This window comes from Carica papaya, chromosome 8, assembly GCF_054855325.1.
Source record: "Carica papaya isolate Zhongbai chromosome 8, ASM5485532v1, whole genome shotgun sequence".
NCBI lineage: Eukaryota > Viridiplantae > Streptophyta > Magnoliopsida > Brassicales > Caricaceae > Carica > Carica papaya.
This window is the reverse complement of record NC_142316.1, coordinates 25,323,047-25,395,135: the sequence shown is the minus strand read 5'-3', so window position 1 is coordinate 25,395,135 and position 72,089 is coordinate 25,323,047. Positions and strand designations below refer to the sequence as shown.

Below are 72,089 nucleotides of genomic sequence, written 5' to 3'. Positions count from 1 at the left end.
GCTAAGTTGTGGAACATGCCCCAAGTAAACATGGTTTCCACCTTAAAGGAGCACAAAGAACGGGCAACTGATGTTGCTTTTTCTCCTGTAAACAATTGTTTAGCCACTGCTTCAGCTGACTGTACTGCAAGGTTGTGGAATACTGATGGAACTCTCTTGAATACATTTGAGGGACATCTGGATCGACTTGCACGCATTGCCTTCCATCCATCAGGCAAATATCTTGGCACAACAAGCTTTGATAAGACATGGAGATTATGGGATGTAAATACTGGTGCAGAATTGCTTCTTCAGGAAGGGCATAGTCGGAGCATTTATGGGATTGCCTTCCACCATGATGGATCCTTGGCAGCATCTTGTGGACTCGATGCACTTGCACGTGTTTGGGATCTCCGTAGTGGGAGGAGTATTCTTGCATTTGAAGGCCATGTTAAGCCAGTATGATTCTTAAGTTATTTGGTTATTTTCTTTTGGTAGTTTTGCATATTTGTTATGAATATAACTTGAGTTATATATTATATTTGTGATGTCTCTTTCAGGTTCTAGGAGTAAGTTTTTCACCTAATGGCTATCATTTGGCCACTGGTGGTGAAGATAATACTTGTCGCATATGGGATCTAAGGAAGCGAAGTTCTTTATACATTATACCAGCACATTCTAACCTCATTTCACAGGTGAAGTATGAGCCTCAGGAAGGATACTTCTTAGTGACTGCGGCTTATGACATGACTGTAAAGGTACAATTCTGCACTTCTGTTTGGATCCTTGACCTTGTTCTTGTTTGTCTATCATTTCATACTTTACATGTTTTACCAGGTTTGGTCAGGGCGAGATTTCAAGCTTATCAAGGCTTTATCAGGACATGAAGCAAAAGTCACCTCATTGGATATTACTGGGGGTAACTTTCTAGCTTCAGATATCTAAATAATAAGTGCATATATATTTCCGATTTAATCTTTATCTCTGGTTGAACCATTTGGTTCATTACTGTTGGTGATCCCTTTCCCCAACTTGCATGATCTCGTACTAAAGGTGTTTGTTTTGGCATGGTCCAAGCATCTTAGTTTCTTGCAATATTTTCTGTACTTCTGGAGAAGGTGCATTTGGAATTGAATTAATTTATGATGTTGACTGTTTATTTTAGGAAGTAATCTTCAGTTATAATCCACTCTTAGCCCAGTAATTCGAATGGCCATGGCTTGAGCAAGGAATATATTTCTTTTTGTTAAAGAAAAGGGCTAGCTGCCTAGTTATTTTCTCTGGTTGTGATGTTTTGAATATCGTTCTGTAGAATTTTTACTTTGAATCATTAATAGTACTCAATTAGCAAATCTTTCATTGTATCCATCCATCAAGATGCAAGGAGGTTCTAGCTAAACAAAAGCCAAAGTCTCATAGGTTAGATTTTTGGGGTTGGACTCAAATCTATGACCTTATAAATGGTATTGCCATCTACCATCCTGACCACCAGTTCGGTGGCATAATCCAAGATTTTATAGCCCCTATTATTCTCCATTAATTTTCTCTTCTGTTTGTGCTTTATATATTTTAATTTTCGATTAGGGGATATATTCCTCTGGATTTTCAAGTGTGAAGGGCACTAATTTCCCTTGTCTTTCCTCTAAAAACTTTATTTTTGCTTCAAATTGAAGTTTCATATGATAATCTTTATCCCATCATTTTTAATGTATAGAATATGTTTGCTTTTAAATTGTTCAGATTTCAAGCCTGTCGAACTCATAGACTACACTGTTTAATCCATTTCAACTGACAAGTTTTGCTCTTTTGATGGCAGATAGCAGCTACATTGCAACTGTCTCTCATGATCGAACAATCAAGCTCTGGACAAGCAATGGTGGCACATTTTCAATGTAACTCTAATTATCAAGATTAGCCGTGAAATTCAGTGGTCTAGCAAAAAGGTGACAGAATGTTTCGATCAAGTTAACATATTGTCTGTTAGAGGTAACTTCTTGAGTTATTCATTCAATGTAATCCATGATTCCATGGCCGAATTACCAGAAACATGAGAAGAACATTAAGTCTTACTGTTCTGGAAGTTACCCTAACGATTTTCTGGAAGTATTTCAGATTATCCGAGAATACTGTAACCTGAAGCTTCTTCATGTTTAAATTGTGAGTCACTTGCAGGATTACTCAAGTAAATGTAATTCTCAACTTAGATATAGACCTTGATATGAGGGCTGTCTGAGCAGATCATTTCTTGAAAATTAAAATTGCTTGATGGAAACAGATTATTTGAATGAAGTCTGAGCAGACATTTGATCTGCTTAACTTGCATGAAGTTTTGTAGCTAGGGAGTCGATCCATTTTTTAAATTGTCCAGTTTGTTGTTTGTGGATACCTTTATCATGAAAACATCTTGGAAGTGGCACTTCAATATTTTTTCTTTAGCATCATTTGAGTAAATATTTGGTTACTGTCTGTAACTCTGATATTATAGTTAAATCAGATGCTGTTATAAATGAAAGTTAAAAACCATGAAAATTTACATAGTTAAACCAGAATTGGCATTGAAGAAAAACTTACGATAACCAGCCAAAATTCAAACGGTAACCACTCTCGCAGAAGGACATCTAGGAGTTAATTCATCCAATATTAACCTAAAAAGGGTCAAAATGTAAGTCCCAACTCACAGTTGCATAGTGCATTATGCCATGTAGGGGTTTCAGGATCATCTCCCAATAATGTAAAAATGCATGTTATTTGTGATTAGATTACTATCAGGTTTATAATACAATGTTAGAAGCCAGTATACAAAAATGATCCCGTATCTATATTGTTAATAAAGCCGAAGGATAGTTCGAAAGATATGCTCAGTTGTTGGTGCGCCTCATTTGTACCAGCCAGCCAGGAAATACCTCAGCATGAAGCAAAAACAGCATCCAAGAGCCTGTTAGAACAGAAAACAAACAAGTTCATGAATGTTAGGTTACTTAGGTATTACAGCTCAGGTGCTAATATATTGCATTTATCATTCAATTTTGCCATTAATCAAGCATTCAATGTTACGCAATGTAAGATGATTACTACAGAGTTACTGTATATAATGCCAGGTGATTATTATACAACTTTACTAATTTCGACAAAATGTTAAAGAGAAATATCATTGCAGATTCATGATACTGGGTACACAAAAGAAATGCCAAAAGGATTATCTCGTCATCTGTGTCTTAAAGTCAGATGCGCCCCATGCAAAACACATGCAAAAGCACATATGCACGCTCTTCTTGCATGTTTTTCAAAGTTAAGAACTATTTGGATTTGAAAGTGCTGGCAGGCATTGCCCCAGATACTTCACTGAATTAATGCAAACCAAAGACATTAAAAGATTCCATTCACCTGAACAACGAGAAGATGGATGCAGAGTGACATCTCGGACTTCCTGCCAAATATTCTCAAGTAGAAATTAACAAGTGTTCCATCATTTGTTCCCGTCAGCAGTCCAGTCTCAGGATCGAACCTGAGAAGTAAAAGATATTGAAGATACCAATAAGCATTCGGCATGGTCCCCAGAGCATTGATCTGACGCAATGGTAATAAAAAAGTTACCTTGGCAGACGATGCCTTGGACATTTGACATAGCCTGAGAGCTGACAAATTAAACTTGCATATTAGATGCCTTAACATATCCAACAGATTTCTGAAAATTTACAAACAAGGCAAGGATGGTGGGAATAAGAGAGGAGTCTATCGGATCAAACCTGTGGAAGTGATAAGAGAAAGTTTATCACTTGGGGCAGAAAAAATATCAGGAGAGTTTCACTGCAAAAAAAAACAATAGCATATAACACATTTTAACATTAATCAGAACTTCCTTGAAAATTCATAAGTTATACATAAAATGAGAGAACTATTTATTGCTAAAACATTTTAGCAGGGAAGTAACAAAGTTAAAATTATGTTGACAATTTTACGTAAAGATTTTTATACTCGTCAGAATAGGTACTTTTTAATTCTTTCTGAAAAAGGAACTGAAGTATTATCTCTATCAAGCTCAGAAGGCTTTTCCCGCTGATCTCCAAAAATATTCTAATGAAAGTATTAAAACACACCTGAAATGCGCTAAGATCCCGACTACAGCCATGGTCATTCCCGCAAAGTATGTGTATGTATCTCCAACAAATACAGATGATGGATACCTGGCAAATAGAGCGGAAAAGAAATATTTACTTTTTGAACTTAATAAACAAGGAAAAGAACTAAAAAACCAGCTTAATATATCTTACCAATTGTAAGAAAGTAATGCCAGAGAAGTGGCAAGTAAGGGCTGAGTAAGATAAACAGAGAATGCATGAGCCTGTTTCTGTTCCATATCTCCAGATGCTCCAATTTGCATGATATTATGTATCAAAATCTGTAAGTTGACGAGATAAGTCAGCTTACATGAGAATTCATATTCCAATTGTCTAAGAGTTTTGTGCTTACAGCAGAAGCAATCACAACGGTTTGTCCAACTTCCAGACCATTCAAACCAGCATGAATGTTGATGGAATTTGTGCAAAACACTGCCAGCAGTCCCATATAGAGTTTGTATATCCATCCTGCATGTTAAAATATGATCGTAAGTAGAAAGTACTTAAGATCTTATATTCAACCTAAGTGAGGTGGTATACAATGACAATATTTTTTCAGTTATCCATACCAAGATCAAGCACTTCTAACCCAACATAAGGAATAAGAGGCTTTGGTATAACGATAGTTGTGTGCCCAGCATATGCCATTAACAAGGGAAGAGTAGCAAATGATGGCAGTAACAATTTCCTGCTCTTCACAATCCAAGCATACGAGAGTCTTGTCAGGAGTCATTTTTAGAACATCAGGCAGGGAAAAACAACCAGAATATAACACACTTTTAGGAACCAGAAGGAGCTTTTAAAATTAACTCACACTCTCCAGGGGACATCAAGGACATCATCTACAAATCCAAGCAAAATCATGAAGCATATTGAGGCCAATGCTGCATTGTACTCCACAAGCCACTGTATAAATGAATCAGTCAAAAGTTTAGCTCTCAAAAAGTTTAGCTCATTCGAATTACGTACAAATATGATTTTGACATTAAGGCTCCAATGAGCTAAGACTTTTACAAAGCAGAGTTAGAGAAACTAAAGAATATTTAACTAAAAGTAGATTATTATTGCATTCATATGCCCCTCAAAGATTTCCAGCATCTTTCATGTTTTGCAAGAAAACCTACTAAAGTGACAAGATAAAACAAATTCAAGCCGCAAATAAAGATCTCCCATTCATGAAACCAGATTTCACTTCAACAGATTACTTACCTTCTCAGTCTCAAGCCAAAAGCAGAACACCAAACACTAACTAGTCTTGAAAAATATGATAAAACGAGAATCAATGCGTAAAACGTAACGATCGGTTTAGTTCAGAACGTCTAAGTATGCACATCCTATTGCTGAATAACAGAACTAGAAGTTCTGTTTTAGATTTTTTCACCCCATAAACTTAAGAAAGATAGCAACTTTTTTCACGTGTTGCAGCTTCCTGCTTCTTAGGAGTGCATTAGCTTAGTCCTCCGCTGTTCTTCTCCCTCAACACTTAAAAAAGTGTTATAAACATGTTCTTGAATAACTTAATAAACTTCAGTAGTGACATAAGTTGTTCCCAAAAGTGGCGAATAACAATTACTAAAAGAATAAAGATCAGTTTATCATGTGATATTTGGAAGAATCTATTACTCACTCTCATAGTTACCATTTATAACAAAGTATATGAATTTGGAATGAAATGATTTGAAACAGAGCAACTCACATTTGAATCTGCCGTGAAATTGAAGTACTGAAACGATATTGCCAGGACCAAGAATACAATGCCGACAACAATACCCAGTGACTCAGGCCTGCAGACCAGAAACAACACCATTTAGGGTTTAATTCACCATTAAGGGACTAAACAACCATTAGCGAACAGTTCAACAACTCAGTTCACGAGCTGCGAATGAAATCAGTTAAAAAAAAAAGTTGATCGAAACTGGTTATCTAATGTACATCTAATTCATATATTGAAGTCTATCAATCCATCGATAAAGCCATGTCTAAGACATTTTTAAGCGTGGTGCAAAATTCACTAAATTAATCATTGAGGAACCAATTTTCACCAAAAAGATCGAAATTTCACACAGCAAACAAATCGATCAAAAACCAAACTGAGAAAGAACTCACACTTTGACAGTGCCTTGAGGTGTACCCCTCTTATTGATATCATAACCAAACAAATTGCGCTTCAATACATATCTGGAGGCCACAGGTATCATCTTGACGGTGACGAGGAAGCCGGCGATGCTAAGCCCCGCATTGATGAGGATAGATCTCTTGATATCGTCTTCGATCTTGTAGCGATAACATAGAAGGTAGAAGTAGGGGATGGATAAGATAAGCACGAGCTTAAGGATCAGACCTGATTTTGGCGGCGATATGGGCGGGTCGCCGGCAAGGGTTTCTTGGGATTTTGGCTCTGTTTTAGTTGGTTCCGTGGAAAAAGAATTCGTGGTGGTATCTACTGCTGAAGCTCTCCTGCGAGCTCTCATTGCGCCCTCTCTCTCTCTCTCTCTCTCTCTCTCTGTCTCTCTCTCTCTGTGGAACTAGGTTTGTTACAGTTCTGAATCCAGTGAACCGGGACCTGGCGGGCTTTGCTTTCGTTGACGGACTCCTTCTGTTTACGCGTCACTGAGCCAATGGAAATTTGCCAAGTAGGCAAAGAGGGACACTCTTGCCAAGGGGTCCGCTGTTAACTTAAACGTTGTTATATTGTATTTTTAAGAATATATTCAAAATTATTAAAATTGGGTAGGTTAAGTTAGTCCTCTTATGGCTTGAATTCATTAAATATAATTAATAATTTTATTAAATATCCAAAATTTATCATCATAAGATAAATAAAACAAAAAAAAAAAAAGATTAAATCTAATCATCTTAATTAATTGATTTTCTTATATCAATTTTAATAATTAACAAATAAAAGTCATTTTTCATAAATATAACCAATGTGAACAAAAAATATCATTTCACAAAATCTCTACTTCCAAAAACCAAGCGTAAATAACTTATATACATATATATATATATGGGGGAAGTGAATAAACTGAAGAAATCAAACTAATTAATAGTTTCAGAAGAAATATTTTCTTAATTGGTTTGATTTTGGTTCCCAACTTTGAGACTCCATTCTTAACACTTTTATTATAAATTATGTAGGTTGCAAATACTCATTCTTTATCCTTAGATAAGCATATAGCAAATTTTTTTTTTTACCACATATACAAACATAATATATAAATCACATTTTCTTATGAATAAGATACTATAAATCCTATAAAAAAAAAAAAAAACTTTTCTCTTTCTTAATTATATTAAAAAGATTGTTTTTCTGCAAGAGAATCAACATTGAATATCAAATTATTGTGATTTGAATTTAGTAATTTACGACAAAACTAGTACGGTTGATTTTTCATAAATGTATATATACATATATATATAGAAAAGTTTATGTGTATATAATATATACACACTGTATATATATGTTTGTGGGTAGATAACAATCAGTTGAAATTGAAGTAGAGACTATAATTTTTCAAATTTTGGATTCTTCTGATTTTCATCAAATATGGTGAAAAAAGTAAGTCTTTGCCCCTTACTTCTCACGTTAAATCAAATAGTTGTTATAAGTTCTCACATTGTTAATGTTTGTTGCCATTAATTAATCTCCAACACCACAATTTCCAGCAGCTCTACGCCAATCCCCTCAAGCTCTACCACCACAAAATGAATGGCAGCGAACAAGCCTTGGTAGTTTAACAGCGGGTTTCCGGCCATGAAGAGCGGAAAATCAAGACTGACTGACTCTTTATGTCGTTAATAAAATTGAAATAAGGATAGATTACTGTAGCACACTCAATCGAAGCTCACAAAAGATGAGCATAAAGGCCATATAGGTTGTTGTAACTCGTAAGTGTGTCTGCATTCAAAATTTATGTGTGTGTGTATATATATATATATATGTATATATTTATTGGGGTTTAAAGAAAAAATGATTATAAGTAAATAATGTGTAGGTACATAAATATACTTTAATTTAGGTATAAATAGTCGTTACAAAAATATTAAAACTATCGAAAAAAAAAAAAGGATAAAAGAAAAAAAAAGAAATCTTAGTGGGTTATCTCCCTCTCTCCCTCATTTGTCCCTATTTTTTTTTCATGTTTTTTTTTTTATGTGCAAGCTATCAAAAATCACCACTCTACCAATCTACAAGTTACAGCTTCTATATAGTAGATGGAGAACGAGAACTAAAATTAGATGGCAAGCTCTCTCATTTGTCATGAAGCTTCATCGTCAAACTGAAATGCTAGCAACGATAGTTTGAGTAAGTTATTTGTATCGCAACTATTAAATGCAACCCACTATCACACTTGCGTCAGATCTATGAAACAAGCACTATGAATCAAGAATAAACTTTTTTTTTTTTATATTCATAGATGAAAGTTTGAAAGTGATAACAAATCCAAACGATTCACTTATGGATCACTGGTTGTAATGTAATGTATTATTATTAAATAGATACAGAATATGTTCTATGTAGACATCAAGTGTAGAACCTTCTATGTCAATATTGCTCTCTAGCTCTGGACTGAGTTGGAATATAGGGATGTACAGTAAAATGCCTTAGGGATTATGAGGTAAAGTAAGTCATAACAAATCTCATGCAAAATCAAGACACTGTAAGTATTTATCTTTTAAAGTTAAAGGCATTATTTGATAAATTGATGAATTATGAGTCGATTCCGACTTGTTCATACGAGAGTTTGAAAAATATAATAGAGTATTAGCAAAGGAACTAGGTGATGAAGTTTCTCATGGGACTGCATGAGTCTTATAAAGTTATTAAAGCTCAAATATTACTCATAAAACTTTTCCCTAGTTTAAATTAGGCATTTTTCAGTCAATAAGAAGAAAAGTGTAGAGAGATATCATTAGATGTTATGACTGAAAGAACCTTAACTTTTGCTGTTAAAGATTAAAAAAAAAAACTGTGAAAAGATCTACTTCAAATCATGAAAAATATTACTATTCTCATTACAAAGTTGTAAGTCGCTCTGTAAAATAGTGTTTCAATGCCAATCCAAATAAACTGACATGTATATACTGTAGTATGTTTAAGCATACTGCAAAAATCTATTTTAGAATTTGAAGGTAACCACATGGTCATAAAACCCATAGGTATTTTTCAAATTTATTTTTATTTTATTTAAAAAATATATAGAAGTTACATGATCGGAATCTGGGATCAACAAAGGAATCTAAAACTCCGCATATACATCAACAATCAGAAACTAAAAACCCTAAACAAACCCTCGTCCTTGACCGCACTCAACAGAGGAGTGAAAACTAAGGTAACTGGGAAAAAAAATAAACAACTAGAATTAAAAAGACACCGCGAGACTTACCTCGATAAGTGATCCCAATTCCTTGTACAACAAGTCTGTCGAAGACCCACTCGTTCATTCTTACAAGCTTGAAAGCTTAAAACAAGAATACTTGAATTTTATTAATAAACTGAAAATTTTGAATTGAATTACAATTCTGAATTAAAAGACTATTTATAGTGTAGGCCATGTAAATAATAAGGAAAAAATAATCTACTAATTAATGGTAGAAATTATGTAGGAAATTAAATCTAAACTAGAATAGAAAACTAGTAAAAATTAAGAAAATTCTAACTAAAATAGGATAAATATAATTTTCCTATAAGAAAATTTTTTTTAAATAGAGAATATCTTAACTAATTATGATTGATTTAGGGGAAGAGATTCTGCAAAGATATTTTCCTCTTTCTCAAGTATTTTCCTTGTTCGCGAGATTTGGTATTTAAGGGGTTTTTCTCTTTCTCAAGATAGTTTGCAATTTAGGAGTAATTTCTCCTCTTGAATGATCTTCAATTGTGAAGATTTTCCACATGATTAGGAAATAAAATTCCATAGAAATTTTTCTTTTTCATGTCTTGTAGAATTTTCTCCTTTTCTTACTTATTTCTCTATTGCACTTTGGTGAATATTTTATATTATTATACCTTTGGGTTAATGGCCTTGTTGTCTTCTTTTCTTGGACTTCTTTAATGGATCCAAACTTATCTTCCTCATTGATCCACGACTGGATAAAAAATTAGAAAGTTTGTTGTAATCTTTTAGCTCTTCCCTTTGTAATGGGTCCACTTGGTATTGAGATATTCTTTCCACTAACTTGATCCATGTCCATGCTCACATCATCCCCTCATTCTTTAAAAAAATTCGTCATCGAATTTGGATCTGCATCAAAAATGAAAAGTTCAGAAACATTAAAGGTAGTAGACACTCCGTACTCACTTGAGAGATCAATTTTAGAGGCATTATCATTGATACACTCTATAACTTGAAAAGGTCAGTCTCCTTGGAGGTTCAACTTAGATTTTTGCTGATTGGGAAATCTTTCCTTTCGTATTTGAACACATACCCAATCGCCTAGTTGGAACACTACTCGTTTCCTTCCTTTATTGACGTGTTGTGTATAAGATTCATTTTTCTTTTGGATATGTTGCATGGTCTTCTCATATATGGCTTTAACAAGTTCATCTCTTTGCTGACAATCGGTATCCTGAATTTTTGGAAAGGTAAAGACTTGAGGTCCATTGGAGTTAAATGATTAAAATCATAAATAATCTCAAAATGTGAAAACCTTGTAGAGTTCTGAATGCTCCTATTATATGCAAATTCTACCATAGGTAAACAATCCTCCCATGTTTTCAAATTTCGGTCAATTATAGCTCTCAACAAGGATCCTGAAGTCTTATTAACGACCTCAGTCTGACTATCAGTCTAGGGGTGACATGCAGTAAAAAATAACAACTTAGTTCCTAATTTATCTCACAGAACTCTCCAAAAGTGACTAAGAAATTTTACATCCATATCACTCACAATTGTCTTAGAAATGCCACGAAGTCTCACAATATCCCTGAAAAATAGATTTGCGATATTTGTCGCATCATCAGTCTTATGATATACAATAAAATGTGTCATTTTATTAAATCTATCTACGACGAGAAATATGTTATCACTACCTCTAATGGTCCTAGGCAATCCTAATACAAAATCCATAAATATATCTATCCAACGTATTGTAGGCACATGTAAAGGTGTGCATAATCCATGAGGTAGAATCCAAGATTTTGTTTACAGGTAAAGGTGTGTATAATCCATGAGGTAGAATCCAAGATTTTTTTTACTTACATGTAATGCACCTACTACAAAAGTGCTCAACATCTTTCCTCATGTTAGGCAAAAAAAAATACTCATTCAATATATCTAGAGATTTTAACTACCCTAAAGTGCTCCATCAATCCCCCATTATAAGCCTCACATACTAGTAATTCTCTGAGTGAACAGTTAGGCACACATAACTTACCATCTTTAAGGATAAAACCATCATACCTATAAAATTTCTAGAATGCAGAATGCTCACATGCATGAAAAACAGTGGAAAAATCATTATCATTAACATACATCTCCTTAATATGTTCAAATCCTAACAATTTAGAGGTAAGTGTAGAAATCAAAGCATACCTGCGAGATAATGTATTAGCAACAATATTATCCTCACATCGTTTATAATTGATTACATAGGAGAAAGATTCTATAAACTTGACCTACTTACCGTGACGATGGTTGAGTTTACCTTGACCTTTCAGATGTTTTAGGGATTCATGGTTTGTGTAGATCATGAACTCATTTGGTAATAAATAGTGTTGTCATACCTCTAATGCTCTTACCAAGGCATACAACTTCTTGTCGTAAGTTGAGTAGTTCAACAGTGCGCCACTAATTTTCTCACTGAAATAAGCCACGGGATGCCCTCCTGTATTAAAACTGCTCATATACTAATACATGACACATTCAAACTAAAAAGTTTTGTTAAAGTTAAGTAAAGCTAAAATAGGTGCATAACATAATTTGTTTTTCAATAAACTAAAAGCATACTCTTGTTTATCAATCCATATAAATTTTACATTTTTCTTTACCAGTTCATTCAATGGTGCTGCTATGGAACTGAAATCTGTAACAAACCTACAGTAGAAGCTCACCAAACTAGGAAACTCCTCACCTTGTTGGCTAAGTTTGGAGTAGGCCATTCTTTAATTGCTTTTATCTTATCCTCATCTACCTCAATGCCCTGTGCATTAACTACAAACCCTAAAAAATCAAATTTTCACTGCAGAAGGTATACTTCGTGGCATTCGCATACAATTATTCTTTCTTAAAGACCTCCAGGACAGACCTGATATGTTGAAGGTGATCCTCTAAAGAATTATCATAAATCAAGATGTCATCAAAATAAACTACCATAAATTTACCTAAAAAATATTGTAAAACATGATTCATAAGTCTCATAAAGGTGCTAGGGGCATTTGATAGCCCAAAAGACATTACTAACCACTCATACAACCCATATTTAGTTTTAAGGCGATTTTTCACTCATTTTCAGGTTTTATCCTAATATGGTGGTATTCACTCTTAAGATCTATCTTAGTGAAAATAATAGATCCATTCAATTCATCTAATATATGATCTAACCTAGGGATAGGGTGTCTATATTTTACCTTAATTTTGTTGATGGCTCGGTAATCCACACACATTCTCCAAGAGCTATCCTTCTTAGGCACAAGTAACACATAAACAACACAAGGGCTCAAACATTCTTTTACATGTCCCTTACCTAATAACTTCTCTACTTGCCGCTAAAGTTCCTTTGTCTCTTTAGGATTACTTCGATAAGCTGGGTAGTTGGGAATTGAAATTCCAGGGATGAAGTTAATATGATGTTCAATCCCTCGTAGTGGTGGTAGACCATCCAAAATCTCATTCGGGAACATATCTTTATATTCCTACAAAAGAGAGAAAAAAGAATTAGGTAAAGAAATGTTAAGGTCAGAAAAAGTTAGATAGGCTTTCTTGTATCGAATTACAATTAAGCTTTTCTTCTCATAGATCACTCTCCTCACTTCTCTCTCCCTCACATGTAAACATCATTTTCCTCTCTCTCTCACTTTCTCTGATTGGGCCTTCTTTATTTTTTTTGGGCCTTTTTTACACTCAGTGGACTTTCTTTATTTTTTTCAACCTTTTTTTCTATCAGTGGGCCATTATTTTTCTTTTCACCCTCTTTTTTTACTTTTTCTTTTTTTTTTTGAATATTCTTCAAAAGACTTCTTGATTTTGATTTGATTAACATAGACCTCCTTTGGGGATCGAGTTGTCAAAATATGTTTTAGGCCATCTAGATATAAAGAGTATTGATTCTTGAACTCGTCGTGATGTACCTGTCTATCATACTGTCATGGTCGTCTAAGCAGGATACGACTGGCGTGCATGGGAACGACATCACAACATACCTCATCTTTGTACTTGCCTATGAAGAAAAAAATCTCAACTTGTTTGTGTACCCTGACTTCTCCACACTCATTGAGCCAATGTAGTTTATAAGGGTTATGGTGTTTAGTACAAGATAACCCTAACTTGTCAGCTAGCAAAGTACTGGCGATATTGGCGCAACTGCCTCCGTCTATGATTAGACTGCATACATCTTCATTCACATGACATCTTGTGTGGAAGATATTCTCTTTTTGATCATTGTCTGTCTCTTTAGATTTTATATTTAGGGCTTTCTAAACAACCAATATCTCACCCTACACTAAGGTTGCTACGTTGTATTCACAATTATCTAGTGATGTTCTACTATCATTATCATTGTTGTACTTATTGACAATCTCTATCTTGCCATCGTCTTACAACAATATGATATTTTTGTTAGGGCATTGTGACGCACTGTGTCCAACTCCAAGGCACCTAAAACACTTAATAAAAGTTGGTCTTTGAATAGTAGCAAGTGATTTAGGGTTATCTTTAGATTCATAAGAGTTGGTTTGTCTCTCTTTTCTTCAAATCTCTTTCTTTCTTCCTTTTTGGGCCATCTGGAACTAAACTAAGGGGTAAGCTAAGAATTACTTCTGGAGGAACCTCTATACTTTAGATGTTTCTCAGTCTTCATAGTCATGTGTTCCATCTCTTCTAGATCTTTGTAATGATGTAATTCCACAGTATTGATAATCTCCCTGTTCAAGCCACTTATAAATCTAGCCATGGTGGCTTCTGGACTCTCATAAACTGTGGTCTTGATCATTTCATCTCCTTGTGGTAATCTTCTATCGAGAGGGATCTTTAGGTCAATCTTTGGAGCTTCTGGTGCAATTCCCTATGATAATAATACGGGACAAATCTTTTTCTCATAATAGGCTTCATCTCTCTTCAGGTGGATATAGGTTGGTCTCCATCTCTTCTCTTAAGGGTGATCACTTGATCCTACTAAACAAGTGGATAATATGTGAATTCGACTACTGTTATCTTTACTTTCTTCGCTTCACTATAGTTGTGGCAGTCAAAAATTAACTCTACCTTTGTTCCTACTCGAGATAGGTCTTTGCATCATTCATTCTTCTGAACAGGGGTATCTGTATCTTGAAGGATCTGATGTTATCATCTTTCCCTCTTCTACCGACTTCACTATTGTTGCCATATGACTCATCATCATCCTGGCACTGTCAGCATCTGGGATGATTACGGTTCCTTTCTTCATCTGTCTTATCCATTTTTATTGTTATACCTTCAATGACTAAGCTCAGTCTATTGTACATGTTATCCATCCTAGCCTCCATGCGTTCTTCCAATGTCCTAGGTCGGCTGGTTTCACTAAGCTGTGACATATCTGTAAAAAGATGTTAATGGAAAAAAAAGAAATCACTCCCTCACAATCACTCATGTTTACCTCTTTTATCTTCTTCCGTCAAGTTGAGTATTGGAATTGGATCTCCTGAATTAAGACAATCAAGTTGTCTTTTAAGACTCTGGAAAGAATCCTAAAAAGGATCTTGTTCTCTAAAAGTTCAGAAGTAAGCATACAGAAGAAGAATATGTGATGCTCTTATGCTTATAACTAAGTAGTTAGGATGCAACTAACCACTTAGATGTATAATGGAACTAAAACACTTAAGAAAAATGAAACTATGAGTAGAAAAAGGCAATTCTAAAAAATGAAACTATGAGTAGAAAAAGGCAATTCTAAACTTAAAGCATCAATGATCTAATTAATCCTTATGGATATAATCGAAATATTATACCTAATTATTTATCCCAATGACGGCTGTGCTATATAACTCACTTGAGTTTCTGTGATGCAGATGCTAATTTGGAATATTAAATTTAATGTTATAAAAAGAAAACAAGGGAGTCACACATCTCTCTCTCTTTTTTTTGCTCTCTGTTTTTTTTCCACATATTCTGCATTTTTTTCAGAATTTTTTTTTAATTATAATAATAACGTAAAAAAATTCTTGAGAACAAACTAAATAAATTAGCACATTATGTAACAAGTGTTAATTTTATGTAAAAAAATAAATACAAGTAGTAAATTGGAAAGAGAGTAGATTTATCGGAGTCCTAGCTTTGATACCAACTAATATGGAATCTGGGATCAACAATGGAATCCAAAACTATAATGACCTGTTTTCTTTATTGAAAATGAATGTTATTACACGCACATAATTTGGTAATTTTATGCAGCAATAAGTGAAAACATAAGATTCAATCATCCCCTATACAGAATTACAAGTCATAAGGCTTATAAAATTCTTTACATTGTATCGCTAAAATATAATTAAAACGATTTTATAAGATAAAACTCTCAAGATCACTAAAGGTTCTTCAAAGTCTTTCTTCGACCTTGAACTTGCTCCTGATATGAACTAATCTACACTGAGGAGTGTGAATTGGGATGAGCTTCACATACTCAGTAAGGAAGAGGGACAGTGCCCAAAATAAAGACATCTACATACTCAATCACACAAGATTCACAAAATAAATGCATATTTTCTTTAAAACTAATTCTCAATCAATACAGTAACCATGATTTTACATATCTCGATAATTCACTCTTTCATATATGATTTCATATACATCACAAATACTCTAACATCACATTTACATACATAAATAATATTGTTAATTGGTTTCATAACACTTGCACTTATTACTACATTACTTATCATTTTATATGTCAATATTGCTTTCACTTTATGTTTTTCACTTATCATTTTTTAGTTGTACTTTCATTCTCAATTACATTTTTATTAAGATTTATAATTTGTGTTTTATTTTTTAAGAATTTCATTGCACGATACCATTTTCGGCATCGATGATGGCACTAAGGATCCCCTCTACCACATGGATACATCACATACTTATCACTTTTTACTTTCACTTTCACTTTTTTACTTTCCCAATGCACCGAAATGTGGAATGGTTATGCATTGGGCATCACTACTCACTTTTCACATACACTCGAACACGGAATGGTTATGTATGGGACTTCCCAACCACGTTTAGCTGAGATCATATCCACGGGTAGGGTTCACCACACTCCACTTTCCAAAATGGCTACACACACACACCTTCACCCCGTTGATACTAATTAAACGGATTCATGTCTTTTAAATATTTATTATTAATTTGCAAGTCAATCTCATCGCTCTAACACACCTATTTATAAAACCTAAATGCTTACATATCTCCACATATAACAAGTATATACTATTTACACATATTCTTATAAAGTTTAACTTTCATAACTATTCAATTATCAACCAATACACATATATACATGCACGCCATTTATACAAATAGTTTTAAACATACACATACACACAACACATACATGTATAACTTTACATATATACATACATAACCTTCTTATTTTACTGGAATTTTAAGGATAATCCCTACAACCACAATATTTATACATTCTTACCTATATACACTACACCCATACATAGACTCATATATTATTTATTTATACTAATTCATGAATCATTCATTTGCACATATTTTAATGCTCATATACTCATTATGCGTACACAAAAATAATGTTTATATAGGTTTACACATATCATATCATACACATAAACTCACTTTTACACATTTAATTATATATATCCATGAAGCACTCACATACGATAACATACATACAACTGATGAATTTACTGAAAACATGTTAGAAAACATAAACAATTTATAAAATCTGCAAATAATTTATTTTAAGAAAAATAAAATTTTATAAAAATTTGAGCATATTTGAATGAAACTAACCCAATCCCTTATCTACAATCTGATCAGAAGACATATTAGACTCCTTACTGGTTCGAGTCTACGGTCTTCTCTAAATTCAACATTGTTTAGATAATTTTCTCGTTTAAAAATAGAAAATACGTGGGTTAAATGCCGGCCACTTGTGAAAATAATTAGAATACAAAAAGTGATTGAGATTTTATGATAGACACGTGATCCCAGTAACTGAAATCGCCACACACCACCACATTGATACCGATTAAATGGATTGTCATGTCTTTTAAATATTCATTATTATTTTGCAAATCAATCTCATCACTCGAACACATCTACTTACAAAACCTAAATGCTTATATATCTCCACAAATAATAAGTATACGTTATTTACACATATTCCTATAAAGTTTAACTTTCATAACTATTCAACTATCAACCAATATACATTTATACATGCATACCATTTATACAAATAGTTTTATACATACACATACACAAAAATCATACATGTATAGCTTTTAAATATATACATGCATAACCTTTTTAGTTCACTAGAATTTAAGGATAATCCCTACAACCATAACTCTTATACATTCTTAACTGTATACACTACACCCATACATAGACTTAAACACCATTTATTTACACTAATTCACGAATCATTCATTTACACATAACCTAATGCTCATATACTCATTATGCATACACAAAAATCATGTTTATATAGGTTTACACATATCATATCATACAAATAAACTCACTTTTACACATAATTATATATATTCATGAAGCACTCACACACGATAACATACATACAACTGATGACTTTACTAAAAACACGTTAAAAAACGTAAACAATTTATAAAATCTGCAAATAATTTATTTTAAAGAAAATAAAAATTTATTAAAATATGAGCATCTCTAAATGAGACTAACCCAATCTCTTACCTACAATCTGATTAGAAAACATATCGGACTCCTTACTGGTTTGAGTCTACAATCTTCTCTAAATCTGGTATTGTTTAGATAATTCCCTTGTTTACAAACAAAAAATACATGGGTTCAATGGCGGACACTTGTGGAAATAATCAAATGCAAAAATTGATCGAGATTTTACCACAGGCATGTGATCTTGGTCACCGAAATTTCCACATGCCTCCACACGTGTGTCCTTGGTTCACCATGCATTGCCGTTGGAGTGTTGTCACCGAACCTCCACCAGACCACCTCGCGCCGCCATAAAATCATCACAGAATGAGCCGCACACCCAAACCTAGCACAAATTTGATGAAATCACACCGAGGAGGCACCACAAATCGTAAAATCATGCCTAGCTGCTGCCATCGCAAGTTATACTTCTCTGAGAAAATTCGTTGCGGATCCTCATCTTTTTTAATCGTGTCGCGACTCTTCATTCTTCGGATTCATGTGGCCGTCAGAAAAGCAGATCTGGTCGCTATATGCTGCCTGTTGCACGCACTAGATCCGTCACATCCTTTTCTCTCTTTGTGACTCTTTCTCTCTTTCTCTCCCTGGATCAATTTCTCTTTCTTCCCCTTTTGTAAGTGGGAATAAAAAGACTCCTCCATGCCTTGCATCCTCATTCTCCGGCGAGTTTTAAAGGCATATACGCCTCTAGTTCTTCTTCTTTTTACAGAGGCATGTTCGCCTCTACAACTCCCTTTTTTTTTCTTCTCCTGTCATCAAAACGGCAGCATTTTGAAACTCTCAAAATGATTTCATTTTGACTCTATTCCCTTTTTATTTTCTTTATATCAAAATGGGGTCATTTTTGAAGTTTTCCAAAATGATGTCGTTTTAGCTTTTTCTGCTTCTAAGAAGCAGATGGATTGGATTTTATTTTTTTTCGAGCCAGGGTGTTTTAATATCTCTCTCTTAAAATAAATTTGGTCCTCCAAATTTGCAGTGACCAGGTGAAGCAGATGGATTGGATTTTATTTTTTTCAAGCCAGGGTGTTTTAATATCTCTCTCTTAAAATAAATTTGGTCCTCCAAATTTGCAGTGACCAGGTGGTTTGAAGACATCATTACTTGTCTCCAAGTTTTCTCTTCAACCTAATGGTTTTATTATAAATTTTTTACTGGTGGGATCTCTTTAGTTCGTAGTCAATTCTTTTCTAACTCCCATAAGTAAGGTGTAATTGCAAAAAGTGTGTCTTATAAATTCAAAGTTTTTTTGGACATTTACTCTAGCTAAATAGAATGTCATCTAGGCTGCAGTGATCCTCAAAGTTCATTAACCTTCCCAATTTCACGTGTCTTAATTAAATTATTATTTTTCAACTTTTAAGAAATCAATATGTGGTTACTTGGAATATACCATTTATGGTATTTAATAAAATGTATTCACACCAAAACATTCGTTTCATTCCTAAGAACTTGGAGTTTCTTAACTTCTGAATCCTGACTTATAAGGTGTTATAGTTTTCAAGACTTTTCTATTTTATTTTGATGACTTGATATCTATGTGAATTATCCTTTAACTACATTGTATTGTTCTTCTAAATCAATCAAAGACTGAATGATTCCTAATAAACCTCAATACTAGATCAGCTTATTCCTAAAGTCCTTTAGAATATACATGGTGAGTTATGGAATCTATGGCTATTGTTAACAATCCTTAGGAATTCATTTGGGAGAAGGTTCATTTGTTAGTTTTGTCACGAATGGTTATGTTTAGTTCTAGTTCTTATAGATACAATTTTTTCAAAATTTTCAAGTGACCACTCTTGAGTATAACCTTAAGATATAAGTCACGGGTTTATCACATCATCAATTTCCTCTTGTTGGTTCAAAGAGAGAAATCTTTTAGGTATGGTGTTTATAATTCATCATACTTTCATTGCGCTACACTGATACTTATATACTTAGGGGGTTTATAATGGTTTGTTGTGAGAACATGCCCCTAGGGTCTTTGCTTTCACCTAGAGAAATTTATTTAGGAGTAACGAGAATTTTTAAGAGGAATGGTTCTATAAAACTTGATGTTATTCATGTTATTTCTTTTCGTCATTTTTCATGTACTTGGACTTTTTTTACGCACTTTGATACTATACAAACATATTTAAGCATCATTTATAAATATATATACTCATAATGATACACATATTATGCCTTTACACACACGGATGCATATACCCTCAGTTTATACATATACCGTCACACAAACCTACATTCGTATTAAATATATACGACATATATGAACCTATATCACACATATATATACATACTGACATACAGTCATATATACATGTACATACTACACGTATACATAACACATATGTATATGTATATATATATTATTCATGCACTAATTTACACACAACTCATACTAAACCATTCACACAAATAATCATATATACACATATAACCACATCCACACAACCTTAATTTTATATACATATACATGCAGCTATACACATAAATCCTTAACTATATGCTGCCACGAGTTCTGCTTCTCCAGAAAAATCCACTACGGATCCCTATCTTTTTCAACCGTGTGCCGTGACTCTTCATTCTCTAGATTCACGCAGTCGTTAGACACACAGTTCTCATCACTACATGCTACCCGTTGCACGCACCAGATTTGCCACGTCCTCTTCTCCCTCATGACTCTCTCTCTCTCTTTCTCTCCCTGAATCGATTTCTTTTTTTTCCTTTTTCTTCCCCTTTTGTTAGCAGGAATAAGAGGACTCCTCCACGGCTCGCCTCCTCCTTCTTTAGTGAGTTTCAGAGGCGTATATGCCTTCAGTTCTTCTTCTTCTTGCAAAGGCAAACAAGCCTCTGTAACTCCCCTTTTTCCTTCTCTTATCATTAAAATGGTGGCGTTTTGATGCTCTTACAATGACATCATTTTGACCCCTTTTCCTTTTTATTTTCCTTATATCAAAACGACGTCGTTTTAGATTTTTTTACTTCTAAGAAGTAGATGGGGTGGATTTTATTTTTTCTAGTAGGGTGTTATAAAAACTCTGCATATACATTAATAATCAGAAACTCAAAACCCTTAGCAAATTCTCCCTACTTGACCCGCACTCAACAGGCTATTGAAAACCAAAGTAACTGGGAAAGAAATAAAGAGTTAGAATTAAAAAGACGCCATGAGACTTACCTCGATAAGTGATCCAAATTTCTAGCATAATAAATTGGTCGAAAACTCACTCACTCACTCTTATAAGCTTAGAAGTTTAAAATAAGAATACTTGAATCTTATTAATAAGTTGAAAATTATGAATTAAATTACAAATATGAATTGAAGGCTTATTTATAATGTAGGTCATGCAAGATATTTTTTTCTTTCTTAAGTATTTTTATTTTCTGCGGGATTTGACATTTAAGAAGTTTTTCTCTTTCTCAAGATAGGTTGCAATTTAGGAGTAATTTTTTTCCTTAATTGATATTTAATTATGAAGATTTCTCACATGATTAGGAAAAAAAATTCAACGCGAATTTTTCTTTTTCATATCTTGCAGAATGTTTCCATTTTCTTGTTTATTTCCTTATTGTACTTGGGATGAATTATATATACTATTATAATCTTGGGCTAATAGCCTTGTTGTCTTTTTTTCTTGGCCTTCTTTAATGAGTCCAAACCCATCTTTCTCATTGATCCACACTTGGATAAAAAGTTAGAAAACTTGTTGTAATTTTTTAGCTCTCTCCCTTGTAATGGGTCCACTTGGCATTGAGATATCCTTTACACCAACTTGATTCATGTTCATGCTCACATCAGTTCAAAATAAAGAAGAAAAATGGTGTTAAGATTTTTAAAATATTATTTTTTATTATAAGATTATTTGTGTTTAATTACTATCAATATGTATTTTTCTATTTTTTTTCATGAAAAATATATGCCCCAACTATATATTTTGAACATTAAAACTAAAAAATGTTTTAATGTATTAAATAAAGGGTTTTCTTGTTACGTTTTCTATTGAGACTTGGAAATAATAATAATAATAATAATAACAACAATAATAAAAATAAAAATAATAATAATAATATACATATTTTTAAATTGAGCCCTTTATTAGAAATGAAAATTTTGGTACTTCAAACACCCTTTTGTTTTTTCTAGTGTTGAATTGATGAGCTAAGTATAAAGTAAGAAAAATTATTTGGATTGTATTAAATCATAATAATTTATTATTCTTTTAGAATATTATAAATATAAATAAATAAAATTAATCACTAATTAATATTTTAGAAAGAACGAGAAATTTTTAGAAAAAATTCTACTTAATTTAGTCATAAGATATCTTTTTTTTCTTTTTTAGAACAACGAATATTGAGGTTTTAGAAACTTATAAGTCGAGCTAATTCTAAATTTAACTCAAATTTAAAAAAAGAACTAAAATTTTTTATCACATAGAAGAAAAAATAACAAAATTTAAGTTATTTATTAAGATATTGTGACAAATATGACGCATATTTTTTATAATTTTTTTATTACAAAAAAATCTACGTACAATTTAAAAAAAGAATACAAGTGTAACTTATTTCTCTATTATCAAGTTAGACAAAGTTTACTGGATATTTGTGCTCTTTGTTTGGGAAAAAAAGCCCCCAATTCTTTTCAACTTCAGGCTCTTTTCCTCTTTCATTAAACATGGCGAACAAGTAAGTCTCTGTAGGCTTTCCCGGCTTCTTAGGCGTCCCTTGTTTCACATGCTGAATTAGATTGTTATTGTAAGTTTGTGCATTCTCAAAACTTGCTCCTATATCACCAGCTGTTGGCCAGCCAGATTCTGTCACGACAACCTCTAGAGATCCACCACCGGCCTTCTCCAATGCTGAGTGGACAGCGTCGACCATAGCGTCAAATAAGTTATTGTACTGTAATGGTGGGTCAGGATTAATGGGGGCTGATGGTTTAAGTAGAGCATAATCAAGACTGATAACATCAGCATTATACTTATAACTAAAGTAAGGGTAGACATTAACTAAAAATGGAGCTTTATTCTCGTTCAATATATTAATGATTTGACCCATAATTGGCATGTACTCGGCACTGATTACACCCGCTGATGGCGGATAGGATTCACCGAGGAAGGCCATGAACGTAGCTGTGGAGACCTTGACTCTGTCACTAAGACCAGCCGAGTTGACGGCGTTCTGGATGTTCTTAATAGCGGGAATGAGGGAAGGAGCAAGTGGATCAGAAGGTTTAACTTCGTTACCGACAGCAATGTACCGAATGCGTACGTTATCAATATATGATTTGACGTTAGTGTTAACCCAAGCATCGGCGTTGGCCTGACTGGCGGCAGCAAACTGGAGGTCAGAGTTGGGGAGGTCAAGCACAAGCTCAATATTTGAGCCTCTCAGGGCGGTAAGAACATCTTGATCAGCACTATACATTCTCATTCTGGTGATGTTGTTTTGCTTGTAGAGGGCGACGACTTCGGCTGGTGGTGGTAGATTGTCAGCCATTCGACCATAGCAAACTCCTATTTGGGCATCTGCATGAAATTAATCCCATATACATTTAAGTCATTAGATACATGTCAAATATAATGACTTTTAGAATTTTTTCTAAAAAAAATTATATTTTAGCAAACACTTTAGAATAAATTTTTAATTACAATAACTGAAAGCATACTTTTATGGGAACAAGATTTTTCTATAAACATTGTGGTACCATAAGAAGTGTTGATTAGTCAATCTGACTAAAAAAAAATAAAATAATAATTTCTTTTTAACCGTAATTATCATTAACATATATAGTTAACAAAATAAAAATTTACATTACTTATTAACCTTTATAGGGTATCTTCAAGATAGTACTTAACAATATTAGTGCATGCATATATATGCGTGATGTGCATATAAATATACAATGTTCTTGCATGCATATATATCTGTATACATATATATAGAGAGAGAGAGAGAAAGATACCTGCTGAATATAGGTTAAAAATCAGTAGGAGCCCTAGTAGCATCATTGAATTGAGAAGAAGAGATTTATCAAATAAATTTGGTGCAGCCATGGAGTTAAACATGAGAGAAAGTAAAAAATTATGTATGAAGAGGAGTTGCTTTAACACATATCTCTATCATTCAGCTGCTTTATATATATAGATATATACACACACACACACATAGGCCAATGAAATGGATTTCCATTTTCATAATTAATTGAAAATTTACCAATTTTAATCAATATATCCAAACGATTTTTTACCCTATTTTCAAAATAATTTAAAATCTTAAGTTATTAATATATTATATCATATCTTTCAAAGAAAAATGTACCATACTTTTTTTAAAAGATATATGATTTGTACACATTATATTTTATGAGTTAAGAAACAAATGAAAATATGTTACGTAATATATCTTTACATATATATATATATATATTACTATATATATATAGGAAAAATATTCCCTCTCCGGATAAGGGTGTATTTATTATAAACAGAAAATAAAATATACTCAATTAATGAAATGTATATATGTAGATAAATGGATAGTGCTTTAAATATTAATATTTAAATATAGAAACTGATTGATTATTAATATTTGCTTTCAATTTTTCTCAGAATTAAAAAAACTTTTAATTTGTCCAATATTTTTTTTCCTAATTTTTAGACGGTAATTATAGTCTTAATTAAGAGAAGTTAATTTCAAATTAATGGTAAATATACATAATTAACTCCATCTATACCACTAAAATGCCACGTGCACAAATCATTCCGTATTTGCAAAATGCATGGATAAATACTTGCAAATTCTTTTAGCATGGTTTTAATTAACTTCGTAAAATTTTAAAGAAAAATTAGTTTATGACTCATCTTATATAAATAATCTTATCTTTAAAAATTAAGAAATTAGTTGTCATTTCTGTAAAGATGGAATGAAATTAATTTTTATATTTTGGAATGTGCAAAAGTGGGTGTATCATTACACATCATTTAACTTGTATTAAAGAAATTTAGTTTTATGTAACACCCAAATTTATTTCAATATAATTTAAATTAAATTGTAGATATAATTTTGTAGTTTTTTTAATTTTAATTTAATAAAAAAATAGAGTAAAATTGATAGAAGATTAAATTGAAAATAATTCTGAGAAAAAAGGGTGAAATTTTAGGTTCTGTGGTATTTTTGAAAGAAAAATCAGAAAACAGGAGGTAAAACGTAATTTTAAAAAGTTTTGCCACGTCAGACGTTGGCCGGGTCAACAGCTCGGATTAAGTAGGACGCACCAAGTGGCAGAGAAGTTGATGCGGGAGGCCACGTGGGCGATCCGCGTGCCCGCGATCGAACGGTTAAGGTCTGTTCCCGCGCGCACGGACGGCCTGGATGCGCTCCCTCCCAAATGCGATTGAACGGTTAGATTTAAACGTGATCGGACGACCCAGATTAGATCGCGATGAACGGTTCAGATTGGATCGCGATGAACGATTCAGATTCACTTCTTATTTAATCACGATCGAATGGTCTAGATCAAACATGATGGACGGTCCAGATCAAAAGCGGATGGATATAAATAACCCCCATCCCCACCAAACTCTAACCCTAGTCGCTAGAACTCATCGCCGGAGAAGACGACCTAGCCGCCAGGGAGCCGACCCTTGTGACCCGCCGCTGCACCAGAACCCTTTCTGACTTCCCAAAAAGGTAAAAACTTTTCCTTTTGCCCGAAATTTAATTTTAAGCTCACCCATAGCCAAATCAGAGTGAAAAGACTAGCCAATTGGCTGAAAACACCGGTGAAGCCCGGCGGCACTGTCGCGGAAAATTTAACAAAACGCCTCCGATGAGGCCCTTCCCGATTCCTGTTTCACGTGATTTTTCTACCGTTATGATTACCGTTTTCTTCTCTACAGGTTGACCAAAGTGAAAAAATCAATCGCAACATGAGTCGGAGGAGCCGCCGCACCGGAGAGCCCCGCTGCCGGTGAGTTTCGATTTTTTATATTTTTTCAGCCAACCAAGACTCTTTAACATGTATGTTTGCAAAAATCGATACAAAATCGGTCGACCCGAGAAATGATTTTATGATTGATAAATGAATTTATTAAATTTAATGCTCCATTAGTGGTTTTCGATTTTATACCAACCTTTATTTCTGTGCCGGTGATATAGTGCGATATCCTTACTGGGTTAGTGTAGTTTATCCTTTATTTAAACATTTCAGATCAAGATTACCAGGTTCCAGAGCCCGATCCGTAAGAAGATTGCGAGTAGATGTTATATAGTTTTTATTTTCCATTTGTTTCCTTATTTTTCATGTTTCTTTCAAAAAATTAATTCCGTAATATTGTTTATAACTTTTAAGTTATTGTGTAAGGAATGTAAATTTTAACCTTTTACTTCGCTTCCGCAGTTAAGTTATTATATATTTCCTTTTGGATTTCCAGGGTCGTTACAATTTAACTTTAAAATAATTCAAATATTTTAAAAACATTAAATAACTTATTAGATATTTTAGATTTGTGAAGACTTAAGAGGACCTTGTAAATATAAATAATATATTATAAATTATATTATCGTACCAACTCAAATTGATCTAATAGTCTTGTAGGTAGACTGAATGAAGGCTTGTTCCAGTTGCGACTAGATGAGAAATTAATGATACAGTCTCTGTAAAGGCCCGGAACTTTAAAAAAAATGAATTTATAATTTAAATGCAGAAGCGAATAGTAGAATTAAGGTTTATATTCCTTACACAATAATTTAGAATGCCCAATAGAGAGCTATGAGAATATCTCTTCTAAAAGATAAACGTTAATTAAAGAAAAGCGAATAAATAAATATCCTAGGACAACCTTCACTAGTATTTGAATGGAGTCTGGAATGTGAAGTACTCACAACTCTCTTGCTGATCGGGATCTGGATTTGGATCTTGATCTTCGTGATCTGAAATGATTAATGAAAGGAAACAACACTAACCCAGTAAGAATATCACAATAATCACAAATACGGAAAATTAAATATTGGTAAAAATTAGAAAAGTAACTAATAGAGCCCTTAATTTGATGTAAAGAAAGTCGTTTTTTCTGTACTTACATAAGGAGTTTTTCCGAAAACAACTTATGAAGACCCATACTCATATCACTTTTTATTTTCACGCATAAAATAATAAGAGACAATAACTTTCTTTTCTTACTTGCTTATTAGTGCCCCTGAGGGTCCATAGAGATGTCCCCCTACTAGTAAATCTAATATCCAATTTAAACAATTAACCAATCATCCCCATATCCCATCCGGTAATGGGCGCCAAACATTCCATCTTTTCGATACCCCGTCCGGTATGAGGGTGAACCATATCTCCCAAACTTTTTCAGTAAAGGACTTTCCAGTCTCGTTCGATTGAGGTAACGTTCACGGTAGGGTTTCCTATGTACCGGACTCGTCCACCCTTTCCCTGGATACCTAGTAAGTCTTTAACATAGAGATTTCCATGAATAAAACAACCAATCACGCAAACCACTATCTCATATTACATTTATAGATCAATTAAATTACATTCATACTGACAGTATATAGCTGAATAAACAAGATAAATCGATAAGGCTATAGAAAATATAAATTTAGAACATGCACCATATAATAACAAGCAAATAGAGCAGTGTAAGAAAATAAACAAGACATCGGGACAATCGTGAACTAACTGATTCTGCCTCCACTGGTGAACTGTAATTATTTTTAGAGTTCTGTAATTTTTTAATAAAACACAAAATTATGCAATGTTAAGCCTCAATTTACCGTAACGGAGAATAGAGTGAGGGATCCTTATCCAAATAGATGTTTCGAGATGTTGCACTGTCTACTACGCCTCCTAACGGGTACTAGATTTTTTTTTAATTTCTCTTCATAATCCATGTTGAGATGGAGGAACTAAGGAAACAGCTCACTGAATTGTAGGATAGTAGTTTTATCTGACATAGTGTGTCCTCTTGGGGTGCCGGAGTCATCTTTGCCAGAAAAGGAGATGGGACGTTGAGGTTATGTATTAATTACAGAGGGTTGAACAGAGTCACAATCAAGAACAAGTATCCCCTTTTCAGGATTGATGACCTCTTCGATCAGTTGCAGGGTGCCCAAATCTTCTCCAAAATAGACTTGCGTTCAAGTTACCATCAGGTGAAAATTAGGATAGAAGACATCCCTAAGATAGCCTTTCGACCTAGGTACGAACACTATGAGTTCCTGGTCATGTCATTTGGACTAACCAACGCCCCAGCCATCTTCATGGACTTGATGAAAAGGGTCTTACGATAATTCTTGGATCAGTTTGTTATTGTGTTCATCGATGACATCCTGGTTTATTCAAAAAGTAGAGAGGAACATGCTCACCATCTAGCTCAGGTTTTACAGGTTCTCAGAGGAAAGAAACTATATGCAAAGTTGAGTAAGTGTGGATTTTGACTTGAGGAGACCACCTTCCTATGGCACATCATATCAAAGGATGGAGTGTTAGTGAACCCTGAAAAGTTTGAAGTAGTACTCGGCTGGAAAAAATTGACATCAGTTAAGGAGATCCGTAGTTTTTTGGGGATGACAGGTTATTACCGCATGTTTGTGGAAAGGTTTTCTAGTCTAGCTGCTCCCCTAACTCGGCTCACAAAGAAGAATGTCAAGTTTGAGTGGAATGAGAACTGTGAAAGAAGTTTTTCAAAGCTAAAGAAGTAGCTGACTATTGCACCTGTGTTGGTCTTACTGAGTGGATCGGGGGGATATACAGTTTATAGTGATGCCTCCTATCTAGGCCTGGATTGTGTTTTAATGCAGCATGGGAAGGTCATAGTCTATGGGTCCAGACAGTTGAAGAGTCATGAGAAAAACTATCCCACCCATGACTTAGAGCTTGCCACAACCATGCACGCCTTGAAGACTTGGCGCCATTATTTGTATGGAGAGAGCTTTCAGATCTATACCGATCACAAGAGTTTGAAACATATATTTAGTCAAAATGATCTTAACATGCGTTAGAAAATGTGGATAGAACTTTTTAAGGACTATGATTACGGCATCTTGTATCATATGAGTAAAGGCAACGTGGTAGCTAATGCACTCAGTATAAAAAGTACAGGTATGTTAGCCCATTTAATGGTTTCAGAATACAGGCAGATTGGGGCCACACAACAGGTACGGCTTCAGGACTTGAGGAGAGTCACATGTTTGGGTCACCTGACCGTTCAGCCTGAGTTAATCCAAGAATAAGGGAAGTTCAGTCCCCCGATTCTACCTAGTAGCCCTCAAGAGATATGCAGAACAGGGAGTTAGCTCAGGATTTAATCTTCGCCGATGGATTGCTCAGATTCCAAGACAGGGTATGTGTTCTAGATGACAGTGAGTTAAAAAATGACATCATGACAGAAGCCCATAGCTCAAAGTTTGCGACCCCAATTTTGGTGGAACAGGGTGAAAAAAGATATAATTGACTTTGTTTCTAAGTGTTTGGTATGTCAGCAGATCAAGGCAGAGCATCAACACCCAGGCGGGCTACTTCAGCCATTACCGATTCTAAAATAGAAGTGGGAACATATCACAATGGACTTCGTGACAGGATTACTTAAGGCACGCTCAGGACATGATGTCATCTGGGTAATTGTTGACCAGCTTAACAAGTCTTCCCACTTCTTAGCCATCAGAATGACCGATCCCTTGAATAAGTTAGCAAAAATGTATATCAGAGAAATAGTCAGATTGCATGGAGTGCTAGAGATAGTAGTGTCCGACATGGACCCCAGGTTCACTTTTCGATTTTAGAATAGCTTTCAGCAAGTCATGAGAACGAAGCTGTCCCTTAGTACCGCATTCCACCCTCAGACCGATAGACAGTCAGAAAGGACAATCCGTACACTTGAAGATATGCTCTGAGCTTGTGTTCTTGACTCCGGGGGCCATTGGGATGACCATCTACCCCTGATAGAGTTTGTCTACAACAACAGCTACCAAGCAAGTATTGGCATGGCTCCGTATGAGGCGTTATATGGGCACCCATGCAGATCGCCAATTTATTGGGAAGAAGTAGACGATAGAAAACTGTTCAGCTCAGATCTGGTAGAGGAGACTACATCCAAAATAGATAAGATCAAAAAAAATATTCAGACGGCTCAGACCATGCAGAAGAGTTATGCGGACACCTGAAGGAGAGATTTGGAATTTGAGAAAGGTGATCGGGTGTTTTTTAAGGTCACTCCTTTCAAGAAAATTAGTAGGTTTAGCAAGAGGGAGAAACTGAACGCACGATTTATTGGACCATTTAAAGTCTTAGACAGAATTGGTACCGTCCCCTACAGACTAACACTGCCTCAAGAAAAAGGGAAAAGTGGTGTGATTAAATAAACAGATAGAACGACAGCCTTACCAGATATCTTGGGAGAAAGTGGACGGACTAGGTACATAGGGAACCCTACCGTGAATGTTATCTCATACTGGACGGGGTATGAAGACTGAATAATTTAGTGCTAATACCGAACGGGGTATGGGGAAGGTCCGCTTTACCCTCATACCAGACGGGGTATTAAGCTTTAATGATTCGACACTCATACCGAACGGGGTATGGGGACAGCCTGTAATTGAAATTGTTAAAGGAAATGGTTCACGTATAGCGGGGACATCCCTATGAACCCCATGGATACTAGTAGGCTGGTGAAAAGAGAAACAGTTATGGTTTGGTTTATTGTTAATGGATATGGAATTATAATATATTCTACGTTGCTGATTGTTCATGAAGATATGATCTGTATGGTATTATTATTTTTATAGGTTATTTTCATAAATTTCACTATGGCAAGTGAACGAGAAATGATTTTATGATTGATAAATGAATTTATTAAATTTAATGCTCCATTAGTGGTTTTCGATTTTATACCAACCTTTATTTCTGTGCCGGTGATATAGTGCGATATCCTTACTGGGCTAGTGTAGTTTATCCTTTATTTAACCATTTCAGATCAAGAGGACCAGACTCCAGAGCCTGATTCGCAAGAAGATTACGAGTAGATGCTATATAGTTTCTATTTTCCATTTGTTTCTTTATTTTTTGTGTTTCTTTCAAAAAATTAATTCCGTAATGTTGTTTAGTACTTTTAGATTATTGTGTAAGGAATGTAAACTTTAACATTTTACTTCGCTTCCGCACTTAAGTTATTATATATTTTCTTTTGGATTTCCAAGGTCGTTATAATTTAACTTTAAAATAATTCAAATACTTTTAAAAACATTAAATAAGTTATTAGATATTTTAGATTCGTGAAGACTTAAGATGACCTTGTAAATATAAATAATATATTTTAAATTATATTATCGTACCAACTCAAATTGATCTAATAGTCTTGTAGGTAGACTGAATAAAGGCTTATTCCAGTTGCGACTAGATGAGAAATTAATGATACAGTCTCTGTAAAGGCCCGAAACTTTAAAAGAAATGAATTTATAATTTAAATGCAGAAGCGAATAGTAGAATTAAGGTTTATATTCCTTACACAATAATTATAATAGGGCTATGAGAATATCTCTTCTAAAAATTAAATGGTAATTAAATAAAAGCGAATAAATAAATATTCTAGGACAACCTTCACTAGTACTTGAATGGAGTCTGGGATGTGAAGTATTCACAACTCTCTTGCTGATCGGGATCTGGATCTGGATCTTGATCTTCGTGATCTGAAATGATTAATGAAAGGGAACAACACTAACCCAGTAAGAATATCACAATAATCACAAATATGAAAAATTAAATATTGGTAAAAATTAGAAAAATAACTAATAGAGCCCTTAATTTGATGTAAATAAAGTCGTTTTCTTTGTACTTACATAACGAGTTTTTCCAAAAATAACTTTTGAAAACCTATACTCATACCACTTTTTATTTTCACGCATAAGATAATAAGAGACAATAATTTTCGTTTCTTACTTGCTTATTAGTGCCCATGGGGGTCCATAGGGATGTCGCCCTACTCGTAAATCTAATATCCAATTTAAACAATTAACCAGTCATCCCCACACCCCATCCGGTAATGGGCCCCAAACATTCCATCTTCTCGATACCCCGTCCGGTATGAGGGCGAACTATATCTCCTAATCTTTTTTAGTAAAGGACTTTTCAGTCCAGTTTGATTGAGGTAACGTTCACGGTAGGGTTTCCTATGTACCTGGCCCGTCCACCCTTTTCCTGGATACCTAGTAAGTCTTTAACATAGAGATTTCCATGAATAAAATAACCAGTCATGCAAACCACTATCTCATATTACATTTATAGATCAATTAAAGTACATTCATGCTGATAGTATATAGCCGAATAAACAAGATAAATCGATAAGGCTATAGAAAATATAAATTTAGAACAAGCACCATATAATAACAAGTAAATAGAGCATTATAAGAAAATAAACAAGATATTGGGACAATCATGAATAAATCGATTATGCCTCCACTAGTGAACTGTAATTATTTTTAGAGTTCTCCAATTTTTTCATAAAACACAAAATTATGCAATGTTAAGCCTCAATTTATTGTAACGGAGAATAGAGTGAGGGATTCTTATCTAAATCGGTGTTTCGAGATATCGCACTGTCTACTACGCCTCCTAACGGATACTAGATTTTTCTTGAATTTCTCTTGCATAATCCAAAACACTCGTCACGTACCTAAAAATACTCCAAAAATCCAACGTCGGTGCTTAAAACTCTTTTCGGCCAATTTTAGGGTTCGGCACAGCATCGCCACTGTTCTCCAGGCAGCCTGTCCAGTTTTGGTCGGTTTTAGCCAGTTTTACACGTACCCCCATAGAAAAACACGTTAGGGGGCCTTGGTTTGCTAGAAAATCACCAAAAACACCGAACCTATCGACTGAGCGTCACTAGGCGCGCCAGCTCTGTCGATCCTTCTTCGCAGCTGGGGTTCCTTCTTCGATTAACCTGTACAGAAAAAGATGGTGAGCACAATAATTAAAAAATTATGTGAAACAGAAAACAGAAAGGAGCTCATCGGAGAGATTTTTCGGTTTTGGCCAAACCGGCTCCGCCGGGTTTTAACAACAGTTTTCGGCTCACCCGTCGTTTCTCTTGCTCTAATTTGGCCACAGGGATACTCGAAATCAAATTTCGAGTGGGTATGAGAAATTTTTACTTTTTTTGGTAGCTGACAGTGTCTTCGATGCGGTGGTGATTGACGGCTAGGGTTTGGACTCCCATGCGACGCGAAATAGTTATATCTATCCTACGTCGATCTAGGCCATTCATCACGATTGATTTCGTCCGGCCGATCGCACCTAAGGAAGAAATGAATCTGGACCATCATCGCGATTGATCTCGGCTGTCCAATTGCACCTAAGGGAGAAACGAATCTGAACTGTCCACGCTCGCGGGATCGATCCTGGACAGTCCGGAGTTAAAAGGGGTAAACATTTAAGTTCAGGGAGTATTTTTAAAAAAAAATTTTGAAACAGAGGATCAAAGTGCAAATAAAAAAAGTTCAGTCACGTAGGACTGCCTTGTCAGCAGTCCCGATGAACTGGAGTACATCGCGTGGCAAGGCACGCTGATGTTAGTGCCACGTGAGAGGCGACGCAGGCGATTTGCATATTCCACGATCGGATGGCCCTAGATCGATCTCGTACGCGTGGACAGTCTGGATTTATTTCTCCCTTAGGCACGATCGGACGGTCGATATCAATCGTGATGGACAGTCCAAATTTATTTCTCCATTAGGCGCGATCGGACAGACGAGATCAATCGTGATGAACGGTCCAGATCAACGTAAAATGGGTGTAAATATTTCGTGTCACATGGGAGTCGAAACCCTAGCAGCTAGCCCCTGCCGGAAATGAAGGACCAGGCACTAGAGAAGGAGGCCGACCGTCGACCGCCGACTGCCGTCACTCCGGAGCCACCGTCGGCCACCAAAAAAGTGAAAATTCCTCTTACCCACTTGAAATTCAATTTTGAGCATCCCTATGGCCATATCAGAGCAAGAGGGACGACGGGTGAGCAAAAAATTACAGGCAAAGCATGGCGGAGGCCCCGCGGTAAAACTGAAAATTTATAAAAATTAGAAAAATAACTAACGGAGCTTTTAATTTGATGTAAATTCATTTAATATAAAGAAAGTCGTTTATTCCGTACTTACGTAACAAGTTTTTCTAAAAATAACTTATAAAGACTCATATTCATACCATTTTTTATTTTCACACATAAGATAATAAGAAACGATAACTTTCCCTTCTTACCTGCTTACTAGTACTCCTAGGGTTTCATAGGAATGTCTTCTTTACTCCTGAACCTAATATCCAATTAAACAATTAACTGACCGTCTCCATACCTCGTCCAGTAATGGGCTCCAAATATTCCATCGCCTCAATACCCTATCGAGTATGAAGGCGAACCATGTCTCTCAAACCTTTCTGTTAAGGGACTTCCCAACACCATTCGACTAAGGTAACGTATACGGTAGGGTTCCTTATGTACTAGGTCCATCCGCCCTTTCCTTGGGTACTCAGTAAGTCTTTAACATAGAGATTTCCATTAACAAAATAACTAATGATTGAAACCACTATCTTATATTACATTTATAAATCAATTAAACTACATTCATCCTAATAGTATATAGCTGGATAAACCAAATAAATCGATAAGGTTATAGAAAATATAAATTTAGAACATGCACCATATAATAACAAACAAATAGAGCAGTATAAGAAAATAAATAGAAAATCAGAACAATCGTGAACTAACCCGTTCCGGCTCCACAAGTAACCTGTAATTATTTTTAGGATTTTCTAATGTTTTCATAAAAATACACAATTATGCAACATTAAGCCTCAATTTACCGTAACGGGAAATAAGGTGAGGGATCCTTATCTAGAATGATCTTTCGAGACATCACTCTGTTTACTACGCCTCCTTACGGGTACTGATTTTTTTTGAATTTTTCCTACGGAATCCAAAATACTAGTCATGTATCTAAAAATATCCCAAAAATTTAAAATCGGTCGATTTTAGGATTCTGGCACAATTGCGCTATCGTGCTCTGACGCCAACTCCACCACCCACAGTAGTAGTTTACCTCGACCTATCTGGTTTTTACCGGTTTTAGCAAATTTTGGCCGTTTTTAGCTAGTTTTGGCCGGTTTTAGCTAGTTTTGGCCGGTTTTAAACGTACCCTTGCAGAAAAACATATTAGGGGGCCTTGGTTGGCCGAAAAATCACAAAAACACTGAACCTACAAACAAGGGGTCATCGGGTGCGGTGGCTCCACCGGTCCTTCTTTGCAGCTGGGGTTCCTTCTTTGGCTAATTTGTACATAAAAGGACGATGAGCACAATAATCTAAAAATCGCGTGAAACAGGAAACGAGAAGGAGCTCAATTTTGGCCGCGACGGCTCCGCCGATCTTTGCCCGCAACTTTTGGCTCACCCGCCGTCCCTCTTGCTCCGATTTTTCCACATGAATGCTCGATTCCGAGCGGGTATGGAAAATTTTTACCTTTTTTGGCAGCCGGTGGTGGCTCTAGTGCGGCGACAGTTGACGGTCGGCCACCTTCTCCAGTGCCTAGTTCTTCTTCTCCAGCAGGGCCTGGAGGCTAGGGTTTGGGCTCCCATGACACGTGAAGTATTTATATTCATCTCGCGTCGATCTGGGTCGTTCATCACGATTGATCTCGTCCATCTGATTGTGCATAAGAGAGAAATAAATCTGGATCATTTAACGCAATTGATCTCGACCGTCCGATTGCGCCTAAGGAAAAAACGTATCTGGGCCGTCCACGCATATGGGATCGATCCTAGGCCGTCCAATCGCGGGGCATGTAGATCATCCGCGTAGCCTCCTGCATGGAACCGACATCAGCGTGACTTGCCACGCGACATGCTCAAGTTTATCGAGGCTGCTGACTGGGCAATCTTACGTGGCTGAACTTTTTCTATTTGCACTTTGACCCTTTATTTCTAATTTTTCTTTCAAAAATACCTCCCAAACCCAAATCTTTACCATTTTTTTCAAAATTATTTTTGATTACATTCGTAACCTATTTTTTTCAATAATTTAACAAAACTAAGTTAAACCAATTTATAAATAATTTTTTTTTATTTATTTTAAAATTATCAAAATTGATCCCAGACCAACTTCCGGGTCCTGGTATTACAGTCTCATCGAGGCTTGTCTACGACATTTATCTTTAACTTGAATAAAAAAGAAACTTCTGATATTTGGAATTACTAGCTGGGACACACCTAATTGTCCAAGTTAGATTTTCTCCTACGTACTTTAAAAGGTAGGAAATATGGACCTTATCATGCATGTTCATGCCTAAAATGCATAGACCTTTATTTTTTATTAGTCATTACAAATTCTAACATTATTTTACATGATACATTGTGATACCTAGGGATCTTATAATGAGATTTTATATGATGGACATAATTATTTTCTTTCTATTATGGATGATTTTAATATATGTGTATGGGTATATCAGTTTAGATCAAAATCATAAACATGTCACATCTGGAGAGTTTCTGCACTCTTCTTTCTACCTAGTTTAACACCAAGGTCAAGATTATAGGAAGTGATAATAAGAGAGAATTTGAAATTGTTAATAGTAGTTTTTTTTTTAATTTCTGCAATCAAGACCAAATAGAGTTTGTAATAGAGTTTAGAGATTTCTTAACTTGAATCTTAGTTTTTTTTTATTGATGTATTATTACAGTCCCACATATACAAGTTTTTCAAGACATAAATGGAAATAGATAACTAACTACGGAAGACGTAATTTACCCTTATATACTGATTTCCTTCTTCTTTAAAACCCTAATTTATTTTTTCTTTAATACTTTAATTTATTTTCTTCTTAGTACCTTGATTTACTTTTATTTTAATGTCCTGATTTACTTTACCTTTAATACATTAATTTATTCTATTTTTTAATATCAATGAATGATTTTTACGTGAAGAAATGAATTATTCATAAGAAAAGTTGTGTGAAAACATCATAGCAAAATAGAAGTGGAGAAAATGCACCGACAAATACTAAATATTGCTAGAGCACTTAAATTCTAAAGTAGCCTTGAGCTAAAGTATTCGACTGACTTTATCCTTATAGCAGTTTACCTTATCAATAAAATACTCTTCTCTGTAATTAATCATAAGATTCCCTTTGAAAAACTTTTTCAAAGACAACTAAACTAACTAACTAGACAACTAAGCTTAACCCTAGAAAAAGAAAATGTGTATTTTTGGATTACCCATTTGGGATTAAAAGTTATAAGCTACTATGTATAGATATAAACAAAGTCTCTGCCTCCAAAAATATGATATGTCATGATAACATCTTCCCTTACAAGATTCAGACAAATAGTGCATATCGTAGCCATTTATTAGTAGCTTGTGACAAATATGCCGCATATTTTTTATAATTTTTTTATTACAAAAAAATCTACGTACAACTTAAAAAAAGAATACAAGTGTAACTTATTTCTCTATTATCAAGTTAGAAAAAGTTCACTGGATATTTGTGCTCTTTGTTTGGGAAAAAAAGCCCCCAATTCTTTTCAACTTCAGGCTCTTTTCCTCTTTCATTAAACATGGCGAACAAGTAAGTCTCTGTAGGCTTTCCCGGCTTCTTAGGCGTCCCTTGTTTCACATGCTGAATTAGATTGTTATTGTAAGTTTGTGCATTCTCAAAACTTGCTCCTATATCACCAGCTGTTGGCCAGCCAGATTCTGTCACGACAACCTCTAGAGATCCACCACCGACCTTCTCCAATGCTGAGTGGACAGCTTCGACCATAGCGTCAAATAAGTTATTGTACTGTAATGGTGGGTCAGGATTAATCGGGGCTGATGGTTTAAGTAGAGCATAATCAAGACTGATAACATCAGCATTATACTTATAACTAAAGTAAGGGTAGACATTAACTAAAAATGGAGCATTATTCTCGTTCAATATATTAATTCTGAGAAAAAATGGTGAAATTTTAGGTTCTGTGGTATTTTTGAAAGAAAAATCAGAAAACAGGAGGTAAAACGTAATTTTAGAAAGTTTTGCCACATCATACGTTGGCCGGGTCAACAGCTCGGATTAAGTAGGACACACCAAGTGGCAGAGAAGTTGATGCAGGAGGCCACGTGGGCGATCCGCGTGCCCGCGATCGAACGGCTAAGGTCTGTTCCCGCGCGCACGGACGTCCTGGATGCGCTCCCTCCCAAATGCGATTGAACGGTTAGATTTAAACGTGATCGGACGATCCAGATTAGATCGCGATGAACGGTCTAGATTATATCGCGATGAATAGTTCAGATTTACTTCGTATTTAATCGCGATCGAATGGTCCAGATCAAACATGATGGACGGTCCAGATCAAAAGCGGATGGATATAAATAACCCTCATCCGCACCAAACTCTAACCCTAGTCGCTAGAACTCATCGCCGGAGAAGAGGACCTAGCCGTAAGGGAGCCGACCCCTGTGACCCACCGCTGCACCGGAACCCTTTCTGACTTCCCAAAAAGGTAAAAACTTTTCCTTTTGCACGAAATTTAATTTTAAGCTCACCCGTAGCCAAATCAGAGTGAAAAGACTAGCCAATTGGCTGAAAACACCGGTGAAGCCCGGCGGCATTGTCGCGGAAAATTTAACAAAACGCCTCCGATGAGGCCCTTCCCGATTCTTGTTTCACGTGATTTTTCTACCGTTATGATTACTGTTTTCTTCTCTACAGGTTGACCAAAGTGAAACAACCAATCGCAACATGAGTCGTAGGAGCCGCCGCACCGGAGAGCCCCGCTGCCGGTGAGTTTCAATTTTTTATATTTTTTCAGCCAACCAAGACTCTTTAACATGTATGTTTGCAAAAATCGATGCAAAATCGGTCGACCCGAGAAATGATTTTATGATTGATAAATGAATTTATTAAATTTAATGCTCCATTAGTGGTTTTCGATTTTATACCAACCTTTATTTCTATGCGGGTGATATAGTGTGATATCCTTACTGGGCTAGTGTAGTTTATCCTTTAGTTAACCATTTCAGATCAAGAGGACCAGGTTCCAGAGCCCGATCCGTAAGAAGATTGCGAGTAGATGCTATATAATTTTTATTTTCTATTTGTTTCCTTATTTTTCATGTTTCTTTCAAAAAATTAATTCCGTAATATTGTTTATAACTTTTAAGTTATTGTGTAAGGAATGTAAACTTTAACCTTTTACTTCGCTTCCGCAGTTAAGTTATTATATATTTCCTTTTGAATTTTCAGGGTCGTTACAAGTTAACTTTAAAATAATTCAAATATTTTAAAAACATTAAATAACTTATTAGATATTTTAGATTTGTGAAGACTTAAGAGGACCTTGTAAATATAAATAATATATTATAAATTATATTATCGTACCAACTCAAATTGATCTAATAGTCTTGTAGGTAGACTGAATGAAGGCTTGTTCCAGTTGCGACTAGATGAGAAATTAATGATACAGTCTCTGTAAAGGCCCGGAACTTTAAAAGAAATGAATTTATAATTTAAATGCAGAAGCGAATAGTAGAATTAAGGTTTATATTCCTTACACAATAATTTAGAATGCCCAATAGAGAGCTATGAGAATATCTCTTCTAAAAGATAAACGTTAATTAAAGAAAAGCGAATAAATAAATATCCTAGGACAACCTTCACTAGTCCTTGAATGGAGTCTGGAATGTGAAGTACTCACAACTCTCTTGCTGATCGAGATCTGGATTTGGATCTTGATCTTCGTGATCTGAAATGATTAATGAAAGGGAACAACACTAACCCAGTAAGAATATCACAATAATCACAAATACGGAAAATTAAATATTGGCAAAAATTAGAAAAATAACTAATAGAGCCCTTAAAATGATGTAAAGAAAGTCGTTTTTTCTGTACTTACATAACGAGTTTTTCCAAAAACAACTTATGAAGACCCATACTCATACCACTTTTTATTTTCATGCATAAAATAATAAAAGACAATAACATTCTTTTCTTACTTGCTTATTAGTGCCCCTGGGGGTCCATAGGGATGTCCCCCTACTAGTAAATCTAATATCCAATTTAAACAATTAACCAATCATCCCCATACCCCATCTGGTAATGGGCGCCAAACATTCCATCTTCTCGATACCCCGTTCGGTATGAGGGTGAACCATATCTCCTAAACTTTTTCAGTAAAGGACTTTCCAGTCTCGTTCGATTGAGGTAACGTTCACGGTAGGGTTTCCTATGTACCAGGCTCGTCCACCCTTTCCCTGGATACCTAGTAAGTCTTTAACATAGAGATTTTCATGAATAAAACAACCAATCACGCAAACCACTATCTCATATTACATTTATAGATAAATTAAATTACATTCATACTGACAGTATATAGCTAAATAAACAAGATAAATCGATAAGGCTATAGAAAATATAAATTTAGAACATGCACCATATAATAACAAGCAAATAGAGCAGTATAAGAAAATAAACAAGACATCGGGACAATCGTGAACTAACTGATTCTGCCTCCACTGGTGAACTGTAATTATTTTTAGAGTTCTGTAATTTTTTCATAAAACACAAAATTATGCAATGTTAAGCCTCAATTTACCGTAATGGAGAATAGGGTGAAGGATCCTTATCCAAATATATGTTTCAAGATGTTGCACTGTCTACTACGCCTCCTAACGAGTACTAGATTTTTTTTTTTAATTTCTCTTCATAATCCAAAACGCTCGTCACGTACCTAAAAATACCCCAAAAATCCAACATCGGTGCTTAAAACTCTTTTTAGTCGATTTTAGGGTTCGACACAACATCGCCGCCGTGCTCCAGGCGGCCTGTCCAGTTATGGTCGGTCTTAGCCAGTTTTACTCGTACCCCTATAGAAAAACACGTTAGGGGGCCTTGGTTTGCTAGAAAATCACCAAAAACACCGAACCTATCGACTGGGCGTACCAGGCGCGTCGGCTTTGTCGATCCTTCTTCGCGGCTGGGGTTATTTCTTCGATTAACCTGTACAGAAAAAGATGGTGAGCACAATAATTAAAAAATTACATGAAACAGAAAACAGAAAGGGGCTTATCGGAGGGATTTTTGGGTTTTGGTCGAGCCGGCTCTGCCAGGTTTTGACAACAGTTTTCGGCTCTCCTGTTGTTTCTCTCGCTCTAATTTTGCCACAGGGATACTCAGAATCAAATTCTAAGCGGGTATGAGATATTTTTACCTTTTTTAGTAGCCAGCGGTGGCTTCGGTACGGTGGTGATTGACAGTTAGGGTTTGGACTCCCATGCGACGCGAAGTAGTTATATTTATCCTTCATCGATTTAGTCCATTCATCACGATTGATTTCGTTCGACCGATTGCACGTAAGGAAGAAATGAATCTGGATCATTCATCGTGATTGATCTCGGTTGTCCAATTGCACCTAAGGGAGAAACGAATCTGGACCGTCCATGCTCGCAGGATCGATCCTGGACCGTTCGGAGTTAAAAGGGGTAAACATTTAAGTTCGGGGAGTGTTTTTAAAAGAAAATTTTAAAACAGGGGATCAAAATGCAAATAAAAAAAGTTCAGTCACGTAGGACTGCCTTGTCAGCAGTCCCGACGAACTGGAATACATCGCGTGGCAAGGCATGCTGATGTTAGTGCCACGTGAGTGGCGACGCAGACGATCTGCATATTCCACGATCGGATGGCCCTAGATCGATCTCGCACGCGCGGACAGTCTGGATTTATTTTTTTCTTAGGCGCGATTAGACGGTCGAGATCAATTATGATGGACAGTCCAAATTTATTTCTTCATTAGCGGCGATCGGACGGATGGGATCAATCATGATGAACGGTCCAGATCAACGCAAAATGTGTATAAATATTTCGCGTCACATGGGAGTCGAAAACCTAGCAGCCAGCCCCTGCCGGAAAAGAAGGACCAGGCACTGGAGAAGGAGGCCGACCGCCGCCACTCCGGAGCCACTGTGGTCTTTTTCTATGTGTAATTCTACCATATGACCTTAACAAAGGAAATTTCTCTGTTGTGGAGTACTCTACTTTTTCAGTTTACAATGCCCACTAGTATCTCCTCATAGAATGGATCCTCCTGGGGTAAAGGGGCTTGTGGGATAAGATGTGTGAGGGGTCTGAGTTGTACTTACGTAGCATGGACACATGAAACATATATGAACCCTAGATAGCTCTGGAGGTAGTGTTAATCTGTAGGCGGCTGTACTAATCATGTCTAAGATATCAAATGGCCCAATGAACTAGAGATTTAATTTCCCTCTCTTGCCAAACTTACTGATTTCCTTGAAAGGGGTGACCTTGAGGAATACTCAATCACATTTCTCAAATTCCATATCCCTTCTCCGGGTGTCTGCATAACTCTTCTATCTGCTCTGAGCTGTTTGGATGTTCTTCCTGATCTTAATTATCTTGGTTGTAAACTTCTCCACAAGATCTGCACCGAAAAATTTTCTATCACCCATCTCTTCTCAATAGATCGGTGATCTGCATGAGCGGTTATACAACGCTTCGTACGGAGCCATATCGATACTTGTTTGGTAGTTGTTATTGTAGGCGAACTCTATTAAAGGTAGGTGATCATCTCAATGGCCCTCGAAGTCCATAACACAAGCTCAGAGCATATCCTCCAGTGTGCAAATCATCCTCTCTGATTGTCTATCGGTTTGAGGGTGGAATACGGTACTAAGGGTAAGTTTTATTCACATGGCTTAAAACTAGACCGAAATCAAGAAGTGAACCTGAGGTCTTTGTCGGATACTTCTGTCATTGGCACTCTATGTAACCTTATTATCTCTCGGGTATACATTCTTGCTAACTTGTCCAATGGGTCAGTCATCTTGATAGCCAAGAAGTGAGAAGATTTGGTGAGTCGGTCGACAATTACCCAAATAGCATCATGTCTTGAGTGTGCTCTAAGCAACCCTGTCATGAAATCTATTGTCATATGTTTCCACTTCCACTTTGTGATCGGTAATGCCTGAAGTAGCCCGCCTAGATGTTGATGCTCTGCCTTAACCTGTTGACATATTAGACATTTAAAAATAAAGTTGGCTACCTTTCTTTTTATCCTGCTCTACCAAAACTGGAGTCGTATACTTTGATAAATTTTAGTACTTCCGGAATGCATGGTGAACTTTGAGCTATGAGCCTCTATCATGATGTCCATTTTTAATTTACTGTCACCTAAAACGCACACCCATCTGAAATTTAAGCAACCCATTGGCAGAGACTCAGAATTCTGAATTTACTCTCTGTTCTGCATTCGTCCTGAGAGCCGGTAGGGTGGAATCGGCGAATTGGGCTTCCTTTATTCTCTGGATCAATTCAGGTTGAACAGTCAGGTGGGCCAAACATGTAACTCTCTTCAAATCTTGAAGTCTTATATGTTGTGCAGCCCCTATTTCCCTGCATTATAAAATCATTAGGTAAGCCAGCATACCTGTATTTTTTCTACTGAGTGCGTCGGCTACCACATTTCCCTTACCCGAGTGATACAAAATGTTGTAATCGTAATCCTTGAGGAGATTTATCCAACGTCTCTGATGTATGTTAAAATCCTTCTGAGTGAATATACAAGTAATGGCACCAAATCTTCAAGGCGTGGATAATAGCGGCAAGTTTTAAGTCATGGGTGGGATAGTTTTTTTCATGACTCTTCAACCGTCTGAACCCATAGGTTATGACCTTCTCATGCTGCATCAGAACACAACCCAACCTCAGGTAGGAGGCATCACTATAAACTGTATATCCACCTGTCCCACTCAGTAAAATCAACACAGGTGCAGTAGTTAACCGCTTCTTAAGTTCTAAAAATCTCTTTTCGCAATTCTCACTCCACTCAAACTTAACGTTCTTCTTTGTGAGCTAGGTCAAAGGAGCGGCTAGGCTAGAAAATCCTTCTACAAACTTATAGTAATAATTTGTCATTCCCATAAAGCTATGAATCCCCTTGACCAAGGTTAATTTCTCCCAACCAAGCACTGCTTTAACTTTTTCGGGGTTTACTGACACTCAATCTGTTGATATGATGTGCCCTATGAAGGTAGTCTGCTCGAGGCAGAACCCACACTTACTCAATTTTGTATACAACTTCTTTTTCTTGAGAACCTGCAAAACCTAAGTCAGGTGGTGAATGTGTTCCTCTCTGCTTTTTGAATAGACCAGCATATCATCGATAAATACCATGACGAACTAATCCAGGAATTGTAAGAAAACCTTATTCATTAAGTCCATAAAAATAGCTGGTGAGTTAGCTAGTCCAAATGGCATAACTAGGAACTCATAGTATGCGTACCTGATTCTGAAGGTTGTCTTGGGAATGTCCCCTGCCCTGATCTTTACCTTATGGTAACCTGAACCCAAGTCTATTTTAGAGAAGACCTGCACACCCTGCAATTGGTCAAAAGGTCATCGATCTTGAGGATGATGTACTTGTTCTTGATCGTAACCCTGTTCAATCCCTTGTAGTCAATACATAACCTTAACGTCTCATCCCCTTTCCTTACAAATGTGACTCCAGCACCCCAAGGAGGCACATTATGTTGGATAAACTCACTATCCTGCAATTCATTCATCTATTTTTTCAGCTCTTTCATTTCAACATGACTCATGTGGTAAGGGGCAATCGAGATAGGTTGGGTGCCCAACTAAAGATCTACGGTGAACTCAACTTTTTTGTCCACTGACAATCTGAATAGTTCATCAAAAAACACATCCAGAAAGTCTCGGACTATCTGAATCTCTTGAATGCAAATTTCTTTCTTAGATTTACCTAGTGTAGAGAAAATAATCGAGTTAAAGCATTTTGTAATAAGGAAATTGCCATGAGGGAATAATATTTAAAATTTTTATTAACTTGTAAATGATTCTTCATTAGGAGGGTTGAATACAAGTTTCCTGTGAAAATAATTCACAATAGTGTGATATGCCGCTAACCAGTTTATTTTTAGAAATACATCAAGGCTCCCCGTGTCAATCTCTATTAGGTCCATCATGGATGAAACCGAGTCCCATAGAAGAGAGACCAGATTATGCCATGGAGGGATCGGGTGGCCCTGTGGCGGTGCTAGATGATAAAATAGAGGCTCTGAATTGTATTATGACGGTGCCAGATGATACGGTGGAGTAGCAGGGTTATACTGGGGTGGCTCTGGATCATCTTGCTACAAGGGTGGCTTGAACTGTGGTAGTAGGGGAGGGTCAAGCAGCTCCTCCTTTTCCTCCCAGGCCTGTTGGGCAGATATGAGTCTTTCTACCATCTCAAAGAGTCGATCAATATCCTCTCAAAGTGAACCATCCCGAACTGCTCGATTTAGCAAGGGTCTTCCTCTTCTCATATCCTTGTACCTGTATTGCACAAGGAATGGTTAGACAATAGTGTGTATTTAGTCTTTTCAAGTCTTAGTGTAAAGAATGTAAACTCTAACTCTATTATTCGCTTCCACATTTAAATTATAAATTCATTTTCTTTAAGGATCTGGGCCTTTTACAATTGGTATCAGAGCCACGTTCCTCGAAACCATTCCTTACACAATAGTTTAAAATGCCCAATAGGGTTATGAGAATGTTCCTTCTAAAAGATAAACAGTAATTAAAGAAAAGTAAATAAATAAATATCCTAGGACAACTTTCACTAGTACTTGAATGGAGTGCGGGTGGTGAACTACTCACAACCCTCTTACTGATCGGGATATGAATTTTGGTCTTCGTTACCTAAAATGATTAATGAAAGGGTGAGTTACAGTAGCTCAGTAAGAATATCACAATAATCACATATACGGAAAACTGAAAATTTGTAAAAATTAGAAAAATAATTAATGGAGCCCTTAATTTGATATAAATTCATTTAATATAAAGAAAGTCATTTATTCCATACTTACGTAACAAGTTTTTCTAAAAATAACCTATGAAGACTCATATTCATACTATTTTTTATTTTCACACATAAGATAATAAGAAAAGATAACTTTCCCTTCTTACCTGCTTACTAGTACTCCTGGGGTTTCGTAGGAATGTCTTCTTTACTCCTGAACCTAATATCCAATTAAACAATTAACCCGTCTCCATACCTCGTCCGGTAATGGGCGCCAAACATTCCATCGTCTCGATACCCTATCCAGTATAAAGGTGAACCATGTCTCTCAAACCTTTCTATTAAGGGACTTCCCAACACCATTCGACTAAGATAACGTACACGGTAGGGTTCCTTATGTACTAGGTCCGTCCGCCCTTTCCTTGGGTACTCAGTAAGTCTTTAACATAGAGATTTCCATTAACAAAATAACTAACAATGCAAACCACTATTTTATATTATATTTATAAATCAATTAAACTACATTCATCCTGATAGTATATAGCTGGATAAACCAAATAAATCGATAAGGTTATAGAAAATATAAATTTAAAACATGCACCATATAATAACAAACAAATAGAGCAGTATAAGAAAATAAAAAAAAAATCAGAACAATCGTGAACGAACCCGTTCTGGCTCCACAAGTGACCTGCAATTATTTTTAGGATTTTCTAAGGTTTTCATAAAAATACATAATTATGCAACATTAAGCCTCAATTTACCGTAACGGGAAATAAGGTGAGGGATCCTTATCCAGAATGATATTTCGAGACGTCACGCCGTTTACTACGCCTCCTAACGGGTACTGAATTTTTTTGAATTTTTTCTACGGAATCCAAAACACTAGTCATGTACCTAAAAATATCTCAAAAATTTAAAATCGATCGATTTTAGGATTCTGGCACAATTGTGCTATCATGCTCTGACGCTAGCTCCACCACCCACGACGGTAGTTTACCTCGACCTATATGGTTTTTGCTGGTTTTAACCAGTTTTGGCCGGTTTTAACTAGTTTTGACCAGTTTTACACGTACCCTTGCAGAAAAACATGTTATGGGGCCTTGGTTGGCCGAAAAATCGCAAAAATACCGAACCTACAGTTTTGGCCGCGACGGCTCCGCCGAGCTTTGCCTGCAATTTTTGGCTCACCCGCCGTCCCTCTTGCTCCGATTTTCCCACATGGATGCTCGAAATCAAATTCTGAGCGGGTATGGAAAATTTTTACCTTTTTTGGCAGCCGGTGGTGGCTCTAGTGCGGCGACGGTTGACGGTCGGCCACCTTCTCCAGTGCCTGGTTCTTCTTCTCCGGCAGGGCCTGGAGGCTAGGGTTTGGGCTCCCATGCAACGCAAAGTATTTATATTCATCTCGCGTCGATCTGGGCCATTCATCACGATTGTTCTCGTCCATCCGATCGCGCATAAGGAATAAATAAATCTGGATCATTTAACGCGATTGATCTCGACCGTCCGATTGCGCCTAAGGGAGAAACGTATCTGGGCCGTCCACGCATATGGGATCGATCCTAGGCCGTCCAATCGCAGGGCACGCAGATCGCCCGCGTAGCCTCCTGCATGGCACCGACATCAGTGTGACTTGCCACACGACGTGCTCTAGTTTATCGAGGCTGCTGACTGGGCAATCCTACGTAGCTGAACTTTTTCTACTTGCACTTTGACCCTTTATTTCTAATTTTTCTTTCAAAAATACCTCCCAAATCCAAATCTTTACCATTTTTTTCAAAATTATTTTCGATTACATTCGTAACCTATTTTTTTCAATAATTTAACAAAACTAAGTTAAACCAATTTATAAATAAATTTTTTTTATTTATTTTAAAATTATCAAAATTGATCCCAGACCAACTTCCGGGTCCTGGTATTACAGTCTCATCAAGGCTTGTCTACGACATTTATCTTTAACTTGAATAAAAAAGAAACTTCTGATATTTGGAATTACTAGCTGGGACACACCTAATTGTCCAAGTTAGATTTTCTCCTACGTACTTTAAAAGGTAGGAAATATGGACCTTATCATGCATGTTCATGCCTAAAATGCATAGACCTTTATTTTTTATTAGTCATTACAAATTCTAACATTATTTTACATGATACATTGTGATACCTAGGGATCTTATAATGAGATTTTATATGATGGACATAATTATTTTCTTTCTATTATGGATGATTTTAATATATGTGTATGGGTATATCAGTTTAGATCAAAATCAGAAACATGTCACATCTGGAGAGTTTCTGCACTCTTCTTTCTACCTAGTTTAACACCAAGGTCAAGATTATGGGCAGTGATAATAAGAGAGAATTTGAAATTGTTAATAGTAGTTTTTTTTTAATTTCTGCAATCAAGACCAAATAGAGTTTGTAATAGAGTTTAGAGATTTCTTAACTTGAATCTTAGTTTTTTTTTATTGATGTATTATTACAGTCCCACATATACAAGTTTTTCAAGACATAAATGGAAATAGATAACTAACTACGGAGGATGTAATTTACCCTTATATACTGATTTCCTTCTTCTTTAAAACCCTAATTTATTTTTTCTTTAATACTTTAATTTATTTTCTTCTTAGTACCTTGATTTACTTTTATTTTAATGTCCTGATTTACTTCATCTTTAACACATTAATTTATTCTATTTTTTAATATCAATGAATAATTCTTACGTGAAGAAATGAATTATTCATAAAAAAAGTTGTGTGAAAACATCATAGCAAAATAGAAGTGGAGAAAATGCACTGACAAATACTAAATATTGCTAGAGCACTTAAATTCTAAAGTAGCCTTGAGCTAAAGTATTAGACTCACTTTATCCTTATAGCAGTTTACCTTATCAATAAAATACTCTTCTCTGTAATTAATCATAAGACTCCCTTTGAAAAACTTTTTCAAAGACAACTAAACTACTCTAATCTAAGAGTATTTGGGTGTTTGACATTTACTTCAACTCTTATTACCAACGTAAATAAGCTTAACCCTAGAAAAAGAAAATGTGTATTTTTGGATTACCCATTTGGGATTAAAAGTTATAAGCTACTATGTATAGATATAAACAAAGTCTCTGCCTCCAAAAATATGATATGTCATGATAACATCTTCCCTTACAAGATTCAGACAAATAGTGCATATCGTAGCCATTTATTAATAGCTTGTGACAAATATGCCGCATATTTTTTATTACAAAAAAATCTACGTACAACTTAAAAAAAGAATACAAGTGTAACTTATTTCTCTATTATCAAGTTAGAAAAAGTTCACTGGATATTTGTGCTCTTTGTTTGGGAAAAAAAGCCCCCAATTCTTTTCAACTTCAGGCTCTTTTCCTCTTTCATTAAACATGGCGAACAAGTAAGTCTCTGTAGGCTTTCCCGGCTTCTTAGGCGTCCCTTGTTTCACATGCTGAATTAGATTGTTATTGTAAGTTTGTGCATTCTCAAAACTTGCTCCTATATCACCAGCTGTTGGCCAGCCAGATTCTGTCACGACAACCTCTATAGATCCACCACCGGCCTTCTCCAATGCTGAGTGGACAGCGTCTACCATAGCGTCAAATAAGTTATTGTACTGTAATGGTGGGTCAAGATTAATGGGGGCTGATGGTTTAAGTAGAGCATAATCAAGACTGATAACATCAGCATTATACTTATAACTAAAGTAAGGGTAGACATTAACTAAAAATGGAGCTTTATTCTCGTTCAATATATTAATGATTTGACCCATAATTGGCATGTACTCGGCACTGATTACACCTGCTGATGGCGGATAGGATTCACCGAGGAAGGCCATGAACGTAGCTGTGGAGACCTTGACTCTGTCACTAAGACCAGTCGAGTTGACGGCGTTCTGGATGTTCTTAATAGCGGGAATGAGGGAAGGAGTAAGTGGATCAGAAGGTTTAACTTCGTTACCGACAGCAATGTACCGAATGCGTACGTTATCAATATATGATTTGACGTTAGTGTTAACCCAAGCATCGGCGTTGGCCTGACTGGCGGCAGCAAACTGGAGGTCAGAGTTGGGGAGGTCAAGCACAAGCTCAATATTTGAGCCTCTCAGGGCGGTAAGAACATCTTGATCAGCACTATACATTCTCATTCTGGTGATGTTGTTTTGCTTGTAGAGGGCGACGACTTCGGCTGGTGGTGGTAGATTGTCAGCCATTCGACCATAGCAAACTCCTATTTGGGCATCTGCATGAAATTAATCCCATATACATTTAAGTCATTAGATACATGTCAAATATAATTACTTTTAGAATTTTTTCTAAAAAAAATTATATTTTAGCAAACACTTTAGAATAAATTTTTAATTACAATAATTGAAAGCATACTTTTATGGGAACAAGATTTTTCCATAAACATTGTGGTACCATAAGAAGTGTTGATTAGTCAATCTGACTAAAAAAAAATAAAATAATAATTTCTTTTTAACCGTAATTATCATTAACATATATAGTTAACAAAATAAAAATTTACATTACTTATTAACCTTTATAGGGTATCTTCAAGATAGTACTTAACAATATTAGTGCATGCATATATATGCGTGATGTGCATATAAATATACAATGTTCTTGCATGCATATATATCTGTATACATATATATATAGAGAGAGAGAGAGAAAGATACCTGCTGAATATAGGTTAAAAATCAGTAGGAGCCCTAGTAGCATCATTGAATTGAGAAGAAGAGATTTATCAAATAAATTTGGTGCAGCCATGGAGTTAAACATGAGAGAAAGTAAAAAATTATGTATGAAGAGGAGTTGCTTTAACACATATCTCTATCATTCAGCTGCTTTATATATATAGATATATACACACACACACATAGGCCAATGAAATGGATTTCCATTTTCATAATTAATTGAAAATTTACCAATTTTAATCAATATATCCAAACGATTTTTTACCCTATTTTCAAAATAATTTAAAATCTTAAGTTATTAATATATTATATCATATCTTTCAAAGAAAAATGTACCATACTTTTTTTAAAAGATATATGATTTGTACACATTATATTTTATGAGTTAAGAAACAAATGAAAATATGTTACGTAATATATCTTTACATATATATATATATATATTACTATATATATATAGGAAAAATATTCCCTCTCCGGATAAGGGTGTATTTATTATAAACAGAAAATAAAATATACTCAATTAATGAAATTTATATATGTAGATAAATGGATAGTGCTTTAAATATTAATATTTAAATATAGAAACTGATTGATTATTAATATTTGCTTTCAATTTTTCTCAGAATTAAAAAAGCTTTTAATTTGTCCAATATTTTTTTTCCTAATTTTTAGACGGTAATTATAGTCTTAATTAAGAGAAGTTAATTTCAAATTAATTGTAAATATACATAATTAACTCCATCTATACCACTAAAATGCCACGTGCACAAATCATTCCGTATTTGCAAAATGCATGGATAAATACTTGCAAATTCTTTTAGTATTGTTTTAATTAACTTCGTAAAATTTTAAAGAAAAATTAGTTTATGACTCATCTTATATAAATAATCTTATCTTTAAAAATTAAGAAATTAGTTATCATTTCTGTAAAGATGGAATGAAATTAATTTTTATATTTTGGAATGTGCAAAAGGGGGTGTATCATTACACATCATTTAACTTGTATTAAAGAAATTTAGTTTTATGTAACACCCAAATTTATTTCAATATAATTTAAATTAAATTGTAGATATAATTTTGTAGTTTTTTTAATTTTAATTTAATAAAAAAATAGAGTAAAATTGATAGAAGATTAAATTGAAAATAATTCTGAGAAAAAAGGGTGAAATTTTAGGTTCTGTGGTATTTTTGAAAGAAAAATAAAAAAACAGGAGGTAAAACGTAATTTTAGAAAGTTTTGTCACGTCAGACGTTGGCCGAGTCAACAGCTCGGATTAAGTAGGACGCACCAAGTGGCAGAGAAGTTGATGCGGGAGGCCACGTGGGCGATCCGCGTGCCCACGATCGAACGGCTAAGGTCTGTTCCCGCGCGCACGGACGGCCTGGATGCGCCCCCTCCCAAATGCGAATTGTAGGTGTTAATTGTAGCTAAAAATAAATTTTAGGATAAAATCCAGAATGTACTACCCATTATTAAAATAATCACTCAAGTAAAACTCATAATATAAAGTTTAAGTTTCCTCTTCAATAATTTTGGAAACTTTGTACGGTTCATTAATTTAATAATTTACCTTTAATTAAGCTAAAAATAATTTAAATTTTCTCATAAAATAATATAAGTTGACTTCATGTAGAAATTTTTTTACCCAAATAAAAAAATATTTTTTATTAACCTTGATAAAAATTTATAGAAGATATTACTTCAGTTAAAACATAAAATTTTATATTAAAATCTTTTTAATCATTCAAGACAAACAAATATAAGTATAGAATGTAAAATAAGTATTAGTTTAATTATTTATCAAATCATCAAACTTTCTCTACAACAGCAAATCCTACTTCCATCAATACATGTTTCAAATCCTGTAATAGGTTAATCATCTAGGCAAATTAATCTTCGTCTCCATGCTGGTAGCACTTGACCAACTACAGCTTCAGAATAACACCAATTGGGCAATGATCACTGCCTTTAATCTCCGGGAGAATGTAGGAATCATATACGTTTTTGCTAATGGATTCTGATACCAGAAAGTAGTCAAGCCGCCACCCTGTTTCAACACGAGTTTCAGCCGAATGGGAGAATAACGAGAACATATTATGGAATTAGGATACGACATAACAAAGGATAATATAGGAATCATCAACCACACAAGACATTGTTATATGTATCTATAGAAGTCTTCCTGAATGAATGAGTGCTGAGGAACAAAATTTACACAGATATGATGATCAGTAGCAAAATAGTTAAATTGACAAAATGAAGTACTTGTCCGTATAAGAGAATGGATTCTCATACCTTTGTTGGTTTTGCGTCCACCATGCCGATATCCCCAATAAGTATAGCCAACAACATCTGGATGTTGCTTTCTAAAGGTGTCGACAAAACCCCGAGACAAGAAGTTAGTGCTAAATGACTGTCTTTCTTCATTGGTAAACCCAGCACTTCTTCTATTCCCCTGTGAATTCATGCCAAAGAAAGAAGACATAAGACATATACAACGTCAAAAAAGACCATATAATCATAAATCACATCAAAACCTCGGATTGCTTACAGCAGGGTTATAAATGTCTATCTCTTCATGTGCACAATTCAAATCACCTGTCAAAATGACAGGCTTTGACTTCTCCAATTCCTGCAGTATGAGTATATTTCAGCATTAGGCCTTAGCAATAATCAGCCAATCTTGTTAAGATCTGCTATATATAAAACCTATGAAAAAAACTGGGCAAAATGAAATTTCAGCATGAGTTTGCAAAAGATGTAGTGCAGAACTTCCTTGTAGCTTGACGCACAACCTACATTTTTCAGAATGACAGTTGACAACTACGACGGTTAAAAAAAAACATTAAGTCAATATCCAGTATGAACTATACATAATAGGGATAAAAGGAAAATTACTTACTTTCATATAGTTGCTAAGAGATGGATCCCATTCTGTTATCCGGTATGACTATAATTAGAAGTAACATCAGTTCGAGAATACCTCTTGAAGACCAATAGGCACAAGTAAAAACTATGCAAGATGTGACAGATGACTTACCAGCCTTCTCAAGCCATCTCCAGAATTAGGAACATAGGAACTAATCAAGTAGAATGAATCAAATTCTGCTGTTACAAGCCGTCCTTCAGTATCATGATCCGATATGCCTAGACCATAGCTGACGGAAAGTGGCTTTATCTGTCAGACAACTCTTAAAAGTTTAAATGGTAAACCAAAAGAAATCACAGCTGACATTGATTATGAGTAATGTTAAAAAATTTAAACCTGGTAGAAAATGGTCCAATCAAATTACAAGTACTCCAAAAAAAAAGCACCTTCTCGTGTAAATGCCCTCCAGAACAAAAGCATAGATCAAATCTCATTAATATAATTGACAGAAATATGACAGGAGCCAGAATCCGTAGTCTAGACCTCTGACTCTGCTACCATGTCAAATAATTGATCATAATCATCTCAAGGACTTGTGCTAATGAGAAAGTGACCCAGCCTCACAGACTGTTACAATTGTCAAAGCGCGCCTAGACAGAGTATGCGCCATAATAGCCTATAAATAGGCATGAATTCATTTAGTAATCATCAAGAATATATTACCTTAAAGCAACTAATCTCTCTCTTTTCTCTGTTCGGAGTCATGAACGAGGTCTGTGAAATAAATAGTTATTGCAATCCCTACTTTATAGTAGCATTGGTCCAATCAAATTATACTGAACAGAAGTCATCACAAAACAAAGGACATCTAGACATTTCAATGGTCCAATGCATGATAGCCATAAAATATATAAATAGTCACCATAATCTCCACATTGTAGTTGAGATGCCTAACATGCAAGGAAGGCATGATGTACTGTAGAAAAAACATAACATTTCTATGTAATGCTTTCACAAAGTAATTTACTATATGATGTACAACCACAAATATATACATATGTTTTGCTTATAAAACTTGATAAAAAGGAATAAGCTTACCCGTGAGATAATCGCTGTACCAGAATAACCCAATTTGGAAACACTACATGTCCAGAAGCTATTTTCAAAGCCATCTATGAGAGACTGTTTTATTGACTCAACATCCTTCTCCTGTTCTCAAAAGAAGTAAATGCACTTAACATAAGCAGAAACAAGACATGAAGATAATTATTTTAAAAAAATAGGAAATAGGAAATAGGAAATAGGCAATGAAAATTAGCAACTGAAAAATCTTAACAAGCTCACATGAATATAGGCAAATATACACATACATGTAACTGAGGACGAAAAGTATCCTTCCGCAATCCAAAACATTTATATGTTCTGAGCAAGTGATGTATTATTAGGTGGTTTTAAATCATAGGCGTTGCTTATTACACCATGCTAAAGGGGCATTCACACCTTTCTTCATACACATAAGCAGAAAACTAAATGTAAAAACCTTATTCCAGATATTACGTCTATTAAATGCGGCAACAATTAGTGACATAGTTTGGACTTGATAATGTACTAAAAGCTTTGCACACAAAACCACAAGTATACATACAAATCCAGCAAAGCATGTCCATACTTTCAAGCATGCAGTCATGCTAATTTATTTCAATGTACCAGTGGGAGAACTTTATCATCTGCACCTAATCCTCATTCAATCACTTCCCTTCACTGTAGCTGCGAAAATCAAGGATGTAAATCTAATGTGCTGAATTGCACTTTCAGAATCTAAATCCTACTTCTACATTTGGTTTTTAATTGATAATGAGTCTCCTTGAGAGGCACAAACTAGAACGTGCCCCAGTAGAAGTTAAAATGCTATTGATGGCCAAATTACGAAGATTCAAAATGTATTGGCAACCAATATTTTGCAATCTCCAATGCTCAACAAGAACAGAATACAAGATCTTGCACATGATGAACGATTTCAAAGCTGGGGAAACATATCACTTAACCTGAACTTTATCCCTTGCACTAAAGCAAACTTTATCATCAAGAGCAAAATGAGGAAAAATATGGATTTGTACTTACCTGTAGTTTTGTCTCTTGCAAGCACAATATATCAAAATTTTCCTTTTGTGCAAGCTGGAGGGCAGAGAAGCCCTCTAACTTCAATAATGCTCTTAATCCATTGACATTCCAGGATATAAGCTTCACAGACTTTGTATTCCTTGCTAGAGGAGGTCGTCTCATGGTTCTTGGGTTATAAGGTATCCACGCTTTCTGAGGCTTCTTGTGGGCGAGAATTGTCCATGGTTCACTTTGATTCATGAGCAGATTAGCTTCTTCAACTTTAACATTTTCACTATCAATCTCCAAACATACTTCTTCCTTTGACTGAGAGAGCTTCAGGCCTAGCAACATTAACCACAGACAGCATGGTCTTAAATGGAATATTACTGTACCAAATCTAACATAAGAAGGAACTAATGGAGTCCCGTGAATGAACAAAGACAGGATATAGGTATTATGGTAGCACATACTCATATGTATGCTTTAATGTTTATTATTCCCTAATAGACCATCCATACACACACAAATACCCTTTGTCTCTTACATGAGCAACACAAAAGTTTCACTTTACCTGAAACAACTTCATTTTTTGTGGACAGCTTTTTTGTTCTGACAGTTCTGCTAGAAACTTTGGCAGTTTTATCATCAGCTACTAGCTGTTTCACTCTTTTCTTCCTCTGTTGAAGTTCAGAAACCCCAGCAACAGTATCAACATCTTCATTAGATGTTTTCTTAATATTTCTTTTTAATGACACACTTTCGGTATCAGTAGAGAAAACCATTTCTTCTGCTAAATGGGAACTTTCACCTGCACCAGTGGGAACTCCTGGCTCACTATTTCCAATTGAATAAGTATGAGAAAAAGATCCATGGATAAAGAGAAAAAAGTTTCTTTCTAATCGTAACTAAATCTTCAATTTCATTTTTGTTTTGTATACAATAAATTGAGGCAAAATGGCTATTAAACGATAACTTTAGTTTACTAGAGGGATCGACATATTATATTGTTTTAGCTCGGTGGAAACAAAACACTTTTCCTAAGGATTCTATTAAATAGAAATAGAGAACGAAGTAACTAGAAAGATTGTTATACTCCCCCTCTTCTAGAGGGATCATCTAGAAAGCAAATTGTTCTGAATTGAATGCATCCAGAATCCTGAATACTGAATCTTCTAAATGGTACAAGTACAACTTAATTTTCTAAATCATGCAAGTTCCTAAAAATTAATTAGTAATTACTATAGAAACTCTCTTTATCTCAAATTACTGATGAGCACAACAAACTTTTGCAAAAAGATTGTGTAGTACAATTCCATACCAGTTGTTTTCTCGGTCATGTAACACCTTAATGCAGATACAAGATCCTGTTTACGACCTTTGGCAGGGACCCCAATTCTCCTAACAGTTCCAAACCATCATGCCAAATGAATATTAAAAAAAAATAATGAACATCACAACAAATTCTTGAAGACCTTGGAACAAATAACCTTGTTCACTAATGGAAAAAATGAGAGAGGAAATATTAGACAAGCGAGTCCAATAAAGAGAAACATTCAACTCTCTAGCACAGACCAGATGCTGACTACAGGAAGTTAAAAAGCAATCAGACAAAAGCTTAAAGCTGATAATGTAAACTCTAATTTACAAAAGGAAACCTTCTTCTGTACCTTGGGCCAACCAAGAATAAAAGTCTTTATGTTAAAGAACACAATGCCCTCAGGAGAGACATGTGCATGTAGGAACTATTATGTTCATCTAATCATGCATCCCATGAAGAAAAATTATTTGGAGAAGAACATAAATAAACCAAACAAAGTCGAGATCCATGTCTTTTATGCACCTAAGTGAGATCAATTATCACTTCACTTCTGTTTGGATTCTTACTCCTCCAGTTAGCAGCAAGCAGAATCATAAGATCGACATAATTCACTTGTTTGCTGGAAAAGAATTCAAAAAAGATATTGCCACATTCTTACTTCAGTCCCAGTGAAACTAAACCTCTAGATGAACCAAATTAGAAAAGCTACTTGCATAATTATTTCGGATTTCTTCATCCAAAATACCTTGAAAGCAGAAGACTAAATAATATTATCTAAGACAATGTGTGCACATCAGAGCATTGAAATATAAATATGCCTTAACGCAGCTCTAAGTTCTTGAACTGTCATTTCCTCAATGTTCCCTCGATAATCATCAATACTCTGAACTTCATCTATACTATTCACGCTATTTTCCTGCACATCACCACATTAAACTAATAAATATTATCAACAGCACGAGAGAGTATATGGCCAATAGAAAACAAATAAATCAAATCACAACCTCAGCAACACTCATGTCCGAATTTTGGTTTATACCCACTAATCCTCTTCGTCCTTTTCCTTTCTTCTTCTCATAAATTGATGAAGTACTTCTCAATGAATTTGAAAAGAGCCTTTTAGACCCCGCTGCTCTTGCTCTCAAATAAAACAACGGCGCAACTCTCACATTCCCTAGAGTCACTGCACAACTACAGTATCGTTACTCAGCGTAGCTGTAACTTTCAAAAGGACTATACTATCAAGTAAGGATTTTAATTATCCTGGAAATGAGCAAACAAGGAACTAAACTCAAATGCCAGGAATTTTTTCTTTACTTTTGTTTTCCTTCTTTGCGTGGGCATATCTTTTTTTTTTTTCCATGTAAGGAAGCCCGAGATTATGTTAATTGTCTCTTTGATTTGCTTTATTTCTCCCGGGAACCAAACGGAAGAGTAAAACAGAACATCCAGATTATCACCGAAAAGAATATTCGATAAAAAAAAAAAAAAGTAATCGAACCTTGAAGGATTGAGGAAATTGGAGGTCTTAAAACCGAATTGCAAGACTCTGTTCATGGAAGCGGGGGGGTTGCGTAGGGAAGGACTATAAGATGAAGGGGAAGAACCGCCAAAGCTTTGAGGTTTACAAATGAACTCTATTTGCCTTTTCTTATTTTTATTTTATCAATAAAATTAACAATTTTTTTATTAAAAAAAAATTACATCAATCCTCTAAACGAAAATCAAAATAAAAATAATAATAATTTATTCTAGAAAAAAATTATCATAAATTACATGAAAAAATATTAATTTTTGATAAAAGATTTCAAATTTTTTATATAAATTTATAATTCATTAAAGAGAAATTTTTAACTTCCAACCAACAGGAATGAGATCTTACTTAATTCTCTAACAAACAGAAGAAAATCAATTTTAAGAAATTTTATTTTACAATATTTCAAGATTTCAGAATTAAATAGTTTAAGCAAGTTAAAAATGGTGTTTGAAAAAATTAATATAATACTATCCAAAAATAAAAAACTATAGGATGCCATTTCTATAACCAATACTCACATCACTATATCATCATAAACAGGAACCCTACAGAAATATGCCCCTTCAATGTGTATATTATAATCAAAGGAATAATTGGTAGGTAAGAGGCCTAGGTTTTCTGATTACAATCTCAGGCAATTCAACCAATAAATCCTAAGAAGCTATCTCTACCAAGAACACCATATCATCCACCTGTGTAACTCAGAATCCGTCTCTACATCTCTTCACATCTATAGAAAAATAAAACCTAACAAATCTAAAAACCGGAAAATATACACCAGCGCTTGGGTAATGATCGGGAAGAGCCCCCGTTGAAACCGAGCAACAATTCGCCCCCTTCCAGACAGGCACATAAAACTTTGCTCCCTTACCTTCTTTTCCATTCCCTTTTCCTCTAGCTTTTTCTGGCAATCATTTTGAAAATTTCTGCCCTTCTCCAAAAATGACCTATGATAATGAGGCAGAGGGAATACTGTGGATTTGGCAAACCATAGTTAAATATCTACGAGATCATCAGGGACAGGAGGAGATTGAGGTGGTGTTGCTGATATGTGAAGAACGGCATTGTCATCAGTGACTCCCAAGGTCCTCCTAGCTGTTGCCTGAGATTCTCCATTGTTGCCAATCTTTCTCGAGGAAATTATTCGAAGGTTGTCTGTTACAGAAGAGTTATGTGTCTCTAATGCTGACCAAAATTTCTCATTTGACATGGATTTATATGCTTCAGCAATCACAGAAGTGAAAACACCTGACTCCCTAAGTTCTTGAACAATGACCTGTAGATGAAAAATAAAATTTAAAATACTGCTGTCTTGTATATAGGGTAAATGATGTGTATGAAAAAACATTTTCAAATGGAGACTGGAAATGCAGAGTTCCAATAATTGTATGTTTCAGATGACAATGCTGTTTGATGGAACTCACCATGGGAGCATGAATACGAGTCAAGATTCCCTTCCTCACAAGCTTCAAGTTCAGAGTTTTATCAGTCCAGACAATGCGCTCGCGGTACCTATTAGCAATAGAATAGTTTCATCCAAAGAAGCAATATAGTTCCCACACCAAAACTGAAAGCAAGTGGAAACACAGTTTCCATTTTATTATCAAAGACTAAACATATGCCCCAATAGAACCAAATAATAACTGTAGTAATTCTGGGAGTAATATTCCTTGCTGATGATAACACAAGGGTCTCGATATTCAAAATTTTCATTTTGACCAAAAATAACCATCAGACTTTGGATAGCCCCATGGATTCTGATAATTCTGGATCAATCGATAAAAAGGTAAAGAGAGCCATCATTAGGTTTAAAGATCTACTTCTTACATTGTTTTCACACTTTTAGATTAAAGATGTTCCATTTTCAACCATTTCAAGCAACATGGGAAGCAGTCTATAAGGCTTATTATCTCTTTGGCCATCTTTTGCACAATTTGAAAAGAGAGAAATAGAGCTTTTGAGGGAAAAAATCCTTCCTCTAATACTTTCAAAGGTACATGGTTCCAGACTCTTAGTTTTTTGTTAAACAGTCAACAACTATATTCTAGCAACGATTTAGGGGGCTATATTGATATTATTAGCTATCTAATTATCTTTGTGTAGGGGTTGCATCCCCTTGATGCTTTTCTTTATATTTAATCATTCTTTTTCTTCTGAAAAATGGTGCCATAAGCCGCTCCCAATGTCCCAAAAACAGTTGAAAACCATACTAGAAAACTTCTGTTTAATGTCTACAAGCATAACAATGAGATCAAAATTTTTGAACAATAGGAAGATAGTATTAGTAGTTCAATATGCTCACTACCAGCGAAGCATTTCTTCCTCAGTTGCCGTTGATGCAATTATGAATGCCTGCACAAAGTACAATAGCAAATGCTTGAGCCTTCCCTCTCCGCAATAGAAATAACAATAATGAAGAGTTTTTGATAAGAAAATGTACTCATTAATGAAGGCACCAGTTCATGTATAAAGAAAGGGAGTCCAGTGTGCAAACTCTGCCTATCACCATATTTATGTTAATTAATTTCAGTAAGTGAGCCTTCGCATAACCCACACTTTCAACCTCGAAAACTTGCAAGTAGAGGGATATATAAGTAATACATTGGACCATCACTTATCACCCAACTTTTGGGAATAATCAGTTCAACTCTATTATTCCACGGCACAAAGTGGTATCACCCAATTACAAAAGAAGATAGGAGACTTGGGAAAATTTCACGTGAGCTTTGGGCTTGCTAAGTATCTGGAGTGATAAAAGGAGGAAAAAATTTCATCTCACTTATCCCTTTGGATTGTTTAACGGCTTACATTGAAGGAGAGAGTAGGGCTTTTGAGGGTCTGACATTTTTCTTTAGGAGAATAAGGGCCTCATAACACCAAATCCTGCTTTTTTTTCTTTTCTTGTGTACCAGTCATCCTCTCACTTTTCAGAGGATTGCCTATGTTTTTCTGTTTGACGGTCATCCTCTCTGTTCCTAGCGTATTTGGGGACCTAAATGACATTATGACTGAAGTAAATCTTCTTATAACTGCACCAAATAATCACATTTTGCTGGTATTACTGTTGTTAGCTAAAAGACCTATCTGCAACCCCTTTGTTACCTAACCCTCTGTAACTCTCTACATTCACCCTTAGATTTGTTGCAACCAAAGATATTATTTCAAATCAAGACTGCTACGGATAGAATAAAAAAATAGGCAACCAAGTGGAAAAAAAAAAGTAATAATAATGATGACAATAATAAAAGTGGTGTATCAAGTCGACTCACAGCTCTGTCAAATTCCAACATGAAGCATCTTTTAACATCCTCCTTTGTTGGTTTGCAGCCACAGCGATCACGTCTAGAAGTAAGATCAGAAAATTTGGGATACGTATAGTGGAGAACAGCGGCCTCCTCCAGTTTAATCTCACTGTCAAGGATGACACTATGTTACCTTAAAGACATAGTTTCAACTAAAAAGCAGGTTCTGTAATGAATATAGGTCAACAAATCTTTTGTCGATCAGAAAAATTTGACACTTCATTACCTTAAAGACATAGTTTGAACCAAAAAGCAGGTTCTGTAATGAATATAGGTCAACAAATCTTTTGTCGATCAGAAAATTTGGCACTATGCTACCTTAAAGACATAGCTTGAACTAAAAAGCAGGTTCTGTAATGAATATAGGTCAACAAATCTTTTGTCAATCAACTTCTAATCTGATGACCAACAATTGTAATGAACACGCAGAGGAGGGGAACTTGTAACCTTTTCTTTATTTTGAAAAACTCACAACCAAGTACAATTCATGATTCAACATAACTTCTGAAAAAAATTGATTCAGCATATAAAACATGTACCTACTTTGGGGTTTTCATGTAATTGTGCCATCTATGTGCACCATTAGGACGAAGATGATCCTGAATACGTGCTGCTGACTTCCCATTTCCATAGGTTAGAAAGTAATTTGGATTTCCGCGCGTCGCTTCTCTATAGTTGCCGAAGTATACGTCTTTGGGAAGATGATCATAGTTCTTCTTGAACATTGACACCTAAGCCAGAAGAAAAGGAGACGGCAGGAAGGAGGTTTTAGATGCCAACGAACTAAAAACATCTATACAATCAGAACCAACTTTGGAGGCAACTAGTAACTCTGTACGTTGTGACATAGGGGAGGGGGAGGACTCAGAAACATATAGAATACTTAAGCATGCAGAGTATCTAAAGAAGATGTATTACCTCACTGAAAGGTTCCTTAATATCGTCACGCTCAACACTACTCTCCTGAAACAAAAACATTAACAGGTTAAACAGAGAACCCTTTAACACCAATTTAACTGCAAAATTTTATAAAGGGAGCACCCACGTAGTTTGGGAAGATAACCATATCAACATTTCTGGGCACATCTGCTAGTAATTGTCTCAAAGAATATTCATGAGCGCCAGCAGGATGTATTAGTTCATCAGTGTCAAGATGGATAATCCAATCCATGCCAGCCTCCTAAGTTTGGAACATGAATAACAGATTAAAAAATGAAATATAAATGGGTAGCATATTTTCTCTTCTGTATTTAAGATATGTGTATATACTGATAGCTGCATGAAATGAAAGAGAGAAATGAATGCAACACATACCCGTGCCATTACAATGGCCATTTCCATATTAAGGGATTGCTTCACAAACAACTCATAGTTGCATGGCTTGTAGAAGAAGCTTGCCAACCACGTCTCATTCCATATCCGACTATCAACGCCAATAACAAAGTAAAGACAAAGTATATTAGTTTGTAAGAAATATAACATGATATTTATAGAAGTAAGTAACACAAAGACAAAAAACAAAATCCAAACAGGCTTATAACTTGAAAGCAGCAAGATTTCCCATTGCAGCTAAAACTTAAATAACTGATCATTAGGGAAGGAAAATAGGAAAAGAAAATATTCAACAGAGAAAGATATTAAAGAAAAAAGGCCAACCATTTAAAGGAGGGGGCAAATCAAATTTCAGACCTTATCCCATTCCACTTCCAATTAATATCATTTTCAGTTAGATCCTTCTATTTACTAATATCATTTTCCAGCACAAAATAAGATATTATTCAGGCACACTGTTGTCCATATTCGACAAAACTTTTGCATGTAAACTCAAAGAACTCCAAGCAAGTACTTTAAACTTAGATCCCCATGCCAACAACTACAGCATAAACATCAAATCTGCAGACCTTTTAGCTTGCCGCTCCTCTAACTCTCTTGTTCTATAGATGACCTTTACCCCCTGCAAGAGATGAATGCAGAACATGAGAATAGATGGGTAGAAGAAAGATTACATAGACAAAAAATATGACAATGTAATGAACAGTCAAATCTAGAAGATGAAATAGAGAGGTTAGACTCACCGGAATTGATTCCAATACTTTTGATACATTGTAGGAGGCTGCCTTCCCCTCAACAAAAAGGAAAAAAGTAGAAACTCCAATAACTTTGTGATAAAAAATCCATGGTAAAGTTTGTTCTAAACCAGCAGAAGTGCTTGTTGTAATACATATCTGTCATACAGCAAACAGCAAAGAGAAAAATCAAAAACAGCTTTTATCAGACCTTTTCTTTTTTAAAAAGACAAAAAAAATTGGGGTGACAGCAGAACTACTTTATTGTAGGATGAGCAAAATTTCTTGGGCAAGGAATAAAACAAAAAATATTTTGAAGCAGACCCAAACCCAGGTAAGAGCAAGAACGATATAACAAATACAAAAGATAAAGTTCCATCAACTGCACAAGAGAATAACATCAGAATCAGTTTAGACATCATTTATAAACCAGTGACAAATTGCTCAGTCATCATAAAGCAATAAACATAAAGATTCTCTTCCAAACAGAAATTCCCAACAGATCCATTTATTTTTAGTCTCTCATTAGGTGAGTAAGCATAACATTTAAGCTTCTAGACTACAAATTCCTATTTCTACAGGCGATGATTCAGACCTATAAAAAGGGGGAAAAAAAACCATCTGTAACATACGTACTGAGCAATTTGTCTTAATCCATATGCATAAGCGAATTTATATATCAGAAAATGACAGAATAAATGAAGAATATTATCCGAATCAAACAAAAAATACACTTCACCACATCCATATAAACATACGCTTTGGAAATGATTGAGTAATAAGACACCTAGAATCGCCTCAATCACATAATCACCCCGCTGTTGTAGAAAATCCAAATCAAGACAAACCAAAATGGCAGATCCGTAGATACCCATTAATCAATGCACGTATACATGCGCATATACGAACATACGCACAGTCGCCAAAGAGGATCAACCTCAAAGGTCAAATAGAATCAAGCAAAAAATAGAAACCCATGAAGCAAACACAAGCAAATCCAACATAATCAGTCACCTTAGGCCTCAGATCCGACCCGTAATCGAATTTCCAGCCTCTGTAGTACGGGAAAGCAAGGGACCGACTCTGACCCAGAAGATCAGCGCAACCCGAACCAGAAGTGTGAAGAGAATGCCCAGAGGAGGTAGCGCCCATTCCAGGGAAGTGGTGGTCGTCCGGCGACCAACGGCTGATTGGGTCGTTGAGGCCACCCCACCATTGCAAAACAAAGGCAAAGCAAGCGAGAGTCAATGGAAGAAGAGTCAAGAGCAAGAGAAGACGCGAAGTGAAGACTTGTTGAGGAGATGGAGAAGAGGACAACGAAGAAGAAAAGGTGGGTCTCGATGAAGAGTACGGACCCGCCATGAGAGAACAGAGAAGGAGCAAAATGCTGGTTGCATATATAAATACACGACGTATATTATTTACAGAGAAGGAGAGGACTTGAAACTGAAGAAGTTGAAAGATGAAGGAGAATGATGCGAGAGGAGCCGTTTTGTCGTTGGTCGTCTTTAATTTTTATTGCCGTCTTCAGTTTTTTATTTTATGTTGTTTATTTTTTTTCCGTTTCTTTTTTTATTGGGCATTTATAAGAATTTAAAAAGAAAAGTTTTTATTTTATTTTTTATTATATAATTTACCTAATTTTAATAGATTTATATTTAATTCTATGCTTTACTTTCGTCTACTTTAATACATACATACATATAAACAGAAAGAAACCTGACCAAACAGTGCTGAAAACTCGAGTTTGTATTAAAAAATAATTATTAAAATTAAAAATTATATAGGTGCGTGTAATCAATAACTTTATTTTATAAGGGTACAGAGTTATTTTGTAATGTGAATTAAAACTCCTCTCCATATACTTGAAAATAAAACTATTCCAAAAAATATTACTTGTTTATTATTGAATTTTAAATCAAATTTTTGATATAATATAATTATTTTAACTAAAAAAATAATAAGTATTTTTTATTAAAAAAATATAATAAATTTATTAAAATTTAATTCAAAAACAAAATTTAGAATAAAATTATAGTGGAGCACTAGCATTACAACTTATAACTTATGAATGAAAATTAATTTTTGAGGAAAATGAGATCAGCAACTTCATCTTTTATGATTTCTGTAGTTTTATTTTTGGGCCACTAGGATTTACAACTTTATCATCCACTAATATTGTCAACTACTATTTATTACCTATTTTTATATAAAGTTCAAATTAATATGATTATCCAATACCAATTTTTTAAATTACTTCATATTTATGATAATTCACAAGTATTCACTATATCCATTGAAAATAATGAAAAAGGATACATGATATTTAACGAATGCAATAATCTTGGAAAAAGAACAATACTTAATAAATTATGTCATTAACTATAAATTTAAATTTGTAGAATATGTGTTAATGTATTATTTGTTGTATACCACAAACATCTAATAAATGATATATTTGGTTCCCTAAATTTCTCTCTTACTTTTGGTCGAACAAATGGGAATATTGGGCTCTAAAGTCTGATTCTAGCTCCCAAGTAGCCTCTCTTGGCGAGTGGTTCTGCCACACTACCTTTACAAATGATATTTCCTGATTACGGAGTATTCTGCTCTTTTGGTCCGTGATACCGACTGGTACTTCCTCATAAGATAAGTCCTATTGGAGTGGAAGCGGTTCATGAGCCAAGATATGAGAGGGGTCCGGGTTGTATTTACGTAGCATGGATACATGGAACACATTGTAGACATTGGAGAGCTCTGGAGACAGTGCTAGTCTGTAGGCGGCAGTACTAATCCTATCTAAGACTTCAAATGGTCCAATAAATCAGGGGTTCAGTTTTTTCCTCCTGCCGAACCTACTAATTCCCTTTAAATGAGTGACCTTAAAGAATACCCGGTCGCCTTGTTCAAACGCTAAATCTCTCCTCCAAGTGTCTACATAACTCTTCTGCCTGCTCTGAGCCATCTGAATGTTCTTTCTGATTTTAACTATTTTAGACGTGGTCTCCTCCACAAACTTCGGGCCGAACAATTTTATGTTGCCCACTTCTTCCCAACAAATCGGTGATCTGCATGGGCGTCCATATAACGCTTTATACGGAGTCATGCTAATGCTCGCTTGGTAGCTGTTGTTGTAGGCAAATTCTATCAGGGATAGATGGTCGTCCCAATGGCCAGAGTCAATGACACAAGCTCGAAGCATATCCTCAAGTGTACGGATTGTCCTTTCTGACTGTCCAGCAATCTGAGGATGAAAAGTAGTACTGAGAAACAGCTTTGTTCCCATGGCCTGCTGAAAGCTACTCCAAACCCGAGAAGTGAACCTAGGGTCCCTGTCGGATACCACTATTACTGGAACTCTATACAATCTGACTATTTTCCGGATATACATTCTTGCCAACCTGTCCAAGGGATCGGTCATCCTGATGGCTAGGAAGTGGGAAGACTTGATAAGCTGGTCAACAATTACCCAGATGGCGTCATATCTTGAACGTATCTTGGGTAATCCTGTTACAAAGTCCATGGTGATATGTTCTCATTTCCACTCCGGGATCGGTAAGAGCTGAAGTAATCCATCTGGGCGTTGATGTTCTGCCTTGACCTGCTGACATACCAAGCATTTAAATACAAAGTCAGCTATGTCCCTCTTCATCCAATTCCACCAAAACTGGGGTCGCATGCTTTGGTATATTTTGGTGCTTCCGGGATGCATGGCAAACTTCGAGCTATAGGACTCTGTCATGATGTCTCTCTTTAACTCACTATCGTCTGGGACACAAACTCTGTCCTGAAACTGGAGTAACTCATCGGCAGAGACTCGGAATTCTGAGCTCGCTCCCTGTTCTGCATCATTCTTGCGGTCTACTAGGGCGGGGTCGACTGACTGGGCTTCCCTTATTCTTTATATTAACTCGGGCTGAACGGTTAAACAGCCCAAACATGCGACTCTCTTCAGGTCCTGAAGCCGAACCTGTTGTGTGGTCCCAATTTGTCTGCATTCTAAAACCATCAAATGGGCTAAGATACCGGCACTTTTCCTGCTGAGAGCATCTTCCATCACGTTTCCCTTACCCGGATGATACAAGATATCACAATCATAGTCTTTAAGGAGTTCCATCCACCTTCTCTGACACATGTGGAGATTCTTTTGAGTGAATATGTGTTTCAAACTCTTATGATCGGTATAAATCTGAAAGGTCTCTCCGTATAAATAATGGCGCCAGGTTTTCAAGGCGTGTATGATTGCGATAAGTTCCAAGTTATGGGTGGGGTAATTCTTCTCATGATTCTTTAACTATGTGGACCCATAGGCTATGACCTTTCCATGTTGCATCAGGACACAACCCAAGCCTAGATAGGAGGCATCACTATAAACTGTATATCCCCCCGATCCACGCGGTAAAGCCAGTACGGATGCAGTGGTCAGTCGCTCCTTTAATTCTGAAAAACTTCTCTCATAGTCCTCATTTCAGTCAAACTTGGCATGCTTCTTTGTGAGTCGGGTTAGGGGAGCCGCTAGACTAGAGAATCCTTCGACGAACCTGTGGTAATAACCTGTCATTCCCAGGAAGCTACGAATTTCCTTAACTGATGTCAACTTCTCCCAACCAAGTACCGCTTCAACCTTTTCGGGATTCATTGATACTCCTTCCTTCGATATGATGTGTCCTAGGAAAGCTATCTGCTCAAGCCAGAATCAACACTTACTCAACTTTGCATATAGCTTCTTTTTTCTGAGGACCTGCAAAACTTGGGCTAGATGGTGAGCATGCTCTTCTCTACTTTTTAAGTAGACCAAGATGTTATCGATGAACACAATAACAAATTGATCCAAGAATTCTCTGAAGACCCTGTTCATCATATTCATAAATATGGTCGGGGCGTTGGTTAGCCCAAATGGCATGACCAGGAACTCATAGTGTCCGTACCTGGTTCGAAAGGCCGTTTTGGGGATGTCTTCTGTTCTTATTTTCACCTGATGGTAACCTAATCGCAAGTCTATTTTGGAGAAGACCTGCGCACCCTGCAGCTGATCGAAGAGGTCGTCAATCCTGGGAAAGGAATATTTGTTCTTGATTGTGACCTTGTTCAATCCTCTGTAATCAATACACAGTCTCAATATTCTATCTCTCTTTCTGGCAAAAGTGACTTCGGTACCCTAAGGAGACACATTGTGTCTGATAAAACCACTGTCTTACAATTCAGTAATTTGTTTCCTCAGCTCTTTCATCTCAATGTGGCTCATGCGGTAAGGAGCAACCGAAATGGGTTGGGTGCCTGGTTGTAGGTCTATAGTGAACTCAACTTCCCTGTTCACTAGCAGTTCAGGCAGTTCGTCCGAAAACACATCTGGAAAGTCTCAGACTATCGAAATTTCTTGGATACAAAAATTCTTATTGGGCTTGCCCTATACCACGTCTGGGTCGGCATCAGCATCCTGCTGTGTGAGGTTGTAAACCCTGCCCTGAAAAGGAGGTCTTCCTTGGTTCTGGTTCCTCGGGCACTCTCTCACATAGTGTTGAGCACTACCACATATGTAACAGGTGTTATTGAGGCGATAGCATGGTCGGTCCCCGTGATCCCTGCCGCAGTACTGACAGATCTTGCCACGTGCTACCCGGAGCTTGAGGGGGAGTCTGGATCGCCGGTCTGGGCCTCTTATTTTGTTGGATAGGCGCAGTAGGTGTTGGTCTGCGGGGTGGAACTGAGGGTTTGTGACTTCCTGCTGACTGAGAAAGGGTGTTGAAACTCCTCTCCACGATTTGCGCCTTTACCAGAATGGCTGAATATGTCTTGAGCTCTAGTACCAATAAGTGCTGCTTGATCTCTGGGCGGAGGCCCCACTGGAACCTCCTAGCCTTCCTGCCCTCATCTATCAATGTTTCAGGGTAGTACCGGCCCAGCTCTAGGAACTTACGAGCATATTCTGATACCGTCATGTTTCTCTGAACTAGCTGGACAAACTCCATCTCCTTTAGATATCGGATGTGCTCGGAGAGGTACTCCGCATAAAAGGCTGCTAAGAACTGCTCCCAAGTGACTGGTGTAGGCAGGGTGGTCTGCTTGAGCTCCCACCAACGACCTACTTCCCCCACCAGCATGTAGGAAGCAAAGGTAACCCTCTGCTCGGGAACCACTCCTAATGTCTTGAAGGTCGTCTCTATCTCTGCAATCGAAAGAGGACTCCCCTGCAAAAGTGGAAGGGTTCAGTCTCCTGTACCTCTCTACGTAGTCTGGGTCAATCAGGGAAGGAGCTGGGTTCCCGTGGAAGAGGGACTGGGCCAGGCTGAGGATAGACTGGAGGGCCCTGTGGTGGCACCTGCTGATATAATGGGGGTACTGGATTGTACTGTGGCGGTGCCGGGCAGTACTGTGGTTGAGGCACCAGATTATACTGTGGCGGTGGTGCTGGGGGGTACTGTGGAGGAGCAGGCTCGTGCCAGGGTGGCTCGGGATCCGCTCGCTATGGCGGTGGCTCAACTTGTGGTAGTGGGAGAGGGTCGGGTAACTCCCTTCTCTCCTCTCAGCCTTGTTGAGCAACAATGATCCTTTCTAGCATCTCAAATATTTTGTCCACATCTTTCCGAAGCGAATCATCCCGGGCTGCTCGGTTTAGTGAGGGTCTTCCTCTCCTCATCTCTCTGCACCTATATTTCATAAGGAATGGTTGAGTAACGATTAATCGGTTGGTATTTCTCTAAATATTATTGTGTAAGGGACGAGTCCGAGGAACGCGGCTCTGATACCAACTATAACAGCCCCAAAAATTAAAAGAAAATATATATTTACTCTAAGTGCGGAAGCAAAATAAAATAGATTATGATTAACATCTCTTACACAATAATCAAAACGTATTAAAGATATGAAAAAATAAACTAACCGAAGGAAATACTATGAATGAATACTATAAGGAAAACTAATAAATCTTTAGGCTTCTAGTCGCCGTCTTCCTGTGGAACGGGCTCGGGAACCAAGTTCTCCTGATCTGAAATGGTTAAGTAAGGAATGAGTTACATTAGCCCAGTAAAGATGTCACACTATCTCACTGTCACAGTAGTAAATGTTAGTAGAAAACAAAAATGACCAATGGAGTATAATTCATAATAAATTCATTTATCAATAATAAAACTCTTTACTGTCCACTTACCTCGGTGAGATTCATGAAAATAAATTATGAAAACAATAACATTATAAACATCATAACATCATGCACACTCTGTAACATAACACATATCATACTTTTATATTTTAATCATCAGACAACAAATTTCTCCTTTTATCAGCCTACTAGTATCTATGGGGGTCCCCATTACACGTGAATCATTCACCTTAATTTGAGGGTCGTCTCCATATCCCGTCCGGTATGAGCGTCAAAACCATAAACCTCAATACCCCATCCGATATGAGGGTGAAGCGGGCCGTCCCCATACCCCGTCCGGTATGAGCCCCAAAATATTTAAAGTCTCCATACCCCATCCGGTATGAGAGACAACATTCCCGGTAGGGTTCCCCATGAATCCGGTCCGTCCACCATCTCCTAAAATATCTAGTGAGGCTGTCGACTTATCCATTTATCAACTTACATACCTTTTCTCTTTTTCCTTAGTTTTCTGTTTCTCACATAATCATAAATATTTAAACCAGTAACGAGCATCCAACAATGCAGATATATCATCAGATTCACAAAATCAAGCCATAATGAAGTAAACAGTGATTCATGCATTCAAAACCATAGAATAAATAAATCAGATACCATAATGCATTTAAACCTATAAAATAACTAAAACAGCAACTGACCAAAAATATATCAGATCCGGGCTTCATTAGTAACCTTAATTAATTATACATATCTAATAATTCATAAAATACCATTTTATCATTTATTAAGCTTTAATGCCGTGATAGAAAATAGAATGAGTGATCCTTACTTATTTCGGAGTCTGAAATCGGGTTCTCACTGCGTCTACGGGCAGTCCCTAGATTTCCTGAATTTTTTTTCAAAAACTGAAACACACTTCCGGTACCTGCACATGTCCCCAAAAAACCCCAAATCAGACCCAGGGCCTATTTGGCCAATTTTGGAATTCTGGCACGGCGGCTCTGCCGTGCTCCGACGACGACGACGCCGCCCACGACGGTGATCTGCCTC

At 35.8% G+C, this 72,089-nt stretch overlaps 6 protein-coding genes across 8 annotated transcripts in view; 1 reads left to right on the top strand and 5 right to left on the bottom strand.

The window, feature by feature from the left end:
* Nucleotides 1–2,301, top strand: part of LIS (WD-40 repeat family protein / small nuclear ribonucleoprotein Prp4p-like protein) — a 4,782-nt gene extending 2,481 nt beyond the window's left edge. For both annotated transcript variants that reach the window (XM_022035355.2, XM_022035356.2), the window contains exons 3-6: nt 1–438; nt 540–737; nt 817–898; nt 1,796–2,301. The exon at nt 1–438 is cut by the window's left edge and continues 16 nt beyond it. In XM_022035355.2, the coding sequence (XP_021891047.1) occupies nt 1–438; nt 540–737; nt 817–898; nt 1,796–1,875 (798 nt within the window). In that variant the 3' untranslated portion in view covers nt 1,876–2,301. The remainder of the gene's footprint in view (nt 439–539; nt 738–816; nt 899–1,795) is intronic.
* Nucleotides 2,302–2,706: 405 nt separating this feature from the next.
* On the bottom strand, nt 2,707–6,681 carry LOC110809495 (uncharacterized). The gene is made up of 11 exons (XM_088209192.1): nt 6,204–6,681; nt 5,794–5,881; nt 4,912–5,003; nt 4,667–4,785; nt 4,450–4,565; nt 4,251–4,378; nt 4,077–4,163; nt 3,726–3,786; nt 3,574–3,614; nt 3,364–3,484; nt 2,707–2,914 (listed from the first exon to the last, which is right to left on the bottom strand). The coding sequence occupies exons 1-11, from the start codon at nt 6,566–6,568 to the stop codon at nt 2,855–2,857; spliced, it is 1,278 nt and encodes a 425-aa protein (XP_088065318.1). The 5' UTR covers nt 6,569–6,681; the 3' UTR covers nt 2,707–2,854.
* A 16,056-nt stretch (nt 6,682–22,737) lies between these two features.
* Nucleotides 22,738–24,292, bottom strand: LOC110809482 (putative glucan endo-1,3-beta-glucosidase BG1). Its single transcript, XM_088209387.1, has 2 exons — nt 24,159–24,292; nt 22,738–23,721 (listed from the first exon to the last, which is right to left on the bottom strand). The coding sequence occupies exons 1-2, from the start codon at nt 24,259–24,261 to the stop codon at nt 22,775–22,777; spliced, it is 1,050 nt and encodes a 349-aa protein (XP_088065513.1). The 5' UTR covers nt 24,262–24,292; the 3' UTR covers nt 22,738–22,774.
* Nucleotides 24,293–49,064: 24,772 nt separating this feature from the next.
* LOC110813279 (putative glucan endo-1,3-beta-glucosidase BG1) lies at nt 49,065–50,858 on the bottom strand. Its single transcript, XM_022040354.2, has 2 exons — nt 50,724–50,858; nt 49,065–50,284 (listed from the first exon to the last, which is right to left on the bottom strand). The coding sequence occupies exons 1-2, from the start codon at nt 50,824–50,826 to the stop codon at nt 49,338–49,340; spliced, it is 1,050 nt and encodes a 349-aa protein (XP_021896046.2). The 5' UTR covers nt 50,827–50,858; the 3' UTR covers nt 49,065–49,337.
* Nucleotides 50,859–52,509: 1,651 nt separating this feature from the next.
* On the bottom strand, nt 52,510–58,678 carry ARP (apurinic endonuclease-redox protein). Of its 2 annotated transcripts, XM_022035327.2 has the most exons (12): nt 58,537–58,678; nt 58,040–58,226; nt 57,854–57,951; nt 57,036–57,115; nt 56,289–56,525; nt 55,736–56,058; nt 54,713–54,823; nt 53,786–53,923; nt 53,648–53,695; nt 53,297–53,377; nt 53,041–53,200; nt 52,510–52,792 (listed from the first exon to the last, which is right to left on the bottom strand). In XM_022035327.2, exons 1-12 carry the CDS (start codon nt 58,590–58,592, stop codon nt 52,671–52,673), a joined length of 1,641 nt encoding a protein of 546 aa, XP_021891019.1. In that variant the 5' UTR covers nt 58,593–58,678; the 3' UTR covers nt 52,510–52,670. The 2 variants fall into 2 exon arrangements, 1 of the variants encoding a protein (XP_021891019.1); XR_015813967.1 differs by lacking the exon at nt 52,510–52,792 and having other exon boundaries at nt 53,133–53,200; nt 53,297–53,540.
* Nucleotides 58,679–59,118: 440 nt separating this feature from the next.
* On the bottom strand, nt 59,119–65,444 carry LOC110809475 (glycosyltransferase-like At2g41451). The gene is made up of 11 exons (XM_022035330.2): nt 64,955–65,444; nt 63,950–64,099; nt 63,776–63,828; nt 63,189–63,297; nt 62,920–63,054; nt 62,793–62,837; nt 62,418–62,605; nt 61,842–61,983; nt 60,878–60,924; nt 59,997–60,084; nt 59,119–59,848 (listed from the first exon to the last, which is right to left on the bottom strand). Exons 1-11 carry the CDS (start codon nt 65,300–65,302, stop codon nt 59,567–59,569), a joined length of 1,587 nt encoding a protein of 528 aa, XP_021891022.2. The 5' UTR covers nt 65,303–65,444; the 3' UTR covers nt 59,119–59,566.
* Nucleotides 65,445–72,089: the final 6,645 nt, after the last annotated feature.

Bases quoted from the DNA above. Each gene is read 5' to 3' on its own strand.
- LOC110809495 (XM_088209192.1), bottom strand. From the start codon at position 6,568: ATGAGAGCTCGCAGGAGAGCTTCAGCAGTAGATACCACCACGAATTCT. The intron at 4,786-4,911 runs GTGAGTTAATTT...TGTGAAGAGCAG, and splicing joins CTTGATGTCCCCTGGAGAGT to GAAATTGTTACTGCCATCAT. The intron at 2,915-3,363 runs GTGAATGGAATC...CTGTTCTAACAG, and splicing joins TCCATCTTCTCGTTGTTCAG to GCTCTTGGATGCTGTTTTTG.
- LOC110809482 (XM_088209387.1), bottom strand. From the start codon at position 24,261: ATGTTTAACTCCATGGCTGCACCAAATTTATTTGATAAATCTCTTCTT. The intron at 23,722-24,158 runs GTATCTTTCTCT...AATTTCATGCAG, and splicing joins TTTTAACCTATATTCAGCAG to ATGCCCAAATAGGAGTTTGC.
- LOC110813279 (XM_022040354.2), bottom strand. From the start codon at position 50,826: ATGTTTAACTCCATGGCTGCACCAAATTTATTTGATAAATCTCTTCTT. The intron at 50,285-50,723 runs GTATCTTTCTCT...AATTTCATGCAG, and splicing joins TTTTAACCTATATTCAGCAG to ATGCCCAAATAGGAGTTTGC.
- ARP (XM_022035327.2), bottom strand. From the start codon at position 58,592: ATGAACAGAGTCTTGCAATTCGGTTTTAAGACCTCCAATTTCCTCAAT. The intron at 58,227-58,536 runs GTTCGATTACTT...ACGATACTGTAG, and splicing joins AATTTCCTCAATCCTTCAAG to TTGTGCAGTGACTCTAGGGA. The intron at 53,378-53,647 runs GTAAGTAATTTT...CTCATACTGCAG, and splicing joins CTCTTAGCAACTATATGAAA to GAATTGGAGAAGTCAAAGCC.
- LOC110809475 (XM_022035330.2), bottom strand. From the start codon at position 65,302: ATGGCGGGTCCGTACTCTTCATCGAGACCCACCTTTTCTTCTTCGTTG. The intron at 63,829-63,949 runs GTGAGTCTAACC...CATCTCTTGCAG, and splicing joins AAGTATTGGAATCAATTCCG to GGGGTAAAGGTCATCTATAG. The intron at 60,925-61,841 runs GTGAGTCGACTT...TACTTTGTGCAG, and splicing joins TGTTGGAATTTGACAGAGCT to GCATTCATAATTGCATCAAC.